A 72,089-nucleotide genomic window follows, 5' to 3' on the forward strand; every position below is an offset into this window, starting at 1 on the left:
AAACCCAGAAAGTGCAGGTTGGGTGATTAATGAGTGGCACTGGAACCCTGAAGTCATCCTGAGCTGGAATTACACCTGCAATCCCTGTTTGCAATGTTTCAGACTTTATTAGCTTCCTGAGTGAGAAAAAACAAAACAGCTTATATAAGGGCATAAAAAGCTGGTTTTCTGTAAAAGTAACAGATGAAAAACACATGAATGTGCAACTGGTCTGGTCAGACAAGGAGTCAGGGACCTTCCTGAGGAGCTGATGGCAGCAGAACCTGTTGCTGTGCCCAGCTGACCCTCTGCTCCCTGTGAGGGCTGGGCTAGGAACCTGCAGCTCCAGTGGCCACCCCCGGCCCCCCAGGAGAGACCATCTCTCCATGGAGCTTCTGAGAGGGGACAGAGCCCAGGTACAGGAAGGAGCAGACATGCAAAACTACTGCTGGTGCTTTAAACCTGCTGAGCTGGTACTAACCAGGGACAGGACTCCTGCAAAACACAGGGCTGCTGTAGCTCGTGTAAATGTAAGTTTGCACTGCGTGAGCTCAGTCTCTTACAAACTGGTGCCCCTCTTGCATTTATAGGAAGGAAAAGCACGAAACAGGTGGACTGTTTTGCTCAGAGCTGTGACCTGAGGCAGTGACAGAACTCATAATTCCTGTCTCACTCAGCTCCTCTGACCATCATCCATGTTGTGATAAAGGCAGTTCCCTTTGCAAAGCCAGAGATGGGTGTATAGCTCATGATCATTTCAACTTCTGTCAGAAGTTTGTTCAAGATGGAGAGAAATGAGACTTGGTGCAGAGGGCCGTGAATTCCAAGGCAGAGAAGGGATTTGGATTATTTGAGCTTTTTGCTCTCAGTCATGTTCCTGGCTGGAGAACTGGCTGGTTGCATGTACATCCCAACGACCTGGTCACCCTGCAGGGTGGTTCACAATAAAGTTTGCTGGATGGGACACAGAAGACTCATGTCCCTTTTCTTTCCTTCACAATGTCCTGTGAACATTGGACAATCACTCTGCTTTGCTTCTTCATCTGCAAGAAGGAAAATAATCGTATTTCCCACCTTAAGGGAAGGTTGTGGAGACAACTGCCAAATATCACAGTAGTGGAAGTGCTCAGAGATCACTGGAATGGAAGCCATGTGGAAGCCTAACAAGGCCTGGTTTCTGACCCTGTAGCTTGTGCTGTGCATATTTGACTTTTCTTTTTGGTGCAGCAAAAATAATAATTTGCACACCTATTTCCCATATGGGAAATTAAGATGTGTTTCTATGGGTTTTGAGGGTATAAAGGAAATATGTGCTGAAGTGTGCAAGTGTGAAATTAAAGGATAGATCAGAACAGGCAATTCTAATTGAAAAAGAAGTGGGATCAAGGATTTGATCCCATTTAATTGTCTTTTCCTCACCAAGCTCTGATATTTTTTAAGCAACTGTTCACTGAAACTTTCTGCTCTATGAAATTCCTTTATAAGGAATCAGCAGGTCATTAAAATAGTTGGGGAAATAAGTAGAAAAATATGTTATGTGTTTTTATGTTTTATCTTCATCCTGTCTGATGGAATTTAACGTGGCTCCACCTGGGGTGGTGTTGATGGTGCTAAAACAAACCCAGTGGGAAGATTGTAGTCACAGTCACTGCTGGTGTTACCTCATGGCAGTCATTCCTGTGCCTCACCAGACCTACCAATACATTTAAAAACACACACCTTCAGGATTTTTCCGGGATTTGTACAAACTCTGTGAACGTTGTAATGGGTGGAGATTGGCAGAATTTTATGGAGAGGGACTTGTGGCAGCTCTGGCGAGCCCTGGAAATAGGAAACATAAAACTCCCTTTGCTTTGACAGCTCCTGTGTGTCACCCCAACACAGGCTGCCCCTGCCAGCCTGATCAGTGCCTTGTGTTCCTGACTGCTTGGGCTCGTTCTCTGCAAGGAGTCCTCAAATGTTATTCTTAATTTTCTCTAATAATACGTGTCACCATGTTGGCAATGCCAAGACGATAGAGAAAGTAGGATAAGGAAGAAGAGAAGGTATGTTGATATTTTTGCCTTTAAGTTCTCAAAATAAATTAAGGGGAAATATTTATCTTTATAGTATTTCAAATCCACTGTATTGCTTCATCTGTGTAAGTCTGCTCTCTCTGTAGTGTCCTATTTAGCTCCAGTAAGTCACGAGCATATTGAGGGCAAATAGTTGGTATAAATCTGACAGAAAGCTAATGAGCTCTCCTGTGATTATCAGTAAGGACTATGACTCATTAAATCTCATTTCCTGAGAAAGTCCACATAAGAAGAAGAAATTATCTGGAATAAAGGTCTAAAAACCTAATTCAATCAGATTTATAGGTGTTCTTGCTGTTGCTACAAAACAATCAGTGAAAACAGAGAAGCCTTTTACTGAGATCTGAAATGGTTAACGTTCAGAGAGAGGGGTGTTTCCCTTCCATTTAAGATGCAGACACAATAGCTGCCTTTCTCCCAAACTGAACAGGTTCATGCACATTGGGAGGTTTTTAACTTTTCATTTCAGGTGTGATTACAACTGATAATAAATAGATGCTCATGTGCAATATGACTTCCATTCAAAACTATGCCTAAAAGTGAACCTGGCTTGTCCAGGTTTGGGTAGGCTGTGGTTGCCTCAGTACAGTGTTTTCTTCTTGGGCTGCATCTCTTTTTGTGGTACATTTTTCATACGTTTCTTAGAGAGGAAATGCCTCTTCCCTGTTGCAGTGAAGAAGAGAGATTTCCATGGATTTTAATGAGCTTTGGCTCCCCCTCTGACAGAGTAGCATTGCAAGAAGGTTTTGTTTTGACTGTTCTGTCTTTGTGTAGAGATGTGTGGACACAGTCTCGTGTTGCACACTAATAACACACGGATGGTGACACAGAGAGGGTCCCTGTGGTCTCCTGGTGCAGCAGGTAGAGACCCCTCACTGCTGACAGGTGGGGAGGAACATGGGGCAGCTGCTCACACTGGTACTTCAGTGTGCTCTGAACTCTTCAGCAGCTGAGCTGACTTGCCTCCAGAGCTGGGCTCTCCCTGCTGTGGGGAAGGAGCTCACAGTGGCTGCTGCAAGCTCTGGTTCTGAGCTGTTTAAACCCTGGATGTCCCTCAGGATTGGGCCAAGCTGGACCCTTGGAAGGTCAGAGTCTTTTGTTATTGTGTTCAGTAATTCCAGCTTCTCCCAGCATCTCCTCTGCACTCTCTTTGTGAGGAACTTCCTCCACTGTTCCTTCCTAACAAGGCAGTATTGTTGCCACTGAAGTTAATGAGGACCTATGTGGACATTGCAGCATGGGAGGAACAGAGTAAATGTATTTTTTAATTTATTTTTTTTTTATTTTCCCCCTATTCTTGCTGCGTGCAAATAGCATGGGATACAGGACTCCTCACACACAACTTGGCTGTTGCTCTTGGTTCTGTGCAAACATCTGAACTTATTGAGGATTTCAGCTTGAACTGTCTCTGCCATGAAATATAATGCAGCAGCTTGAGGCTCTTATAATCTGTGATTTTTTTGTGGTTGGGCTCTTTGTAGGGTTTTGGGTTTGTTTAGATTGGGATGTGTTTTGTTTGTTTTTTCCTTGTGGATTTTGTATATATATCTGGGGGGGATGTGGCACTACAATTTCTTTTTTTGGAGGGAGGGGTTCTTTTCTTTTTTTTTTTTTTTTTAAATTAAGTATCCCTAAATCTGCTAGATCAGTAAGAAAGCATTAATTTGGAGAAAAGTTTTGTGGGATAGGGTCTTTGAAAAATGTAGAACTTCACTGAATACAAAAGCATATTAAATACTTCCATATTCACCGAGACCTTGCAGACGTGCTTTCAGTCAGGATAGGAATATTTCAAAAGATCAGCTTTTGAATGAAGATGATGTGGAATCAAGGAAGGGAGGGACTTCAAAACTGAACAGTTCTCAGAGTCAAGATAATTTGGGAAAGCAGCCCATTTCAGCTATATAAATTGCACTAGGACATATTGTGTGTCCTATGTGAGAAGGAATCAGAATTTCCCAAAACTGAAGTAGCATGTATTAGCTTGCTGTGATCCTGTGGTGTGATGGCACAGGTGATCCTGCTGGAACTCAGAACATGATTATTCATGTTCTATGATTATTCAAACAACAAACAGAACTGTGTGGTTTGGTTTGATCTCACAAGCTTGGACCAGAAACGAGCCCAAGTTCAACATCTGGGCAGTGAGAGCACAGATGCCTTTCTGGACACCAGAGCCTGGACAAAGGGGCTCCTGTTTGTGCCCTGCCTGCCAGGCTGTGCACACAAGGCAGGGAGAGCTGCTGGGGAGCTGGGTCAGGCCCTTCCTCTGCCAGTTGTTCCACAGGCCTCAGGAAAAATGAGTTTTTGTTGCAGTTTTTGTTCACCTCCACCATCGCTGCTGCTGCTGCTTCCACCTGGCACATCACGTGTCACCTGTGGGGTGTGTTATTCAGGAATTAAACAAAAACCTCAGAAAAATATGCTACTGTTTCTGACTTGAAAAGACATTTATTAATGTGGAGATGTAAGGTGGGAGTCAGAGAGGGGCCGCTGTTTATGTGCTGTGAGTCACACCTCTCTGCTTGGGAAATAAAAGTTATTTAGAGGTTCTGTGTGTTTGTCAATGGAATGTGCTCCAGGAGTGTTTTATAATGACAAAAGAAATCCTGTGCTACGTGCAATACAAAGATGAGAAAAATTATGAATTCTTACTCTACTGGGAAGCACAGCCAAAGAAATGAAGGAGTTAGAGAAGTGTAAATGTTCCTCTGGTAATATAACCTGAAATGATGCTTCTCTACGTTAGTCAAAAAATGCCATTTTTAACTCTGTGGTGGGAAACACTTCAGAACACCATCAGCAAGTGTTTCCTTATCTGGCACATGTGAAAATCTGCAGGTTTATCTGATATTTTAAGTTAAAAAATACAAAAGAATGGAAAAGTTAGAAGACTATCTTGGGGTTTTTGCTGGTTTGGTGGTGGGGCTGTTGGTTTTTAGATTGGAAATTGAAGCTTAATATCTGAAAGACTAAAATTATAAAGCAATACAAAGAAATAATGGTTAGTCATTCAGGAGGGCCTTCAGTGTTATCATGCTGCAGCCTGAAGGAGGCTCTTTAAAACTCTGGTGTCATCTTAGCTATCTTGACCATGGATTAAAGGCCTCTTCCCTAAACTGACCTTCAGTTTAATTTGGGAGAGCAAATGTGGTGACATTCATTGTATTAATTTGTCACATTGCCCCAGGTTCTGTGGCAAGAAGTTAAAAACAAAAAAGGAACAGCAGTTGTTCTGGTCCTGCTTCCCTCATCTGAAATCAGTTCCAAAGCCATTGTGACATCAGTGCTCTGTATCCTGTGAAGAGGAAGCTGCAGTTGTGGCACTGATCTCACAGGTGCAAGGTGGGAGCTGAGTGATCTTCACATGGTGTGAAAGTACACTCTGCAACCAAAGCAGATTCTGGACTGGGAGCACAGCTTTGCAGGAGTGCATTACCAGGGGTATTCCAGCTGAGCTCCCTCTGGGCAGGAGCAGGTACACGTTGGGCTGAGTGAAGGATTCCACTCAGCTGTTCTCACTGTTTCAATTCAATTACTCTAAAAATTTGTTGGTGCCAAACAGGTAAAAATTCCTCATGTGTACAGCCTAAATGTAGCTTTGTTGTGTTGAAAGGGAAATGTTGGCATTAATATAAGGCAATGAACTGACTTTTCAGGCTAGTTCATGGAAAATTCTCTCTGGGTTCATCTGAGCTGATGAGGTGTTTACAGAGGGAAAGAGAAGCTCTGGCTCTGACTTGTAAGGGTGAGGAACATGGGGACAGAGTCAGAGCCAGCAGTCAGGCACAGGAGGAGACTAGAGAAGGTGTCAGAAAGGGATCAGCCAGGGGAACTGTGGAGGTGGGTGGAAAAGTATAGAGATTAAATAATTGAAGTTTAAATTTGGAGACTCCATGTAAGTGTAGTTCACTGGAAAACTTGGAAAGCCCTTCTTTATTTCTGTGAGTGTGTCTTTGGGCAGGGATAGGACATTGGTGTAGGACATGCACCCTGGGAGCAGGCACGGAGTGCTGTTAAAAGGAGTAAACATAAATTCCATGGGTTTTCCTAAAAGCTTATCCATAATTTAGCCTCACCTCTTTTGGGCTGTGTAGGGGGTCTAGATTTCTCTGTTCTACTGATGTCTAGCAACAATATAAAGATGTTGCTGCTACTTGGGGGAAATGTGTAATATCAGATTAGAGAACAAAAGGCTCTTGTGATAACCCTCTGAAGGCTCTGTTTTGGAAGAACACTGAGTTGGGAGAGATATTCCTGTCTAGATAAATTGATCAGTTGTGTGACGTGGGTCACTCCATTTAATGCACACATCACACTGAAACCAGGCCCCTTAAGGCTGATTCACTGCCTTGACATTCCTTCAGCACCAGGATGTGTTTGTATGTGCTTTGTCCTGAGACACCCTATTTCTGTGTAAAATGTAGAATTTCAAGAGAAGTCTGGGACAGGGTGGACTACAAGAGAACAACCCAAAGGTGCCAGAGGCACAGACAGGTGTCAGCCATGTGGAAGCATAATATTGGTGAAAGGCTGAAGAACATGTGATGAAGGGGAAGGGGCTTTGATATATTAATAATATTCAAGCATGATCAATTTATACACTACCTACAATTCACACAGACTTAGATAAGCCTGGAATCCCTCAGATTACCCTCTCAAAAGCACACACTGTGTATTTGTTCCACCTGATCCTCACTGGTGGTTCAGACTCTTCAGAAGGGATAAATCAGGAGCAAACTAATCACACCAGGTGACTCAATTGCTGCCTCAAAACTATTCCTGAGCTAAACGTGGGACATCCTGCACATCCACCAATCTGCCTGTCAGCTCTTCCACCTCCACCTCTCACTGTGCAAGGGACTGGCTTTTTGGCAAAGTGCTAATAAAATTACCAAGGTCCAATTTTTCAAATCAAAAGCTGGATCTCTGCTTTGGGGCTCCATTTTCTTCCTAAGAGTCTAATGAGGAGGGACAGGCAATTATTATTATTTATTTCACTAATTAGCTGGATAATCATTCATTGTAAAACTCTTCTGTGCTAGAAATATGTTCCTTGTACACTTTGTTTAACAGTTTCCTTTTTATCAGACTGAACCACTGTATGACATCTATTATTAGTGGGGCAATGGGGGGCACTTGGAAAAAAAAGGGGGAAAGAAAAAAGGATAATTTTTGGTCTGCGAAGATAATGCAACAAGAAGCAACAGTCCATAAAAACATCTCCTTTCAGTCTCTGAAGACATAATGCTTTATGATAACCATAAAACATTTTAGTGCAAAATAAATTGCTGTCCTATTCAAATCCTTAAATGTACTACAGTGGATGTCACTGAAGACATACAGCTATTTTTTCCAATCCTGAGATATATTTTATCATAATTTGTAGTGTAGGTGACAACCTTGCACACATGATTGCCTTTTTTTGCTTAGTTAGCTTGCCAAGGTCAGAGTCCTTTGGCCTTTTATGGATGTAGAACTATTAGGGAATAAGCTGGATAACCAAGTAGCGGAAAACAAAACTTGTTTCCTCGACTAGTTAGTCAGATACCCTTTGAAGAGTTCCTGGTGTTCTGAGTATGTACTTACTGAGAATTACCTCTTTTTAAATGCTATAACAAATTCTTCTCACTCGTAAAACACACAGGTGATTTTTCTCATTTTCTTTTCTTTCTGTCTTTCTTTTAAATTAATTTTCATTTAGTTATGCTTTTCTTCTTTTCTAGCTAATTAATGGCATGTTGGCTTCGAAGCTGCTGTGAGGAGAACCAGGAGTTGCCACTGAGCCAGGCAAGCCCCTCCATTTCCCCACAGCTGAATTCTTCAGATGTCATTTCACGTTGTGCCGCTGGTGAGGTTCTCGGAATGTGCATCCCCAAGGAGTCTCTGGAATTTCCTGTCCACTTTTTGCATCAAAGCAGCTGAGAAGAGGGTTTATTCTAAAGTATTTTTGTGTTACTTCTGCTGATGATTGTGTATAAGTAGGAAAATGCTAATAGTGGTGACCAATTTAGCAGCATCATTTAGGAGATACGCCTCCACCCCATAAAAGTATCTGCCTTGGCTGATTTGTTTGATTTTGATATAAAATGTGATAGGCCATTGAATGGAATGAAAAAAAATATTGATAAAGTCTATATGGAACCACAGAAATGTGTAAGACACGGTTGGTGACACTGATGTAAGATCTATACAACTGTGAAGGAAAATAAGAGTATAATGCATTTTATATGTTTGCCTTTAAAATGCACTGAAAGTTTTGAAACAGAAAATTGGTCACAGTAAAATTTTACCATCTGTCTTGAGTCGCTGGGATGAAATTGTGCCTCAAAGGAAACCACTGGAGTCTTTAATGTAACTGAAAATTCAGCTACGAGGGTTCATTTGTGTGTTGACTGGTGGTGATGCTGTATTTAAAAACTTCGTTTTTTCCACTCTGGTGTGGAGGACCCTTTATTCCTGGGTGGTGGCTGGTGGACAAAAGTTGTTAGCATTCAACATTTTGCTAACACCTTGAAGGGATGGCTGTAAAATTGTCTGGCAGTTTGCCCCAGATAACTCTTTTCCCACACAAAGGATCCAACGTGAAAAGTTCAGGAATCCACACAGACCTGATGGTTTGGAAGGAGGATATTTGGATTTGTAGACCTGTGCATTTGTGTGAGCCAGTTCCTGTGAAACCCCTGGCAGGGCAAGAATTTCCATTCTTCCTTTAACTGCTGCTTCCAATGAGTCCTGTTCACTTCAAAATGGCCTATAAAAGGTTTAAAATGATTTCTGTGTTCCCAGTGTGGGAAAGGTGGGACATTTTAAACAAGAGGTGTCAACCAGGAACTGGCTAACCCCTAACAGAGGGTTGTGAGCAACCTTTTGGATTCTCAACCATATATTACAGCATCTATAACGTGTATGTCCCTTATTAAACCATTTAGAAATGTGCAATTAACATAACATGACTTTCTTGATGTGTACATAATGTGATTGGCAACCCACACCGTGTTATCCCGGGAGATGGGGATATTGGAGTTTTATTCTCTCTTTTTAAACATTTTTCCAGTTGTTGTTCATTGCTTGTTGGCAGTTTATTTTAGATTTTACAAATAATAAAAGCAGCAGCAGTAGCTTTTGGATTCAACAGACACATATATTTTAATCTAAATGACAATATTTAGGAACAAAATTGCTTCATTTTAACTTCACTGCGTTTCTTAATCTGTGGAAACTATAATTTAAAAATAATGAATGCAACAGGGTGAATATATAGCTTCCATTAATTCCAAATACTGCTTATTTCCAGCACTTTTTAATTATTTGAATATACTTCTCCCTATATTTAACTGGAGTGGAAAAATCATTCAAACCTCAGACCATTTACAATTACCAGTGTATCTGTAACTCTCCATCCAAATTACTGAACTTCAGAGTAACATTTCATTTTGAGTACCTATTTTTCCTGTGTTTTGGGAAGGGCTGCAATAGCTGAAAAAAAGTTGTGAAAGATGCAGGTTTCATAAACAATGAACATCATAGGACGTGAATTAATAAATTGCAAGTTCTGCCTAGAAATTGTGTTAAAGGGCTGACTTAAACCCAAGGATATTAAGTTTGATAACTGAGGATCTGTGCTGCATCTCGCACTCTTTTATCTTAAAATTATTCTTTCTCAGACAAGCAGGGATCCACAGATAGGTGTATTTGTTCCTTTTTTTTTTTTTAATGTATTCTTGTGCACTTGTTTGTGTTCAAATAGACCTGGGCCATCACAAAGAATTAGTTCAGACATTACAATGTGTCGGGTAATAAGCATTTGGGCAAATAAACCCTACTTCCCTTGCTGCTTAAAAAGAGAAAACAAACCAAAATGTCCACTTGGTTGCTGTGGATCCTGGTCAGCTCCTGGGTTTTCCAGCAGGAATACAGGCTGTTCTCAGGCTGCCATCCTTCAGGAGAAATCAAAACACCCAGTAAAGAACTCTTGTGGCACCTATTGCTTTTTCAGGAGACCAGAATTAAAGAAGTTCTGCAGAACCTCAGGGCAGGCTGGTGCTGAGTGTGGCAGGCCCTTGGGGTGGGGTTTGTGCCCCAGCTCATGTTTTGCCTGCCACGCTTGCAGGGGTGAGAGAGGGCAACCCTTGGGGCACAGTCTGCTTGCTGGAGAGGCTGTGCTGGTTGTTCTTTGCTGCTGGGCCATCTGAGCAAGCTCTGCCAGTGTGGGAAGGGTGATGAGAGCTGGGAAAACACAAAGTACCCTGTGAGGTTGTTTCAAGAGCTACCCCTTCTAACTGACAGGGCTTCACTGCTGAATTCCTTCACTGACTCCAGGGTCAGTTTTTCCACTGTTCTTCAAGGCCCTGTGCACTCTGCCTTCATTTGCATTGGCACGTGAACCCTGAATTTTCTCTCTTTGTGTCTCTTAGGCTGACACACCAGATCTTCTTATCTTTTTGTGCTGGCTTCTCTGTACCTGTGATGGTTTGGGGCTCTTTTCCTCCTATGTACCAGATCATTAGTTCCCCTCCACTGGAGTCCTTCTGATACAGAAATCCTGTTTTGCAAGGGCACTCAGAGCTAATATCTCACAGGAACTCCAAGAGAAACATGTGTTTGTGATTGAGCCTCTTATTCCTCTGTTAGTTGGTATTTTATTCCAGAACTCTGTCTTCCTGTGGTTGCAAATCCATGATTCGTCTCTAAACAAGTGTCAGCTGTTGCTGACAGAGGTCAGTGAGGGGCTGAGTGATGACAGTGGATCAAGTACTAAACTTTTTGCTCAGTTTCCATTCCAGGTACTATGAAACATTTTTCTGATTTGGAGTTTAAACAGGGAAATAATCCACGAAGAAGCTGACATGTGTACATAAAGAAACACTTCACAGTGGGGACTGGCTCAGGCAGAGGATGTATGACCAAAATGACCTTCCATAGAGAGAATAAAAAAATAATTATTTATCTCTAGTGGGCCACAGCTTTTCCTTTTGTGTTCCACATGCTCTTCTACAGGCAACTGGTACGTAGGATACATGGTGTGGTTCTCTTTCCTGAGAGCTGTCAAGACTTCTAAGATGATAAGAAGTTTGCAGTAGTTCAAATCAATCACAGTCATAGAATCACAGAGTGGTTTGGGTTGCAAGGGACCTTAAAGATCATCCAGTGCCACCCCCTGCCATGGGCAGGGACACCTTCCACCAGCCCAGGTTGCTCCAAGCCCTGTCCAACCTGGCCTTGGACACTTCCAGGGATCCAGGGGCAGCCACAGCTTCTCTGGGCAACCTGTGCCAGGGCCTCCCCACCCTCACGGGGGAGAATTCCTTCCTAATATCCCATCTATCCCTGCCCTCTGGCAGTGGGAAGCCATTCCCCCTTGTCCTGTCCCTCCATGCTCTTGTCAGTAGTCCCTCTCCATCTTTCTTGCAGGCTCCCTTCAGGTACTGGAAGGGCACAATTAGCTCACCCCAAAATGTGTAACCATGCTCAAAACCTGTGTTCAGCTGAAACACCAGGAACTGGAGGGCTTTACCCAGATCATCTTAATTAGATACCTAGTAATTACTCCAGCTGGAGATTACAGATGTGAAATTAGAGGCACTGGCATTGTCAGAAGCTTGTGTAGGTGTAAGAATCATTCCTTGGTATGAAATCTCCTTATTTGATAAAAGTTGGTAAAACCTACAGGCAGCTACCCAGACTTTGCCTCCAATGTCTTCAGAACATTCCAGCCAATTTACAGCAGCTCTGTGGTTATTTGCAGGCTCAGGGCCCCAGAGCTGGGGAACTCAATAAATAAGAGATGTATATAACTAAATATAGCACCTCTGCTTAATCATTTCGTTCCCTTCCACCTGCTTCCAAAGAACAAAGTTTCAGGCAAAAATCCCTCCTGTCAAGTCTCATCTCTGTTCCCATATTTCTGAGGGAATTGCTGCTCCCCATTGCCCCTCCCAACAGGAGTTCACACAAGTGCAGCAAGACCTTATTATTCTGTTTATGATGGGATGGTCTGTTCCAGCACGGTGCAGTCCACAGTAAATCCATCTGCAGAATTAATGCTGGGCTGGGAGAGAGAGGCAAGGAAAAGCTGGGATGATTTACAGTTTGGAGACACAGCTGATATGAAAATAAACATTGAGTCAGTTTGTCCTATATGTCTTAGTTCCATTAGAATAATGACAGTAGGTGACATTTTTCACATTTTAATTGGTGTTTTGCTGATTTTATCAGAATTTCTGCTGATCAAAGCAAATTGGCTATTTATTTATTTTGCAGTGAAGCTAACTAATCAGTGGAAGTTTAATGTACTGTAATGAATTTTAAATATCCTCCTAGTCATTACAAGTGTGTGAATCTAGACTCTTTTTCTCATAACAGTTTAAATAATTAATTACTTGAGTAGCAAAAAAAGGTAACATTTAATATAATAACATTTTCTTTGAAATATTTCAGTGCATGATTTATAGAACCATCTCAAAATAGTGAAGGATAATTCTGACCAGTGTGTCACCCCTGCATGCACACACAGCTCACTTAACCTAATTCTGACTGCATTGGGTTAGGTGGATAGTAAATACCTTAATTATTAGTTTATTTCAGTAGTTTACTAAATTATATTTTTACATAATTTATAATTCAATATTTTTGTTTTAATTGGTTTCCTTTTTGTTATTTATCCACACAGATATATCATAGAGATTTTTTAAAAAATAATGACATGTTTTATGTCATAGTATTGTTTCCTGCCAATCACGGCATGTCATAAATTGTCCTCATAAGTAGAAAGAAAAAGGCAATTTGGGTTATTGTAAAATGACAGAATCAGTAGGAGATTTGTGCTGCTTCAAAAAATGTTTTAGTATATTATTAAACACTTGTCACACTCGTGGAAATCTTGCATCTGAATCACTAGGTCACATCCAGATTCTGTGCATAGGGAATGGAGGGGTTCTTTTAAATGTCTGTTTGGATCATTTTGAGTGTCCAAATAAGAGACTTGAGCCTTCTCCAAGAACATCTAAATGTGGAAATTCTAGACTGATTTTAAAGTGCAAAGTGTAAATACTTAAATTTCAGCTAAAGTAAGAATCCTCTTAAGGCTTTTTTTATTTTTTTTTTTAAATTTTGGCCTCTGAGAGATATATGGAAGCAGTTCATGAATTTTGAGGGGTTTTTCCTTGCAGTGATGTTTTAGTAAACAGTAACATTTTAATAAAAAAACATTCTAAAGTCACAGGCTGGCTGTTATGCCAGTGATTAGATTCTGAACTTGCTTGTTAAAATTCATCTAGCACTGTCTATAACTGTGAGATAAAGACAATCTCAAATGAAGAGTGAAATGGTGTTAGTGGAACAGAAAGCATCAGACTCCTGCAGAATTCACACCTTCCAGTGAGACACTGTCGAGAGAGTCAACTTAATTGCAGGAAGTTTTGGGTCTAGTTTGAGAAATAAATTCAGATGGCTTGGAACTAGGCTGGATTTGAATGAAACGACACAAATGGGAATTACAACATCAATATCAAATTAACCCACAGACAGATGGTTTCTCTCTGTCTCTGACCATTCCAAGACCTTCAGACACAGCCAGAGGAGCCTGGGAAGGGTCATCCTTGCCCACGTGGAAAGCAGCAGCCCCTGGCTGGCAGGCAGCAACCTCTGCAGGGGTGCAGCCTGAGGGATGCTCTGGTTCTGGGGTCTGGTTGACTCTCTTCATCATTCCCTAATTCATTGGCCGAGCTGGGAACCCACTGCTTTGAAAATAAGTTTCCAGGCTTGACTTGGGCAGCCCCTGGAAATGCCCTGCAGTGGCTGAGCTACAGATATTGCTGTGTCCAGTCTCAGGAAAATGAGGCACCTGTGGGGTAACTCCACGTTCCAAAAGGTACAGGAATCCCCCCATTATTCATCACTGCAAAGGTTTGGTCCTAAATTACCAAATAAAGCATGGAATCTGAACGGGCTTGTTGTCTTTGAGGTGGACAATCACCCTGATGCACTGCCAAAGAATGGGATATTATGGGCCAGTTTGTGCCTGAGGGACAAGTGTCTCTCCTGCAGTTGCTATAATGATGACAGGAAGCCAGGAGAGCTTCTTTGATTATAAAAAAATAATGAACAGATTGGTATGTGTAAGATGTTTTGATTATTATTTACCTCCAGAATATGTTGAGTTTTACCTTTGCTACCCCAGCAAAATGGATATAATATTCCCAAAATAATACCAATAAAAAGCTTTCTCAAGGACATTTTATAAAAAGACACTTAAAAAGTAAAAGGATAAACACTGATGTATTGTAATTTTATTTGTTGTCTGTTGCTTCTTGTAGTGCATTTAACATGTAAAAAAGATAGAGCTGTGATTTGTGGAATGAGACTGATTTTGTACCAAACTTTTTCCTTACTTATCAGTAGCTATGCTGGAATCTCTCTGGTCTGTGGGGGTTTGGTAGCTTGAGGAATTAATGAATATTCATTCCTTTTCCCTGGGTACAAAGTAAAATAACTAGTAATTAGTATAATATTTAATAGTCCTATTCAAAATAAATAAATCTTTTGTGAAAAAAAATCTAATTATTATAATGTAGCAACTTCTGCGTGTGTAACTGAAATTGGATGTGCTGTTTTGAAAATGCTTTTAAGCCCTCATTTACATGTTTCCAGATCAGTTAATTATTCCCCTTGTATGCATAAAACAGAACTCTGGATTGTACTTGCATATATTATTCATTTTGCTATCTTCTAAGTTTAGCTGATTCTAATATTTTAATTTTACATTATTATTATACCAGTGATATTTGTCTTCTGATATGAAAGTTATTCTTATCTGCACTTAGTTTTATGCTCATTTTTAAACAAAACTTCTTACATGGTTGTGAGTGTGACATCACAACTTGACTCCTGTGTTTTGCTCATCACACTGAATCAGTCACATCTCGTGTTCCTGTGCAAGCAGGGTGTTCACAGATTGTTCACATGGGGACCGTGGGGTCACGAGCTGGGGGAAAATGCAGCTGATAAAATGAAGGGCAGGAGCCTCGAAACACCAGAGTTAGAGCTTGGAATTGCTCTGGCAGGGCCTCATCAAAGCCTGCTGAGATCTGCAGGAGGACTCGTGGTCACTGTCAGAGACTCAAAGTGTTTGCCTCAACATTAGTTGCTGAATTTAGTATTCCCCTGGGATCCATCAGGTCATTGTGTCCACAGCCTCTAGACCCAGCTCCTTCCTGGCTGTGGCAGTGTAAGTGGGGAGATGTAACCCCAGGGAGCCAGCCTGCAGCTGTGCTGGGCACTGCTGGGCACAAACCATCCCATCTCCTGTGCCCCACTCACCTGGGGCTGCTCTGCCTCCTGCACAAACCATCCCATCTCATGTGCCCCACTCACCTGGGGCTGCTCTGCCCCCTGCACACAGACACGAGGGGGGCAGTCCCTGTGCTGGTGAGCTTGGAAGGCCAGAGGTGCTGGTCATACAAACACATGGCTTGGAAATTGTTGTTACCTTCTGACCCATCAAACTAGTCCCTTCCTGTTCTGTTTAGCACTGATTCCCTTCTTCAGGAAGGAAATCCTAAAGGCAAGGAGTAGGCTATCCCTATGTGCAAAGAGATGAGCCCTGAGAGCTCTGCACATAAGGATTCTCCCTTCTATATCATAAGCTTGATGAGGTAATAAGCAGAAATAGCCTCTTAGTAATTGAAATTTTTCCCTGGTTTATTTTATGTGTCTCTTGTACCTCAGAAAAAAAACTGAGCAAAATCTTACTTTGTAGGCACTAAGGTTTTACTGACCCTGTCATGTCACATATTTTTCTTTATTTTGGGGGGAATTAGAATTTCAGTAACCAGTGGATAAGTGACAGGGCTTTGGCTGAAGCTGACAGCCATGGGGCATGAGGGACTGTGGGGTGGGGAGTGCTCCTGTTGGATGGAAGTTCAAGTTTAAGGTTAAGGATGCCAGAAAGGATGACATAAAACACACACAGGGGGTTCAGGAAGAGCTGTGGGATGCAGAGTGGGAAGTGCTAGGGAGGACTTCAGAAGCAAAGACAAGTAGCTGGTTTAAATGAGGTTAAGATCCCACAGCATTTTATGGACACACAGAGAGCAAGAGTTTGAAGGATGGTGACCAAAGAGGAAATTGTATTAAATAGACATGGAAGAAAGAGGTTTGTCACACCAGAGGATCTTTTCCTCTCTCACACAAGGCATTACTTCTGAGAATACAGAAGGAAAATTGGTAGAACTGTGCTCAGCAAGATGGAGGGTTTTGATCTGTATGGGTCTATTTATACGCAGGGAGCCACAGTAAAAGCCCATGACCAACTTTTCCAAGTCCACCCTGAGTGCTGACTTGACTTACCTTTATATAGGTAGTGCAGCTTTACGTGTGTGAGTATTACAGCACTATTTATTTTTCTACAAGATCCTGACCATTTCCAGGCCAAGACTGTGATGTTTGCGTTTTAGTATCTTATTTTCCCTATTCAAACATGACACATTTATTCAGTATATGCTTTTCAAACTTTGCTTTGAAGAGCAGATGACTAATTTACCTGGAGGCTCTTCAGTTTTTCAAACATTAATGAAATTGTTTTCACCTTTATGGAGTGAATGAACAGGATTATTCCCATTACAGAGATTACTAGTTGAGGTACAGTGTTAAAAAGTAATCTCAAAGTTTGCATGCACAATTCAAGATGCAAGACTTTTTATCCTCTTAGCACTAAATACCATGCTTGTATTCAGACACAACCTCCATTGATTTTGGGCACAAATGAAAATTTCATCACATGAGATTCTGAGATACCAAATAATGAATCCAGCAATGAAGGGTGTGCTATGAAACAGGATCTCTTCAAAATTTCATTCAGTCTTACTGTGATAAGGAACCCAGTGGTGATCTGGGATAGATTCCAGTTTTCCAAACCAAATTCACATTAGTTAATCAACAATTGCTTGCTTAATTTTTTCCAATATACTTTTTTAATGTTTTCCCACTTCATCAAGAAATGGAGTTGCAACTTCTGTAGTTAGACTGTTGGGCAAGAATAGTCTCAAAGCACAACCCAGATGTTTATAAGAAAGAGAAATACAGATCATGTAATTTAAAAAAACTTCAAATGCATATGAGGAGTTAAATAGGTTATTTATGGATAGTCTTTATTCCAGTGCTAAAAAACCCTGCAGGTTTGGTTTTGTAAGACTGAAAGGTTTCACCAGCAGCAGTTTTTGCATGTCATGACTTTGGTAAGTCACGTCATCTCTGATTTTCCTACTTTAGTGGCACCCTGAGACAACAGAAACACTTTAAGCCTCCCTCCCCCCTGGTCAGGCTGTGAGCTGCTGGCCAGGTTTGTCCCCACTCGCAGGGCTGTGCCAGCCATGCTCACCCTGCAGGGATGGCAGCAGGGATTGTGTCTCTCTGGGGCAGTGGGTGCCAGGCACTGCTGCAAAGCAGAGCAGGGGAGGTGTTTGAGGAACCTCTGATCCCATCACAGGGCTGGGACGTGCTGGGAGCTCTGGCAGTTTCCTTTGCCCACATCCTGTGACTTGCTGCCTCCTGTCTGACCTCGCTGCCCTGTCCTGTCCCATCTCACCCCTCCTCAGCTCCTCTGACCCCAGTTTCACTCTCCCTCTTCTCCCCCAGGATGAACCCACTCATGCCCATAGCAGTGCAGTGTTTTGACTGCTCATTCCCAGCATGACTGCCCTTGCTCCAGCTGTGCCATGGAACTGCCTCTGTGGGATCTTCCTCACTGTGTTCCCTGCCTGGTTTTTGCACCCTCAGAGCCAGCATGTCCAGGCCTCTCCTCTCGCAGCCAGGGCTGTGCCAGGTGCTGGCAGACCTGACTGCCTCCTGCTCTTGGCTCGTGCTCTCCAGGCTGGCACAGCAGCTGTCCTGACTTTGTTTTTCAGTGAAATAGTAAATGGAAAGCAAGGAGCTGGTGAGGGATGTGCCAGCCTGCTGTTTGTCATGTGCTGGCCCAGAGTCCTGCCTGCACACAAGGAGCTAAAGAATTGCAGGGGGGTAAGAGGGACTTATTCATAACAGTAAATTTGGGAAAACCTTTTTCTTTCTTTTCAGTGCTGAGATGACTAAAGGCCAGTTCTCTGTGTGAAGAGCTTGAAACTCTTTGGTTTACTTGTGTTGCACAGCACATTTTGCTTCAGGTGCTGTGAACTTCGATATCAGTAAATTGTCACCGACCTGAAGGTAACAGTGCTTTAGATATTACTCAAACACTAAGGAGTTTTGGACAGTATTGTCAGAACAAACTGTTCTTTTGTTCTTATTTAGGATCTGTAAGTAGGTGATTCTCGGTAATTTGTTTCACTTTTATCCTTCTTAATATTTCCTTTTAAAATTTTGCGTTGAAGTATATTAATGTAATAAGTATAAAGACTAAAATAACTAACACAAGCCCTTGGGGCAGGAACTTGTCTTATCAGTTTTGTAAACCTCTGTGCATATTTACAATGCTGCAGGAAGAATTATTGATGGCAATACTATAAATTGTTTCCTAATAAATTTATATAGAAAGGTTGTGCTAGAAAGACTGAAGGGAGAGGAGAAAAAAGATGAACAGGCTTAGAAGGGGATGTTATAAAACCCTTCTACAAAGCACTTTATTGAGTGGAAAGTAAGAGAATTTACTATGCTGCTTCTAGGTAGGATAGAACTATAGTTAGGGACAAATAAATTTTGACTTCTAACATTTAAGTTCACCCTGTTGTCCTTCAGCCCAACTCTGTCCCTGCCTGTGCTGTTTCAGAGGTATAGTGGTGAATTAAAAAGATGTGATTCAGCTTTGTGTTCATCATCTCTAAGGAGTTAATAAACTGTTGCTGAAGGCAGAAGCAGGTGGACTCCTCCTATTCCTCCTGTGCCATGGCCTTGGCTACAGCACCAGGTTATGGGGCCTCTTGTGGCTTAGCCAGTCATTGTCAGTTCCCCCAAAACCGTGGAATCATAGAATGCCTTGGTTTGGAAGGGACCTTAAAGATTCTCTTGTTCCACCCCCTGCCATGGGCAGGGACACTTTCCACTAGCCCAGGTTACTCCAAGCCCCGTCCAACCTGGCCTTGGACACTTCAGGGATCCAGGGGCAGCCACAGCTTCTCTGGGCAACCTGTGCCAGGGCCTCCCCACCCTCCCAGGGAAGAATTCCTTCCCAATGTCTAATCTGTCCCTCCCTCTCTCAGTTTGAAGCCAATCTCCCTTGTCCTGTCACTCCATGCCTTTGTCCAAAGTCCCTCTCCAGCTGCTGGTTCCTGTCACAGGATTGGGGTGCCTCACTGCCCTTGCTTGGGATGTATTTCTGCAGTACTTTGTTTCCTGATAAGCCCAAGGGGTCTCCAGGAATCTTCTTTTTTGTTTGGAAGTAGCCAGTTCTTTGAAAAATCAGTTTGAGGCAAGTGCCTTTACATCTCCAGGGAATTCTGGGGGAACTTTCCTGATATATTTAGGATTGCATGTTAAATTAAATTGTAATTCATGTCCCACTGGAATATGTCAACTATTAGGTCATCTGTGAATGTTTTAAAACCAGTAGAGCCATATATTTCTGACTTCTGCTTTTATGCACCCAAGCCTTTCACACCAGGGAATTCTCAGTACTGTCTCAGTTTGTTCCATAAAAACAGTTCAGGTGTGCAGGAATGGAGAGAGCAAAAACCTCTGGGAATCCTTTTGCTGCTGGGCATGATTGCAAACCTTTTCCTTCTCCTTCCAAACACCCACCAGTCAGGTAACTGAGATGTGCTATTATTGATCTGCAGATGTACCACTGGGCTAGTCACTTGTCATACAAAATGTGTCAAAATTTGCACATCAATTGCAGCAGTTACTTCAAAAATCATCCTTCTCTAGGAAAATAAACCAGAAAATCACATGCCACTTAAACACCTCAGCAATAATTCTCTTGCTTCAGGCACCTGAGCTGTAATAAATGTTGCCATTTTCATTCCAAACCCTTTTCTTTTTGGGTTTTGGGGTTTTTTGAGACATTTAGAAGAGCACTGTCAATTCACACCCTTTTGAAACAACCATACCGTGTGAATGGGACAGAGAGCTGGCAGTCAGGCCAGTCAGCTGCCCAGGGCTTGAATTCTGCCTGCTCTTGCCATCCTGCTTCTCTTTTGTGCCCTGTTAATGTCATTTTGCATTTGTGTTGTTTTTCTCAGCTGCACACATGAAATTCTTTTAGAAAACAGCTTTGGCATAAATGTGTTGTATCCCACTACATGCCCAAATCCAAATAAATACAGGACTTTTTCTTGTGGTTTGGAGATAAATAAAATAAATCAGTAATGGCATTGGTTCTATTGAAATTCACTGTTCAGCAATACCATTCTCAGGCTGAAATCACCCCTCCTTGCTTCCTGAAAATTTCTGGTTGAAGCATCTTCTTGCTTAATGTAAAGATAAATTTTTTTTTTTCACTGTCTACAATTACTGAGGTGAAGAAGCAAAATTTCACTTGGAAGAGAACTGAGTTTAAATTCTTAAGTAGAGCAAGTTTTTTATTGTTTCTTCTTCTAAGATACTAGGTGACCTTAAAATCTTTCAATATTTTGTGTTTATTTTAGATCCATGTTTCATCATTGCCATAAAAATACTTCTTTTTTTTTTTTCATTTATAGTTACAAGCTTTTCAAGATTTCAGACATTTCTCAGAGGAACTGTTTTGGCTACTAGGTAGCTGGAATACTAGATAAAGAACAAAATATAAGTGAAATATTTGCACAGAAAAGTACTGTAGATGTGCACCTTGCAAATCAAAGGGAAGGCTCTTGAGTCTTATTGTAGTTAGAGATCAGGTTTCCCAAAACTAATGAACTGATTGTTCCATTAGCAATGCAGATTCTCTTGGAACAACTAGTTTAATTCTGCATCTGTTGAACCTAAATCAAGCTAATCCTACTGAAAAAAATGGTTTGAATGCAGTGGTGGCCCATCCTGTCACCTGATAGAAAAGTTTTACTGATATTGATGGGTGGGTTGTTGCATTTGTGACAAACAACAGATTTACACTGAGATGGAAATACTGAGTTACATAAATAAGAGTGCAGAATGTGGGCAGAGGGTGCACACTGACTGGAGAGGAGAGAGAGCTTTTTCAGTGTAGCCTCTGATTTGTTATCCTTTCTTCCTTTAGTCTGATTTCCTTGAGGAAATAAGGATTTTGTTGGTTTGGTTTTGTCTGTGAACATCTGTCATTCTCTCCTCTTCTGTCAGGTATTAATCTTCCCTTGTACATTCTCAATCTGTGGCCAATGACCATCACATCTGAAGCATTCTTAGAGAGACTGAGGTCCTGTGAGGTTTTTGAAAGCAGGAGGAATGGGCAACAAACAGGAAACAATCCCTGATGACACTGTCACTAAGGGCTAGTCAATAAGCCCCAAACTCCAAGAAAGAACTTGGAATAAGCTCCAATTAGATGAGACAGCAGAGAATCCAGAGGGATTAATTTTTGGCAGAGACAGATTAATTTTTGGCCGAGCTTTGTTGGCTCTGCTGCCCCTAGAACTGCTTCTTGACTCTGGTGCTCCCATGTTCTGACTTCAGCCAAGGCTGTGCATCCCTGAGCAGCTGCAGGACACAATTCTGTCCCTTTCTTTCTTCTTTCTCACCTGCCAGGGTTTTTTATCTCCATAAGAGAAGCTGCCCAGGCGTGGTCCAGTCCTCTCTTTCACTTCTTATGCTCTTGGGCAATGAGATGCTTGGAGGACGTGAAAAGGAGACGGGAAGCCCAAATGCTCAAAGACACATAGATGGACATAACTGTGAGATTAAATTACCTGTGGGGAATTATGGTCGTTTCACAGGAAATTGTCTCTAAACAATTGCCAAAATTTGGGTCTGTACCAAGCAATTCACATGGTAAATCTCTTTGAGCTTTCTCCTTGATATATTTAGCCAGCTTAATGTTTAAACAATGCCTTTATTAAGTGAAAAAAAATCCTGTCTGTTCATGCAGTTGTACAGCCTGTGCTTTCTAAATGCATGGCTCTAGGTGCCAGCAGGAATTCCCTCGAGTGGGCTTGGTTCACGGGATCAGGGGCTGACCTTGTAAGACAATCTGAGAGTTCCAGTTATTGCCACAATTCTTCTCCCAAAATACTTTCACACAGTGGTTTTCTATCACAGCTCTGTAATGGAGGCCTTTACTTGCCCTGTTTCTTGGGTGAGCTTTTGACCTGCCATGGAAATACACTTTCCAGCAGATACCTTGGTATGTGTGGCTGTCCTGTTGTCTTGGGACAGAGAAATCCCCATTTTAGTTTGTCCATGCAAAACCACTGAATGGAATGTATTAAAATACAGACAGTAAGTACAGCAAGACTCCATTGCTGAGTACCTGGAGATAAGGCCTCTGTCAACACTCACTGAATTTATCTCAAGAGACTTACACCACCCAGAGTCTCTCCTAAAACACAGGTTAAATCTCAGCTTCCTTTTCTGAGTGACAGCTTCCAGTGACTGTTGCCACCTGCATCCCAATAAACTCTGAATTTAAGAGTCACAGGCCTTTTCCTCTCCACTAATGCCAAAATTCTCTGGGTGTCCCTCGGGCCTTGCAGCACTGCAGGTTCATAGCTCTGAGAGCTGGCTGTGCATGGAGAGAGAACTCAGATGTGCAGGTGCCACGCTGGAGCAGGATGGGTTTGGTATGGAAATGGTGCCATTGCAGCCCTTCCTGAGGAGGGGATGGTGCTGAGTGATGGTGTGCCCAGGCTGGCTGATCAAACCACACACGGAAAGCCCCTTGACAGGCCCACGTTGCACTCCAGTTGTGCCATTTTCTGGAGCTGTTTTCCTCTGCACCCTGAGACTGAACTGTCAGGCCCTGTTGTGCTGGTGAGAATTTGATCTTCTCAACATTCTTTTTCAGTCTTTGGGTTGCTTCGTTGACCTTGTTTTTATGTTAGTGGGGTTATTGATGGGAGTAGCCAATGAAATGGGTAGTGAACATGGGAAGCATTTTCAGAATGAGTTATTAAACTCCTGCCAGAGCTTGCATTTATTATAATTATCACAAAACTGTTATGTGGCCCCATAAACTTGCATGGTGATTTATAAACTTAGGCTTAAATTTTGCTAATGCATATGTGCCATTTTGTTTTTGCTTGTGTGAAAGAAGTTATACCTATGCTTGCTATAGATAGGGTCAATTCCTTACGACAAAATATTCAGAAGGTTTTTATTTAAATGGGAATTGTGGCTCTGGGGATAAAATCCAAACCACCTTACTTACATTTCTAGAGTCTCAGTGAAGTTTACTTGTGAAAATTGCATTGGTCTAATCCTGCAGGGTTCTGAATCCTTTGCATGCTTTTAAATACCATTGAGAAAACAAGATAGATGTCATCATGTACACTGGATTTTAAAGCAAGAAATATAAAACTGGGCCTACAGAAAACTGCTTTCCTGTTTTCTTAGCATGTTAACTGGGAGAAATAGCGACAGAAGGTATTTACCTTTTAGTGGCTGATGGTCGGATGATACATTTTTCTGTATTGTTTAAAATTCTTGCAGCTTTTCCAGCTTTTGTAGTTCACCTAGAATAGCTCTTAGTAGCCTAATTTGATTAGATTTAGATCTTGATTAAATTTGATTTATAGTTGTATTTTTCCATTCAATTAGATTTGGTGTTTTTAACTTAGATGTGTTTGCTCAAGGCAAACCCGTGCTGGAGGTGGAGGTGGCTGAGTGACTGTGATTATCGGGTGTCCGAGCTGCCTGTGCCCGCTGAGAGCCTCAATGGAGTGGAGAAATTGGGTTAACAGGGAGTGAGTGCCTCATTAGCTGCTCTCCTCCCTCCTGGAAACACTGGCGGTGCTGGTTTTGGCGAGTGCAGTGACACCAAGTGTGGCCCTTGGCACTGCCGAGGAGTGCCCCAACAATCCAACAGCCTGCAGTGCAGGTAATGCTCCAGGAACTGCTCTAGAGCCTCTGTCCTGTCTGCACCCAGCACCACGTGCCTGAGGTCAGACTGTGTTTGGAAAACGGGATTAAATGCCAGCCATCAAAATAAGACTCACGGGCTGCCCCTGGATATGAACAGGTAAGGTGCTTTCCAATAGAGCAAAAGCAGAGCAGTGTAAGAGGAGACCATTTGAAGTCAGGACTTTGAATAAGCTGACCTGAACCCCCATTTCAACTTCCTTGCAAGGGCACTTTTACCTTCAGGGACAGGCAGGAGCAGTTGTCTGTTTTCTGGATAAGGATAAAATGCTCTTGGGTTTGCAGTTTATTACAGCTTGAGGAACACAGTAAGTTGCCTAGAATGGTTTTGACTACACCATGCCAAAATAATCAGTGTTTTCTAAGAAGGATAGGGTTTTATCCAACTTATTTTTCAAACCCTACTTGCAAAGATTGTTTATATTTATGAGAGGCTCTGCTTAAATCATACAAAGGGAATTTTCAGGAAAATAGCTACATAAATCTTAGGAAATGCAAAACTAACAGACATATGAAGGATTTGTATTTAGAAAAGAATCTCCCAGTGGGTTGTTCTCAGCAGAAAATGAAAAGGTCTTTTTTGCATTCTGTTGAACTATTAGTGTGGTTTTTGCTGATATCAGCAGCTGCACAGGTACGACCACTGTCACAGTCCCAGAGCTCAGGGCTGCAAATTAGCAAGGTTTTAACTTTGCTCCAAATATCACGCTAGCTCATTTTCATTAGGAAAAAGTGGGGGGAGGAGAATGGGACAAAGTACCTATTGGCAAAGCACATTATAATTGTTTAAGCAGGCCCCACAAGTCATGCATTTCAATTATTTGTTCAAAGCTGTCTGCAATTAAGAGTTGCAAACAAGGTTTTTGAATGCAAAGTCAGACAATTAAAATGTTTCATGAGTGCCTTAGAGAGAGAAGTTCTGAATTAGCACTTTGAATACGCAAGACCTCTTGTTTCCTAATCTCCTTTCCCTTTTACTCAGTGGAAGAGAGAGATGTATATTTTTCCCAGAATTTTTTTCTTTAAGCCAGGCTGATCCTGGGGAAGACTGGATCATCCTGGTCTTTGACTTGTACATTTGAATGTCTTTTGCTCCTTGAGAGATCATCCTTCTTGCTTCATAATGGTCCAGGTGCAAAACAATTTTGCCCAGGTCTGGCTTGTTCTCCAAGGGGGGTCGTAAATCACTTTAAGCATCTCTCCCTCTTGCTCAAACACCCAACACACACCCCCTGCCCCCCAAATCTCCTTCCTTCCCCTTTGAAGAGGCAGAACCACTTTAGCGTGTGATCTGTGGCACTCAGGCACTGAGTGCAACCTCTGTGCTGGCAGTGGCACTCTGGGCACTGAGTGCTCCCTCAACAAGATGGGTCTGTCAGTGGCAGTTCTGGGGATGGTGGTGTCCCATCTGGTGGTGGTGATCAGGGGGAAGTCCTTCCCATGAGAAGGACTCACTTCTTTCTCTTTAACCATGAAAAACAGGCTTCACTTCAATTCTGTGACTCCCTACTCCTTTCAGGAGAACAGTGCTGCTCAGGGTTGAGTTTTTCCTTGCCAATGCCATTTGAATGCTGGTTGTTTGCATTTAGAACTTGCAGTTTGGGAGTTTATCAGTTTGGTTTTTTTTTTCCTTTCCCTGCTTTATGTGCTCAGAAGTCCAGCACTTGAAAGAGTCTGACAGTCTTTCCCCTTTCACTCCCCTCGTGGTGTCTGTCATGGAATCATTTTTAATGGTAATCTTTTTGATGCAAAGAAGTGCAAACTGCTGCATAGTATTAGAACACTCTGTTTTGTGTAGGTAAAGGTGAGAACGTGCATCAGTTTAAAGAAAGCCCCAGCTGGGTACTGAACTGCAAAAGGAAACGTCAGGGTAGCTAATGACTGTCAGAAAAGCAAAGACTGCACGGCTTGTGTGTGACACACAAATTCGGTTGTCATTGAACTTTGCTGGGATTTGATGACTATCTAACAACCTAATTTGTGTGGCCCTGTAGTCTGTGTTCTGCTTTGCTGGAGTGGGAACTGGGAGTACATAACAAGGTAGTTTGCTACTGCTAAGGCTGAGAAAGTTTATTCTGCTGCTTAGGATGCAGGGGTAGAGAGAGGAGAAGAAGCAGGTTCCAGGGGGGCTGCCAGGGCAGAGGGAGCTCTGCTGCTTCAGCTGTCTCTGCTGATTCTCTGCTTTGGGTATCAGGGTGTCCTACGGCACCACTCTTGGCTCGGGAGGGGGGTTGGCCTTTCAAGGAAGAGCAGAATAAGATGTACGGTGACCTGGGACAGAAAACATCCCTTGTCCTGAGGGTGTGACTGTGTTCGTGGGCCTTGTTGGGTTGGTGCTTTTTTTTCCCTTTTTTTCCCCTTGTTTTTGGATTGTGTATTTTTTCACCAGTTAATTAGCAATCAGTTCCTAGATTAATGAATCAGGGATCTTGCTGGAAATTCAGGAGTCAAGTCACTATGCCCAGACTGGCTATTGTGCAAATTTTAAAACTTCTTGGATACTGCTGAGAACAGCAGTGATTTCCTCCTAAGACTGTATGTTTAAGGACAGATAGAAGTCATGGAGGGCAACCAAAGTCAGCCATTATTTGTGATGGAGGAAATTACTATTTTTTGCTGGAATACTTGTACTCAACATCATTCTCAGCTGCTCACCAACTTTGTGTTTTCACTAATGGCAGAGGTTTTTGGCTATCTTAAAGTGCAACTGCTTTTTCTTTACTTAATAAACCATGAAGTGGGAAATCTGTGACTGAGTTCAAAGAGAGAGTAGTCACAGACACACAGGGTGGTGATGAGCTGTGACTACAACATCAGGTCCTGCGTGTGCACATTTTTCAAATTCTCTCTTTCTTCACTGGCAGTGTCAAACATTAGTGTTATCATACTTTTGCAGAAAACTGAACCCTTAAAGACAGGGTTTTGTCTTGGGCAGCAATGTCACTGTGGCAAGCAGGAGTTCCCCAGGAGCTGGCAAGGTGCCTCTCCCTGGGGTCCAGCACCTTTCCTGGTAGAGTACCACCAGGTGAACACAAGCAACCTCTACCAGAGTTTCAAGTGACAGTGGTAACACTTTTTCTTGAGTGTGTCAGAAGCAGCTACAGAAATTAAGGGAATAGGCAAGAGATTTAAGTCTGCATATCAAGTATAACTTTCACTGGCCTCAAAGTTACTTGGACATTGTCTCTACTGTGCATCTGGTGCCAGGAAGAAAGTTTGTCCGTGAACGAAGACAGCACAAGCTCCTTTGACTACTCGGGTGTGCTGGTTTGTGCTGGAGTAGAGTTAATTTTCTTCCCAGTGGCTGAAATGGGGCTGTTTTGGATTTGTGCTGAACATGATGATGGTGATGGAGATGCTTTTGTTGTGGCTGAGCAGGACTTGCACAGAGCCAAGGCCTCTCCTGCTTTCCTACTGCCCAGCTGGGGAGGGGACACAGCCAGGACAGGTGACCCCAGCTGAGCAGAGGGACGTTCCAGACCATGAGACACCGTGCTCAGAGTATAAAGTGGGGGCAGAAGGAGGAAGGGGGACATTTGCAGAGGTGGTCTTTGTCTGCCCAAGTCACCCTCACACTCCGGGGCCCTGCTCTCCTGGAGAGGCTCCACACCTGCCTGCCCCTGGGAAGCAGTGAACTGACTCCTTGGTTTGCTTTGCTTTCCCTGTTAAACTGCCTTTATCTCAGCCCGTGGGTGTTCTGGTTTACCCTCCTGGTTCCCTCCCTGCTCCTGCTGGTGGGGGAGTGAGGAAGTGGCTGCTGGGGCCGGGCTAGGGCTGGACCACGACACTGGCAGTGGAATGTCTAAAGGATACCAGCTCAGTTTGCCACTGATGTCTTAATAACTAAGAAGACCAAGTCATAGTATGGACAATACTGGGGTTAGGGGCTGGTTTCCAGAGCTTAGCAAAGGCTGCTTGTGCTGAACCTGTCACCCAGCACTTTAGTCAGGATCCATCAATAGTCTTATCACAGATGATCTTTTTGCCAGGCATTTCTGTCTGCCAGGGATAAAAAACTAGTGGCCTAAACTTTTTCAGTGCAGAGAACTTAAATGGGCACAACTCCTCCAGCCTCACCCCAGAAAGGACTGAATTTCAATCAGAAGACAGTTCTGCATGAATCTGGAATAAACCCCACAATTAGCAGATTAATGGCCCTCAGCAGGAGAGTACCTGCAGTTCTGTGCCTGGATAGAGCAGTTTGTATTCCCTGGGTTGGCAGTATTCAGCTGAATGCCTCCCTTTGTGCTGTGCTTCACCTCCTCTGCTGCTGCCCTGGCCGAGCTGTGTGCCCTGTCCCAGCTCCTCTGCTGGAGAGCTCTGTCCCTGCTCCACTGGGGGCCAGGAAAGAGCCATTCCCTCTGTCCCCTCACACCTTTCCAGAGCAATGCCAGGTTCACTTCCAGCGCATTAATTAGAAGTAATTCTGGTGAGATGCATGACCACACTCGGCTCTTTAGATCTTCATAACGCTGTGCAAACATTACCTAATTAATCTCTCCAGAAGAGACGGAAGGGTAGGTGGGAGTTTTAACTGTCAGCAAGGGAGTGTTTCTGAGGCACTGCTCTCTGTCAACAGCTCCTGACCCAGCCCCTGCTGGCTGAGTGGCTAATCAGGCAGATTGGTGGGATCCAGAACAGTTAATCACCTGGGACAGCCGCCTGCTTTCCCTGCCACCCCTTTGTTGCTCCAGTAAAATGGGATTATTCGAGTATTGTTTTCAAATGTATGGGGCTGTGAATTTCCGGTGTGACAACAATGACTGTCTCAAAATTGGGAGGCTTTTGTCTGGAAGGCAGTGAGTATAAATCTGGCCTTTCCTTGCATGCAGCACTGCCCCCAGATCCTCCACCTTCAGGGAAAGGGCTCAGCTGAACTCGGGATCACCAGTGCAAATACTTGTCCTGCTTATCCAGTGCAAGGGGGGGACACTGCAGGAGCCCCACGAGGGTTTCCAGTTGGGGACACGCACACCAGTTTAACCTCACTGCTCTGCAGGGCTTTCATTCTGGGTTTTTTTCTGGATGCAAAGCACCAAGTCTTTGGGGTTTTGTGGTTTCTTTTCTGTTTTTGCTTTCCATGTCCTTGTGTCCTTAGGAAAGCCCCACTCCTGGGTAGGCAGGGATGGGCTGTTGAAAGAGCTTTCAAAGCTTTGCTAGTGCTGTGAGTTTTTGCACTTGAGTGAGCAAGGCCTTCCTCACCTTGTGAAAGGGAAGTAGCACATTCAGTGGTGAACTTTGCAAATAACAGGGCCAAATGCTGAGGAGCAGCTGCACCTTTAGGTGCCTTTGTCCTGTGAGCAGACCTAGAGGAGAAAGCCATGAAAGTCTCACTTATCTGTTTATCTAGCTTGCAGCAGTCTGATGCCTTCTGCCACCTTTACTGATAATGGTCCCTTTGAAGTTGAGAACAAGTGTGAATTTATGGTTTTGTAAAGACTGGATTCCAGAACAGGTCATAAATTACCTTGTTAGACAAAGGCTTCTGGGGGAACAATATTGCCTTACAATCCCTCACTGTGTCATTATCCTGATGCGTTTCTAGCATGGCAAATAATTGACCAGAATGATATGCTGGCCAGTTCTCCGGGCAAGCTTTGAAATTGTTTGTGTAAACTCTTCTGGCAAGAAGAGCAAATTATATAGTTATAGTAAATTCTCATCATTACTTTTAAAATGAGCCTTGAGTCCAGGCCATTGTTAATATTCTCTAACCAAAGAAAATGAGGATCTTTATTTGGTTGAAGTAACATTTGTCTTGTTTGCTGCTGTTTCTTCCTAAAAATCAAAGCATTTTGAAATGTCAAATGCCCATTTCAGGCCTTCTTAGGATGTGAGAGTAAACAGCAAAATGATGCAGGAGAAGTAGTAAATACATCTCTCAGCTATGCATGAATGGGTAATCCTGAAGATTACCTGCTTTAGGGAGGGAAGAGACCTGAGCTGCCCCTCAGCAAAGCTCCAGGTCAGGCAGGAGGTCTGTGCCCAGAACTGATGGCTGTCCTTGACACTCTTCTGCTTTCCTGAACTCAAGCAAAAAGGGAGTTTGCAGTCAGAGTGTAAAGCAGGTGGGGTTTTTCTGTTAAGGAGGGATGCTTAAAATAGTTTATAGTGTATATTTGGATGTCATAGTCACATTTCTCTAACAGCAAAAAAAAACCCTAAACCCAATTGCTTTCCTTGGGAAATAGTGATCTTTTGGTGGAAGGAGACAGAAAACCAGTAGCATCATCATGAAGCCTGTGGGATTTGTACCAGAGCTGCCTTATTCCCCCTCTGGTGTGTGACCCAGCTTTCTCAGGAAGACCTCATCCACTATGATTTATCACTTTCAAAAGTTGCCTGGTGTACAGTCATTTTGAAAGTCCCCTTTAGATATGTAATTATGATTTTACCACCTTAAAAAAAAAAAAATCTGACTCCTGTCTGCTTCACTAAAGAATTCCAGAATTCCAAAGCAGACACAGAGACCCCTGCCTTTTCGAGCACTTGAATTTCATCCTGACTGTCTCTCATGATCTGAACTTCCCAGGGCACTTGTGGCTCTACACTGAGTTGTTTGTTGAGCATATTTAGGTGCACTTGTCTGTAGCACAGCACAAGGTGATTCCTTCAAGAGAAAATTAAACTGCAGCATCTCCCAGTCACAGTATTTTTATTTTATGTTATAATTGTTTAGCTTATGTTCATATACATATAACTACTTGTAAATATTTATGATTAGATACCTAAAGAACTAGATGAAGTTATGTTCCTGTCTTAGGCCAACCCAGAATTTAGGACTGTCTTGCACTTCAGGTGTGGTTTGGAGCTTTCCTTGCTTTCTGAAGTGCACACTGCTCTCACTCTGCAGAGCTGAAGAGTGGACACACTGCAGTCCTCTGTTTGGGCAGTGCTAAAGCACCTGGGTAAGGATTCCCTGCTGCCCTGTGAGCCAGGTCTGCTCTGCTCCCTCTCTTCCCTGAGCCTGCAGTGCTGACAGGCTTCTCTTGTCATCTTTACTAAAATAGTGGCAAAAAAATGGGTTGGAAATTACACTTAGTGTGGAAAGATAAAATACATGCTGAATTTTACTGTTGCATTTTCCCTTCCCAAGTCTCCACTGTCTTCCCACAGACTGTGAGCTCACTGGGAATGGTGGCTGAGGTTGCTGCACTCCCCTGCTGCCAGCTCTGGGAGCTGCTGGGGAGTGGGAAAGGGCTGAGCCTTGTCTGCACAGCTCTGCTCACTGAGCCTGGCAAGGAACTGTGTGTGAAAGGAAAAGCAAACAGACAAACAGTCACTGATACAGACATAGCAGGTGTGAAAACACCGCGTGTATGTGTTCCAGAAATTCCTGTTGAATTATATTCACTCACTGGATAAATGGGTGGCTCTCCAGCACAAAAGCTTTCAAAGCCTTCCTGAGGCATTGGGTTGGATTGCTCCTGTGTGCCAGCATTTTTTGATGTCCCAGAATAAGGTATGTCTTGATGTACGACACACAGTAAGAAATTTGGAAATAATAGATTACATCAATTCCCTTTGACAGTTTAGTTTCTGTCCACTCCATACAGATTTTGACAGATAATTAGCAGGGCAGATACAGTACGTTTGAGGAGCAAAGGCTCATATAACCTGTGGACAGCTAGTTTGCCATAAAAGGCAGAATATGCTGTTAAAAGAAACTGCAAAAAGTTAGATTGCTGGAACTTTGACACTTGTGAAAAGAGATCATAGGAAAAGGTTGAATTGGCTTTAAGGCAGGACCTAACAAATGGTAATGCAGTTGTACAGTGTGTGGGATGAAGTGGTAACCTTGTTATTTTATCTAAGAAAAGGCACACTATTGAGAAGCAGCACAGAGGCTGTTGACACTGGAACAATTAGAGCAGGGTGACACAACTGGAATGCAAAGATACCAGTAAACCTCTCATTGAAGTGTTTGTTTCCTCCAGCAAAGCTCAACAGATCCTTAAATGCAGGATCTGCAGAATCATTTCCCGTTAGTTTTTATCTTGAATGTGTTTTCTTAATTGTATTTTCTTATTTGCCTGCCACTGATATTGTCATCTGTGGTACACAAAATACAGAGCACAAATAGCATGGTTCACAGTTCTGAGTCAACAAAACTTGTGTCTTTAGAGTCTGTTCAGGAGCTACAGATATGGGAGCCATTGCTGGATAACAGGTAGCTGGGACCCAGCTGCTGTCACCAAGGGCCACCAGAGTCCCTTCAGCTCTGCAGGGACTGTAACATGAGAGTGTTGTGGGTGGGAGAGGTTTTATTTTTCTTCATGTTTCTCCTTTACAAAGGCAGGGCACCATTCACAAAGCAGGTTGTCCTGTCAGTGTCATTAGTCAGGTAAATGTAGCAGGTCTTAGTTTGTATTATGTTGGGGGGAAAGATGTGACAAATTTCAGTGAAAGACTTCTGGAAATAACCTTCTAGGGTGACTTTAAAAACAAAATGCCAAATTGAGACTCAAATTTTGCAAATGATTGTGATAGGAAAGTGTGATTTTTAAAATTTTTGTATATATATTATTTTTATTTTGTGACTTATTTCCTCACTACCTTGAAAGGGAAATCTTTTAATGTAGATAAACATGGATTCCCATAATTGTCAATTTGATTTTTTTTTTATTCTCATCTATTCTAACCATTATTTAAAAGTTAAGCAAAATTAATGATTGGTGCTTGTACTCTGTGTGCTGCAAGTCCAAAGAACTGTTGCACAAACACAGACCGAGCAATTACAAGAGGAAAGGGAAAGAATGAAATTATGGAGACAGTAGATGCCAGGCAATGCAAGAGCTTGTGCAGCTCCTGTAATTGGGGCACAGTGTTGCTGATTAGTCAGAGCAGAATCAGATCTCTGAGCTCATATTCTGCTCAATTAAGTTCCAGCCCTAGACAGGCCTATCTAGAAAATGCCCCAGTAACTGTGACAGAGCTCAAGGGGAGGGAGTCAGGCTAAACTGATGTTCAGGAGGCATTTTAAAGGGTTCAACAAGGGAGCTGTACAACCCTTGTGTGTTGTGTTGGTGTCAATGAATAGTTTAAGATTTTACCATAAAATTATTGTCCTCCAAATTTACTGTGTGCTAATGACAGCCTTAATTTTTGTCTAAGTGCTGCTGCGTTGTCGGAGCTTGCAAACCACTGCAGGTATTAAGAAGGTAAAACTGAGGTCAACCCAAGTGTTACTGCTGTTTGACAATCTTTTTGCTAGAAAGTTGGGGAACTTGTAGTGTGCCACGCAGACTTCTGTGTGATGAATGTCAGCAATAATGAGGCTGAGCAGCCGAAGCCGTGCAGCCTTGTCAATACACGCCAGACACATATCGTTTGTTTTATTACAGATACAGCCTTTGATCTTTCTAATGTTTGAAGACTTGATTAGCCCATCTTGTTAAAGACATAGCACATGAAAGCTGGGAATTGGTTCCTTTAATAGCAAAGCTCTTGAGAAAGAGCTCCTCAAATTAAAGAGCAGAAAACGCTTCCTAAGGGCTGTGTAAACCTTCCCACACTCGGTATGAAATGTGTTTGCAGATGTTTCTGTGCCAGAATGGTGTTCCTTCAACAGTCTTTCAGTGGTGCTCAGAATTCTGGATTTGGCTTTAGAGGAGTTGTTTCCAGACATGTCTGTGCACTGAAGGATAAGGTGATGTGTGTGCTGAGTGCTCGTGCAGGGGAAGGACCCACACAGGCACCACAGACCAGACCACGAGTCTCAGGGGTGACACTGGAAGATACTGTTGGACACACTTGGTGCCCTCAAGTCTCTGTTGGTGTGTGTGACTCAAACTCAAAACCTTTTGGCACTTGGTCTTGGTTATCTTGGTCAGAGAAGGAGCAGTGTAGCTCCTGGTGTTTCTCCTCTGTGGGTTATTCCATCGCTGGCAAAACACATGCAAGGTTTGGTTGGTCAGTTCTGAACAGCCACATTAAAATGTAACTTAATGCTCTTCCCAACTGTTCCATTTATTCAATGTTGACTGCATTTCCTTCTTTGGTCCAGGCCCTTCCAGTGTGAGACAGAAATAAATTTATGCATAGAATAAGAAATAATGATTAACTTGAAAATATAATTTCTGTATGAACAAAAGAAGGGCTTTATTATCACACTTTCGTATAGTTACTTTTTCTGTTGCCTGGTTACCGGGTCATACAGAAACTACATCCCGAAGAGAACGTACCTTAATTACCAGCTATTCCTAAATCAGCAATTAAAATCTCACCTCCACATTTCCTATATGTTTTACATTCGGGAAGTAACAGCAGAAAGGAAGAAAATACTTCATTTGTGCTCCCCACCCTGCCAAGAAAGTGGGCTCAAGGTAACGGTCAACCTTGCCCAGAGCTGTTCTTACAATACTCTTGGATAAACATTTTCCAGCAGCTGCCTGTGAAGTCCGGGTTTGGAATGGCTTTGTGTGGAAGTAGCCGAGAGCCTTCCTGCCTCATTTGTTCTCAAAGTCACATTTCATCTCAGTGTGTGTGTGGTGGTGGAATCGCTGTAGAATTAGATGAGTCTTTACCTCAGCCCTGATAACTAATAACATGGGTTATTTTTCACCCCAGCAGTAGTTCTGTGTTACTCCTGAACCTGTTCCTTGCTTCTAGCAAGCGACCCTCACCTTGACTGAGACACTCAGGTCAGCTCCTGCTTTATTAAAGCAATCTAATTATGTTGAGCCCAATCCTGTGCATCTGTCCTGGTGCGTGGTGCAGCTCCTGTGCAGGACAACCAGCTCTTTGGGAGGGGCCCCCTTCCCACCTCGGGAGCTGCTCCCTCCCCACTCCCTGGGAGCTCCCCCTGGGCACTGGGAGCGTGGGCTTTGTCCTGCACCCTCAGGCTGCTCTGCCACTGCTGCAGCTTTGATCCCTCCTGGCCTTCCTTTGAATAATATGGTACTATTTAATTATATTATGTTGTATATTTTGCTGTATATAAATATATGACACTGTGAAGATCTGTTTATTTTAATAATGCAATATGTGCTGTCCACCAGCTTACATAGAGGAAAGTTTTAAGGCCTCAGAAGGCCTCAGATTTGATTGCTGAGATTCAGGTTATATTCTTAATCCTATGTCTGTCAATCCTGTTTCTTGCTCACATCCATGGATGTATTTAACTACCCCAAATCTCACAAGGATGTTCTAAAAAACTTAGTTGTTAATGTTTGCTGGACACATAACTAATTATTGTTTTTAGTTAGTTCACTTGCAGTTCTGCAAGAAAGTTCAGCAAAAAAATGTTTGGAGTAAACCCAATATTTTATTTTGGAAGTTCCATGATTATTTTTAATTATACTAGAATACAAACGTGAAAAATTTGAAATGAAAAGCTTCTGTATAAAGGAAAGGAAACAAAAGGCACCATCCTTAAGAAAAAAAAAATTAAAAATGGACATTTTTGTTAAGAAAATATTGAATTTAAACCTGAATTTTATTTAAAAATATTTTTTCTCTAGACATACCCTTTTCCAAGCTTAACATAACTTCACAAAATGTTGTTAGGCTACCAAAATAATATTCTTACTAATAATTAAAAAAAAAAAAAAGGCCAAACAACAAAACAGAGTTCAGTGAAAACAATTGCCAGATGTTTCTGGCTTTTGCCATGATGGATTTTACACAGAAGGTATGGAATTACATTGTTAGCAACACAGATAACTCTCCATAGATAGAGAATCTAATGTGCTGCAAATATAGAGGTCAAAGTGTTAATGACCCTCATGCACATTGTGATGGAAGAGAGCAGGGGAGGGGGATTTGGAGAGTCTGGGGTGGCACACACCACCTGCCCGACTGCCCTCTTCTCCTTGTAAAACACAAAGTGGTTTTTAACACTTGTGTCAAGAAAAGATAAACAAGGAGAAGAAATAAACACAGAAAGAATATTAAAATCACCTTTCGTTTTTTAATTGCTGAGTCTCTGCCCAACAAAACCATTTGAAGTACCCACTGGAAGAAACCCAAGGGATTGAACATCTGCCGGGAGTTTTTGTTCTCTTGAAAATGAAAGAAATCCTCTTGAAAATTTTGTGGTTATGAAAATTTAATTTAGACAGAGCAATTTATCACTAGCTAAATATTCATTAAAACTGCAGTGCACACCCCTGTGTGAGCTCAGTCTGCACTTGCCTGGGCTCTCTGGGATTTCGTGGTGTTCCTCCATCGGGGTGGTGGGGTTTGGGATGTTCAGTTGCTTGTAGGATTCTTGACTGATGGTGTCAACTCCTCGGGAAAGCCTCTCAGATGCTGCAGTTTTGAGGTTCTTAAGGGTCTATTTTTCTCTGGCCTTGGAGGTGGGGGGATTAGTTTTCCCTGTACTTTGAGCATGGAGATTTGCAGCATCTGAATGTCCCCATGTTGCATTCTAACCCTTGTGTTAGACAAGGACAGATTTGTTGAGAGCTTTTATTTGTAGGTTTGCATTGATGATAATTTGATTACCAAGGACAATGACAGGATGGAAAATAACTCTGTATGCTCTACTAGGTGCCAATTCTGCTGTGGCAATTCTGTGGTTTGTGGGGAATTTCTATTTTCCTTGTAGTATCAGCAGTGAGGGATGTAGGAAAATGGAAAGAAGTAGCTTAATGTAAACTATGTGTTTGAATAAATGTTTGCCCAGAGGAGCACAAATATTTCTAACTTTTCTAGTCTATTTTTTTAATATATTAAGAACACAGGGTCATCCTGCATCATTAGTTTTATATCTATTTACAAATAATAAAAATCTTTGTTTAGAAGAGGTTTGTGATAATGAATTTTGAATACCATGTTATTCTTTTTAATAAACAGAAATATGAAAGCTCTTGAAGTAAGACACTGCAATAACTGCATAATTACAGTGGAGGGGTTGCCCTCCCAAGCACCCTCCAGCCTAGGTAGGACCCAGATTCCAGAACCTGGCTGGCTGTTCCTTTGGTAAAGGCATGCAAAGTATTAGGCATGTCATTCCTTCAGCTTGGATTGCTTGCCTAGGGTTGTTTAAAAGCAGGTGCTAAGAATGTGCATCAGTGAAATGCTCTGTGATGAGGGTGATTTATGGTGGGAGGTTTAAGGAAAAAAGAAAATTATCTCGAGTCAGATGAACAAAGGGTGGCTGTAATTAAGCATGTATTAAACACCAGCATCAGAAGCTCTCCAGCCACTGACTTTTTGTTTGCTGTCTTCTACCGATCCTGTTCTGCGCTGGCTAGTTGTATTAAATCCACACAAAGGGACATATTCTCTGTTCCTACCTAGCTTTTTATAATGATCAAACTGGAATGACCTTTAAAAAGCCAGATAATATTTTATTTACCTTTTTTCTCCCATTTACTGCTAAATGTTAATGAAGGTAAGAGATTCAAATCCTTGCAAATAAAACATTTTAATTGACTTAAGTGTAACCATAACAGTAAATTGGCTACTTTATATGGAAAAGCTTTTCAGTATTGTGAAAACACACTTGCACAGTCCTTTCATCTGTCTGTAGACTCAGAAATTAGTAGCAAACACTTCCTTTGTTTCCAATGACAGGGAGGTTGAGGGTGTTTTGAGGATGGATTTCCCCAAGCCTGGTTGCTGTAATCTAGTGCCAGTCAAGTGTTCCCTGGAGATGCCTCCACTGAGCCCTTGCTGCTTCCTCCCCAGTGTTACCCAGCTGCAGTGAGTCCTCACAACACTTAGAGTGGCCAAGGGTTCTCCTCCAGCTTTTCAGGCTCCCCGCTCGTGTCCCTCGAGCCGAAGTACCCTCCCTTTCCAGCAGCAGTGGTGCTGAGCTTGGCCCGGTGTTTCAGCTGCTCTGAGTTTCATTGCAGCAGTGCTTTAGGGGAAAATGAGCACTTCATTGCTGAATTCCTGTCAGATGGAAACACATCAAAGCTCTCCTTCTCTTCCTAGGAAATCTCCTCCAAGCAGTGGGGTGCTGAGGTTCCCATCCCTCTGTGTGGGCTGGGGGGATGCTGCTCACAGCTGCAGCAACCCCTTTGCCCTGGGTGTGAAGAGGATGGAGGGGAATGGGTGGAGGAGTTACAGGGTTTAATTTTACCTTCTAAACCAGAACTCCCTGACTGCAGTGGTGCTAAGAACCATCCTCCACTCTCTGAACTGGGTCTGCACCCTTGTCATGATTTGCTTGAAAACCAAACTGAAAAGAGCAGTGGTTCAGATACTGGAGGGACCTTGTGTACATGACAGTGCAGGAGCAGTTGCTGCTACAATCAGAGCAGCAGCTGCCCTTTCTTGACAGACCTTTCCTGGGGAACAAGCGCTGTGAGACTCGCAACATTTGCTCTGTGAGTCCTGGGGATCCTGGGGCTGTATCAGATGTGTTCTGGGTCAGAAAGAACAAGCTGTTTGGAACAAGTCTCTAGAGACTCTTGTACAGGAATATTTCTCATTCCTTTCTCATGTTCTGACTGGGGGCAGGATGGCACTTCAGAACTGGTGTTGCTGAGATTACCTGGGGTAAAGCAGTGCAGTCTGACACTTTAACAACAGCTGTAGGGACTCCTACTTGATTATGCAGTTACCTACCCTTAGGTAGGTAATGCTGGCTCCAGAAATAAAAGGCCAAATAAATTTTTAACTTTAGACTCATTTTAGGTTTGTTTTAACCAAAAGCCAAACATCTACTGATAAAGGCAGAATCAAGTCCTTAGAATCACAAAATCATTTATGTTGGAAAAGACTTCTAAGATCATGGAGCCCAAGCTTTAACAGAGCACTGCCAAGCCCTCCACTAAACCGTCTCTTTAAGTGCCACATCTACACATCCTTTTCAACACCTTCAGGCAGGGAGGCTCCCCCACTTCCCAGGGCAGCCTGTTCCAGTGCTTTCCATGAAGAAATTTTTCCTAATATCTAACCTAAACCTCCTCTGGTGCAACTTCAGTCCATTTCCTCTCCTTCTGTCACTTGTTCCTCAGGAGAAGAAACCAACCCCACCTGGCTTCAACCTCCTGTCAGTAGTTGTAGAGCACAATAAGGTTCCCCTTGACCCTCCTTTTCTCCAGGCTGAGCCCCCCCAGCTCCCTCAGCTGCTTCTCATCAGACCTGTGCCCCAGACCCTTCCCCAGCCCTGCTGCCCTTCTCTGGATGTGTTTCAGCACCTCAATGTCCCTCCTGTCTTGAGGGACCCAAACCTGACCCCAGGATTTGCCTCAGCAGTGCCCAGCACAGGGGGATGGTCACTGCCCTGCCTCTGCCCCACCACTGCTGGAACAAGCCAAGTGCCACTGGCCTTCTTGGCACCCCCCCTAAGGGTGTATCTGGAAATACTGAGCTCCAAGACTAGAAGAGGTGTCTAGTGGAGCACCCCTTAGACAGGGACTTCTCAAGCAAGGCTCGAAATGTGTCATCCGACCCTGACAATCAGACTCGGAAAGATGCTTTTCCCAGTGTTGTACAAAGTACTATTGTTAGCCAAGAACAACTATTTCATCCCAACACTGCCTCAGCTAAAGATACAGCAAGCTTATTCCCAGATTGTTCTGGCCCTGATGCAACCCAGAGCCACAGCTCTGCTTTATGACTTGTTATTGGAGCAGAATTGTCACAAAGAGACGGGATCCTGTGTTGTCTTTGCGTCACACAGCCCAAGGCTCCTGCAACCAGCCAAGTCCAGGCTGGTGTTTTACACTTGCACAGCTCCAGGGGTACAAGATTTTGCCCTTAGAAGAATTTCCTGTGCTGCCAGACTGGGAGATTCTGCCACAGACTGTGAGTGGCTTGTAAGCAGAATCTGTGCTCAGCCCCCTTTCCTTCACCCTTTGGAGCAGTGCTGTGTTTGCCACACCACAGTGACTGCTGGGAATGACAGGAAAGCTCTGCTACAATTGTGGGTTGTGCCTGTTCCTCCTTAATTCTTAAAAATTGTTACAACACATAGCACAGCATATGGGAGGAGAGGAGGGATTGACTGGGGATTTTTTTCCAGTATATGAGGTGGATATTCTAATTTTTGCTTTTATATAGAGCTTTTCTGACTAGAGTGGGAGTTCCCTACATGGTAGACAAATCTTTTTATACTTATTTTCCAGGCAATCTGATAGTTCTTTGAGGATGAAAATAAAATTCAGTTCCTGACCTAGAAGTTGAATTTTATTATTGCTGATAAACTATTGGATTATTTTGAGCTTGATAATTGCATGTTAATATTAAAAAAGATAATGTTCTGAGTTGTTTTTATTAAGATTCAGATCCAACTTTCTAATTCAAATTCAGTTACAAGATGATTGTTTAAGGAACTTAATTTTTACTGTCCTCAGAATTGTCACATACATTTCCAAAGTTAGAGTTCCAAAGTTCTCTTTATTGATTTGTTATATTTTCGATTTGGAAATCCAGCAACCTGACTGGTTTAAGAGACGATTTAGTGAAAGGATCCCAAATTATCCTTCTTTTCTTGAGCAGGTCGACTCCTCTCTTGTCAGTACTTGTCTGCCTCCAGTGGAAGGATTTCTCTGTATTTTCCTTAAGGAATGCTGAGTCAGGTCCTGATCCTCCCTGTTCCATCCTTTTGTCACCAGGCTTACCCAGCTGCCTTGCAAGTCTCCAAGACAGAGACCATCTCTGATTCCTGTCTTTCCTGTCCTGCCATGTGCCTGCTCCTCAGGGATTACCCAAATAGGAGCCTCACAATTGTTACCAACAGCACATCAGGTATTGCTGTGTGAACTCAGTTTACCCCGTTGTGTTCAGAGGAACTTTGTGCGTATTTAAAGTTGGTATTGCTTTGTGTGTGCTGGGCTGAAGTCTACAAATTTGGGAAGTTGGATCCCCTGAGTAGGTCCTGGTTCCCTGCAGCTCAGAAACTCCAGTAACAATCTTCATTAACCTGAATCAGGCAGCACTGCAGAAGAAGGTTCCCTCAATAAAGTGTTGTCACGCCTATGTAAAATTCTCCCAAAATATATTAAATACAAATCCCTTCAAAGAAAACAAGCCCCTCTCTACATTAATAAAAATTATGTTTTTGAACGCTCAGGGATTTACAAACTTAGGCCTGTGACACACAGGACTGAGTTACCACTTGTGCCACCACAGATGCTGGTTTTGCCCACGTGTTGTCAGGAGCAGCCTGGGGAACACAGAGCTCGCTGACACCTTGTAAGGAAAACATTTTACGAGTTTGGGAAGTGTATTGTGTAGAAAACAGCATCAGTGATCCAGCAAGAAACGGCTCTGGTCAGAGCTTTGTGGCCTCGGAGGAGCCTTTGAATGTCACAGAAAGCTGAACTATCATTGCAAGTGATTTAGAGAAGCTGGGAAGTTTTCTGTGTGCTGTGAGCAGCTATTAGAAAAATAAAATTTGGCAAAAGATTGGATTTCTCAGGATTTGTTCTGTAAATCAAACCAAAATCAGACCGAATCCTTAGAACAAAGGCAGATATATTTTGCATTTGAATATAAAACCTATCAAGTGGGTGGTGGGGAGAGAATGGGTAAATAAATACAAAACCTCTTAAGGGTTTCTTTCTGGGTTGGTTTCAAGAATGTCCCACAAAACAGGTTTTCATGGTTGTATGGGGCAATGTGATGCCATTCAACTTTCTTTCCTTTCTTTAGAAATTCTGAAGAAACTGTTGAAAACAGCTTCTGGGCTTTTACTAAAATAGTTTCCAGAGATGAGGAAAATGAGAGAATGCATATACAATCTTAGACAAACGATCTGCTCATATATTGAAGCCTGGATTGTAAAATGACTGCTGTGCCTTCCAGTGAATGAATATTCAGTGCTTCCCTGCTGGGTTGGCTTTTCCTATTTGAACCAGCTACAGCTCTGCACTGCGATCCACTTGTTACCAAATTAAACTCTTTACACACGTGGGAGATCCAACTTTATAAAGTCAAATTTTGAAGTGCTTTCTGGTCAGCCCCTGTGCCTGTCACAATCTTCATAACGGCCTGAATTAAGTTTAAAATATCATGGATGTGTGTTGTTTCCCTTGGCTGGGGAGCAGCCCTTCTGTACATCAGGCATTTTTCTGTTGACACTACGTATCACTTAGCAACCCAGTGAAAGGCCCTATATGCATTGATTGCACACAATTGTCTTTATGGGGTGGAAGTGTTAAGTGAATAAACCCCCACAGGTGACCAGACGGTCATTCCTCTCATGTTGATAATCTGTTTACATCAAAATATTGTTTACTCAGCTCTCTGATCTTGAGGAATCTACATGGAGCTGAAAGAATACAGTTAACTCCCCACACTCTGACACACAAGTATGAGCTGTATTTCCATTCTCAGGGATGGATAGATTGAGAAGGATTGTTTTGTCTTTAACTTAGCTCTCCCAAATAAAGCATTAAAATGCATTTGACAGTTAACCACAGATGATAATGCAATCTTTATGCTGTGGTTCCCATCATAATGGAGAAGTTACAAGGCTGTCACTACACCATAAAGAAAGAATCTTTCGTGCAGTCTTAGTGCTGTCTTTCTGCTTTCCTCTTTGTAAGCACTGTTACCAAATTACCTTTGGAGAAGTTGGATTGTTTACACTTATTTTTCTCTACAGGGTGAATAGCTGAGCTTTTAAAATGAGCTACAGTGTTCTCCCCAGACATTTTTCCTTGCCATAAAGTAGTCTAAAGAGACAAAAATAGTTTCCAATTCTGCAGGTTTTGTGTGGGGTTGTTTTTTTTTTTTAGTTTTATTTGACTTATTACATCCTGATTAATTACTGAGGGGTGAGGTGGAGAGGGGAGTGTGCTGAACTGAAGAGAGACATTTCCATAGTTTTGTTTGTTTGTTGACAAAGATGTAACTTCTAATGCCAACAGATTTGTTTTATTTTATGAGGACTTTGGAAACTCAATAGAATGGTAGTTTATATCATAGGGAGAAAGAGTAAGCACTTTTGAACGTTTTTTACTAATTCGGACAATTCTGAAAGATTTGGATAAAAAATCCTCCCCTTTGAAAAGATTCCAAAAACACATACCCTGAAGTGATAGGAAAATTGCAATCTGCTACCGGGAACTTTTTCCATTTTTCTGTTATTTGTAAAGGTCACATTGTAGCATCTGCCACAAGTAATTGAATTAAGGGAGTCAGTTATATCTGCATTTTCTGTCTGGGTTTTTTTTCCAAGTAGCTAAATATTATAGACTGACTCTTTATAGTCCCTTCACATAAACATATAGTTTTAAGGACTGTGTACTAGGGAAGCATGAAAAGAGCTTTAAGAGGGTCTGGAAATCCCTGTTGTACCACACAGTACCTGCGCTAGCAACAGAGTTAGAGAGATTTGAGCTGGTAAAATGAGAGCTGGGCCACACACATGTAGGTGTGTTACTACAGTGTGTGTTTTCTGCAGTCAATTTAAATCAATCTTTGCAAAGTCTGACGAATAAATGATCTGGGTTTGTCATTCTGTTCCCCATCCTGCCCCCATGGAGGTCCCTGCACCCAGTCCTGGTGCAGAGCAGAGAACAGTCCTGTGGAGCCCTGCTGATCTCTGGGGGAGCCAAGGGAGTTCTGTTCTGCCAGTGATTCATTTGGCCCATGAACCCCAGTGGAATTTCCCAGGGGAGGAGGGCAGTGAGACTGACCCAGCACTGGAATCTGTTGCCTGCAGTGACACCACTGCTGTGGGCACAGGGCCAGGGCTGGCACTGCTCTGGGGCAGGGACCAGGGGCTGGTGGGCAAGGACGTGGCTACAACCCACTGCCCTTCCAAGGGCTGCAAGATAAAGCTGGAAGATAAAGCTGATAGATTCATTTTTGGCAGAATGACCTAAGGAATCTGTATTTCTGAACACTAACCAGGCAGCTGGAGCTGTTCCTCGGTTCTGCAGATAAATGAGTGGTCCCTTCTATAAACATTTTGCTGTTACAAGGTAGATTTTTCACAGTGTTAATTTTAACAACATGGGTGTTTGCTGTGGAATAAAACTTTAAATTGATGTTCTCCCATTTTGTTGTTAAAACAAGGGGAAAAAAATGGAACTAGGATTGTGATAGATTCTGTGGTAATATTGCATTCTGATAGAGGGACTGTTGGATAATTAAAGGAGAACCAAAAGAAAATAACCATTATTTTTACATAGGATATCTTCCATTTTTACAGCATAGTGAGTTTTGAGTATTTCTTCATTAAATCTGTAATAAACCCAGTTACCTTTAAGTATCCTGTATTGGTTTCAAATGTGTCCTTTTTTTTCCAAAATCAAATTTGCTTCAAAATGTTGACTTCACATCTCAAACTGTTGATTTCATGGGAAGGCACTTGAAAATGCTGGGAGCAACTTGGAAAAACTTGTTTTTCTTTCCTTCTTCTAAAAAACTAATTTGTATTTCTTTGTAATTGAAAAGGAGCCAGACTCGGAGCCTTATTTTCATGTGTTTAAAAGTTTGGTAGCTCAAGCCAAACACTTCCAAGGCTTTTTATTAAAAAATTAATTAGTAAATGGCACTTCTTCCCTAAAGAGGCAGTTTTAACATGCTGTAGGTGATGCTGTTTGGCACTTTCATTCCACTGTGTTCAGACACCGGGTTTAAAATCATTAAGTGGGGGTGGGGTGCAGGGGGTGTGGGACAAAATTTAAACACCCTGAGCTGTGCACAGTGCAGGTATGTGGTGAGGAGCAGCCAGGAAATTGCTGAACCTTTATTTGGATCGTGCTGCTTGTGCTTTATCATAAACCCTCTCTCAACCCATAGTTTGTTTGTCTCCATATTTTTTCCCATTCTGACAAAATTCCTGGACTTCTAAGTCTAATGATGTTGACATATTAAAATGGTAGGGAGAAAAATGTGAGCTGAGCCCCTCCTTTTAGCTAAATGTTATCTGCTTAGACTAATATTGCAATTGCCACCCACTGACATAATTTGTTTCACAGTCACAGCCTGGCAGCATGAATCAAATGTTGACATTCTAATTTCATGCACACATGGGTGTTTGGCTGAGCAGGCCTCAGCCTCTGAGCCATTCACACCATACCTGTGTAAATCAGGGAGACAAGGCCTTTTCACAGCCCCCCAAAGGGAAGTTCCCACCTTCCTGCAAAGTGCTGGGCTGGTTAAAGCTGCACAGCCCTGCCTTCCCCCACAGGAGTTCATGGCTCCTGTCACTGCACTGGTGGGCTGGACAGGCACATTTACAGGAAAAGTAGTCATTTTAAATTTTTATTTTTTTTTTAATTCAGTGTGTTTAACAGATTTTTCTCATAATTCCTGTATGAAACAAATGGTAATATTGTCAAAACTCTGTAACTCTTTCTGTTGTAACTGCTCTGTCCGAGTGGCTTAAATGCAAAAGATGTTCCAATTCTTGCTCCTGGAGACTGATGCCCATTAATGATTGTTGTAAAGATATTTCACCAAAGTTCTCACTCCAAGCAGCCACCTCTGGAGCTAAAATGAAGTTCAGCTTCTGCGTGCACCTAACCTTGGAGCACTCTGGCCAGAGGGAAAACTCCAGCCAGCTTCTGACCCCCACCTGCCAGACACCGGCCAGGGCCTTATGTAAGGTTTCAATCTAGATTTTCCCTACAAATAGAGTTAAAATATTGCAAGTATCAATCCCATGGATTTTTCTGCCTCTGATTTGTAGTTTTGTTCCGGTTCCACGCAAAGTGTAGTTATTTGTGGTAAAAGAGCAGATTTATTTTGCTTTGAAGGAAAGTCTTTTGTTTTTCTTGAAAGGCACCCAAAAGTCACGGCAAACCAAAAGAATGGCTTTGAATGGTTATTCACAGATCTAGAGGCACATCCCAGAAACGTTCCCAGAGCTCCAGGGTGGAACGGCTGAGAAGGAGCCAGAGCAGCTGCTGTGGGGTTTGGTGGCACCTGATTGCTGAACAGAGCAAACCATCAAACCCAGAAATACCTGCTTGCTGCTTTCCCCGTTTCATGTGTGTTTGGAAGCTCTGAGAGATTTTAATTCTTATCCAGTACTGATGAGAATAAAGGGTGCTCATGAGCCGTGTGACACTCCTCTGTTTCAGCTCATTGTGGTCCTGAACTGACTGTGGCTGGAATGCACAGCCTTGGCTTCAGCTTTGGCATCCCTGGGTCAGAGGAGGGTGTTTAGCTCAGGATGTGACAGGAGTGCCATGCACTGAGCTGGGTGAGGACAGTAACACAGGCAGAGCTCTTGTCCTCTGGAAAGGTTCCAGGCTGTGCATGTCCAGCCCACTGACACATTGCCTGCCCTGCACTGGGACACAGGCTCTGATGGCATGTGCAGGACTGCAGCACTGGACAGGGAAGAGATTTTAGCTGAGACACTTGGACAAGTCCTTGTGTGAGATTTGCCAGGTCTTTAAAGTTCATTCAGAGTAAAAAGGAACTTGGTTATTTTTCAGTCCAAGAGAATGACACCCAGTAAATTGTGCAGAAGCAGATTTATGTCCCTTGGGAGGTTGAGGGGCTGAGCAAGCCCTGCTGGTGTCAGCAGTGCTGTTTGAGGGACGTGTGAAGATTCCCAGCGGGAAGCCTGGTGTGCAGAGCCACTCTCAGCACAGCTCCTGCCCAGCCCTGGCTGTGCCAGCAGCCCTGGCTTTTCTCTCACCAATTTTGCAGCAGTTCATGGAAGTATTTTCCTTAGTTTTGATGAAAGTTGTTTACATGCCCAGAGCTGTTCAGTCCACCCTCAGCTGAGGCTTTTTGCCATCCATCAGTGGAAATCCTGTACAAGGTCCCAAACACAGACTTTTATATGGAGCAACTTCCCCAAGTCACATTCCTATGGATCTCCTGGCTCAGTCAGAGGTTTTTTAATAGTTGCATAGTCTTAGTTGTGCTCATTGGTGGAAAAGTATTTGTTTAAAAGGAGATAAGCTGGTATGTGCACTAAGAAAGGTGTTTTTAATACAATGTGCTGGGCATGCAGGGCACTGAGAGTGTGTGTTTGAGTGCTGCCAGTGCTGTGATTTCTGCACAGCTGGGGATACCTGAGCTGGGCTCAATTCCATGTTTTACATCATTTGGAATATAAGAAGTCAGCAACTAATACGGGCTGTTATCCAGCTTTTCTAGTGCTGATAGCATTGAGCAGAGCCTGCTGTGAATGAGTGTCGTGGGCAGAATGGTTTATTAGAGAAGCACTCCCAAGATAGGGCAGAAAAGACCCCAATGCTTTCTAAACTCCTTCTCAGGGAGGAATTTGTGTGCAGCTGGATCCAGTCTTAGCCCCAGACTCAGTCAACCCTTTATTTCTGAAGGTTTCCATAGCTGTAATTGAACTTTTATACAACTTTGTCCCACAGGACTAAGGATGGCAAAACAAATACATTTATATAGATAAATTATTTATTTAAATTATGACAATGGTATTAGACTATAATATTTTAATCAGAATTCTTTTCTAAACACTATAGGAGCTATAGCTACTAGCACAGTGCACTCTTTTCGAAGCAATATTGAAACAATTATATTAAAGCAGGCAAAAGCTATTGCTAAGTAGACACTGATGTTACTCGGCCAGGCCAACAACCCCAGGCCAATCTCCTTCACTCAGCCTTGAGGAATAACCATCAGGGGCATCCCCACTCAAGGGAGTGGTGTTCTTTCACCCCCTCTCTAGGCAGAGCATCCTGCTACAATGACCTTCAAGAACCTGGCAAGACTTACTATTAGCAAAATATTATTATCAGGGAAATAATCTTTTGATAGGAAAAGGAAAAAAAACTGGGGGCAAATGGTGCAATGGGTCTGGCTTGATAAATTATGATATTCTTTGACTGTCAGCTTTCAGACTCTGGACATGCTGGATACTTTTATGGCAACCTACAATTTCCCCACATCCCTGTGTTCCAATGCATTTAATGGAAGAAAGAAACCCACAGGTTAATATTGTTGGTACTTGGCAAGGCAATGTATCAGTATTTATATTTCTCTCTAGAGGCATTAATGAGATTTTTGGACTCCCTGTGGTCTTCCCTATACTCTGAAAATGCCCTCTGGCTTGCCCTCAGTACTTCCTTTTCCCGAATAAAGAAACAAAGAGTGGAAGAGACCCACTCCTGTTCCCCACATCCTCTCCATGCAGCAGGCAGGACTCCTGGAGCTGAGATTCATCCCTGACAAGCTGCTCTGCTCCTGCCTGTTCAAGACTGGCAGGTGTCAAATGTTGTCTATCCTGGGCTTGACCACTTGACCTCAGCCTTGCAGGAAATTTTATCATCTAAGCAAAAACTAACCAGGATTTATTTTGATTTGGTTCTGTTTTTCTTTCTCACAGTTTTATTTATTTGTTTGTTTGTTTTCAGCCATCTGGTTAGGCCAGAAGGAGAGGACTGGAAGGGAGAATTTTTTGGTTTGGATATTTTTCTATAATGAGAAGCTGGCAGTGGAACTGTGTGAGCATCTCACAGACAAGAAGCCAGATGAGCTGGCAGTCAGCTCCTAGTTCCTGATGCTGGCTGCTGTCTCGCCAAACTGCAACCAAAAGAATGAGCGAGTTTTAGATTGAACTTTAAAATTCTTTGAGAAAACCAAACTGTAACTTGCAGCTTTTCTACCTGCTTAGGTAAGGTCAAGAGGGGGAAAGAAGGGTTAAAATAATGTGCTGTGTGGTGCTATGCTGGGCAGGCACAAGCAGAGAGCTCAGCAGGAGGAGATGCTGTGCAGGAGCCTGCTGGGGTTTGTGGACAGCTCTGGGTGAGAAAGCACAGCCCAGAGAGAGGCAGCACAGACACCAAGAACAGGGTTAGAGCTACTGAAACCTGAGAGGTGATTGAAGCATTTCAAATCTCTCCAAAGGTTTCTTTATTCCGTCAGGTCAAACATACAGTGTCTGGATTAGAGAACATTATCAGCTGGGCCAGCCTCCTAAATCAATTATGACTTGAAGGGCTTAGTAGCACATTTAGAGGGGCTTAGTGATAAATTCTGTCTTGTTATTTCTGCTGAAGAGGCAGTGGCTAATGTGAGAGTAACTAAGGTGGTTTCTGTGAGAGAAGGAAAAAGTAGCAGAAAACCATAAAAGAGAAGGTAGAGAGAATAATACAAATAAATACCCGAGAATAAAAAGACATGGTGATGCTATTTGCCCATCTCATTCACAAAAGCTTTTGTCACCGTGAGCTGTTCAAATGTCATATACTTGCCTCGATTTCTTTAGAATTTGGGTAAGAATATAATCACCTCCCTTCATGGAATGCTGGATGTGACTGTTCCATTGTCTGAGAAGGGTTGTGCCATGACTGAAATGAGAAATCATTGCTGCTGCTCCAGAAAACTCCCTGTAAGTGTTTGCCTGTCCTGTTAGACAGCAGGAGTGTGGTGTGTTTGCTGAGCTGGGAGCTGCTGAGGGCAGGTTTGCAGTGCTGGGAATGATAAATGCCCTTGGCAGCCTCGTTAGCTCAGCCAACATCAACAGTGCTGTTCTGCTTTGGGACCTCAGCTGGGTCATGGACAGCCAGCCCCAGTGCCTCTGCACTGTCCCCAAAACCTTTGGTGCCAAGGGTAGCACTGGCAGAGCATCTCCAGGGTCTGTAGCCCAAGTGCAGCAAGCTGGTCATCTCCTAATGCTGACACAGCTCTCTCAGAAATACAGACACTCTCAGCCTGGCCAAGATGTACAGAGGCAGTGCTGTGGAAATTAAAATGGCCCAAGGTTTGAAAAGCAATGTCTGGATGCCAGGATGAAGGGTGTGGTAGAGAAGTGAGTGCGTGACAGAGGGTTGTGTTCGGGGCTGTCCTTCAGACCAGCAGGGTTGCAGATTTTATTAAGCACACCCACCTTGAGCATCTCATGGTTCGTGCAAGGATTTGTGTCCTCAGATACCTGGGGGTGAACTTACTACATCCTTTCTAATCCTTTATTCCTAAGTGTGTAAGACTCCCCAGGACCTCCATGTGCATTACAGTGGCTGGGTCCTTTCCAAGGAGCACAAACCCCCCCAAATATTCAGGCACAAATACGATTCTGGTGTAGTTGAGAGTAGAGTGCAAACATTTCTGGGAGGATTTTCCTGAGATCTAAGTAAGTTCACATGCCTTTGATAGTGGCAAAGGATGTCCTTGGAGAGCCAGGTCACTGTGACTTCTGACCTTGTCTTTCTTAACTGGAATTCAATTCTTCTCATAAAGACAACTCACAACCATTTCAGAAGTGCTAATAATTATGGGTAATGTGGCCTCTTTCCCCTCCTCCCAACTCTAACCAAATAAATCCGGAGGTAAAAATAACTCCACCCCTCCTTTTATATTGTTTCCTGTCTGGAGACTGTCTTCAGTTTTTATGTGTGCTTTGAGTGTAGTCCTTACATTTAAGATGGCAAACAAAGATTTCAAGCGATGCATCGGAAGAAACCCAACCATTCTGTGTTCTATCCATTTGTCTTCCCTTTGTCCTTAATCTTGATTTGCCCTGTAGGTTAGTCTTATCATAAAGACAGTATGAATGACTGTCTCAGCGCCTTTCCTCATTAATGCTGCAGGAAATTGATGAGGAGATCTCTGCAACTGTGGGTTTTTTTGGCAAGAATTATAGCCCCTATTTATTTTGGAGGGACTCATGTGGCTTTCTAAGTAAATATATGTTAAAATTTTCCCCAAAAATAAACAGTACAAGTAATTGCTTGATATATGAAGTTGACATTTTGGCTTTGTGATTTGCTATGATATGTAAAAATCTAATTTCCTCTTTGGAAAGATGCTATTGCGAAACTGCAGGTAAATTAAAATCAGTGGTTTATTCAGAAGGTGAGTAATAGATTCTGTTTTAATATATCAATATTTATTCTGCAGCTTCTCAGGTCTGCCCAGATATGTGCCATCCAATGCTAAATGTGTGCCGGGCTGTGCTATTACCTTTGTTTGTAATTGGAATGGATCGAGATTGATGGGAGTGTCGTGCACGCTGAGGAGCAGCATTGCTGCAGACACTGCCAGAGCATCCCAGCACTGCCACTCTGCCCTGCTCACTCACCTCATGGGGGGACCCAAAGAGGGGAACTGGAATGCTAAAAAAATCAGAGAGTGAAGTGTAATTTTGTAAGTTTAATGAAGCTGAGCCTGCTGTTAGATCTCTGCCTTGAAGGAATCTGTTGGATGGGAACTACATTCATAGCTGCATTATTTGTGCATCTTTTTTGGATTAAACTTAAAAATACAGTCCAAGAAAGAGAAGTACATGGCTTCATACACTGAGCACCTTTGGAGGGGCTGAGGTGCCCAGTGAACTGATGCTGATGCTGCTCTGGGCATTTTTAGCAGTGCCACGTTATTAAAAGGGATGGCATTGAAGGAGGTGGCAGGGCTGTGCTGGGGAGGAGGAGGGGACCCCTTCTGAAGAGAAGCTCTTTTAAGGGCAAAAACACCTCAGAAAAAAAACATTCCAACAGCTCAAACCCAGGAAAACAGCTAAGTTAGTGCAATTTTTGTGATTTTTCAGGAGTAAATTGGGCTGCAAAGCTAGAAACAATTAAAAATCCTAATAAAATTAATAAAATCTGTCATGATTTTATGTCTTGCAGTTCATACTAAGGTTCAACAGTAGAATTATGACATCCATGCTGATGGATTGTAGAAAACCTATTTTGCTTTTTTTCTTCAGTTGAATGATTTTCTTGACTGAAACTATTTAGTTGCTTCCCCAGAACCTGAATGTCTGAACAGGTGGCTTTGGATCATACATTGAATTTAGGTATTGCTGAGTAATACATGATTCAGATGTTCTTCTTTTATTATATGGAAATAAGAGAGAGTTTACTTAAATTTGCCTTTAGTTTTAGTCATATTTTATGAAACTGGAACATCTGCAGCTTGAACCTCAGCTCTAGTGAAATGAATGTCTCTGTGTAAGGCACTGATCTCTCTGCATAATTTGATGTATTGAGCAGGACTCCAGTTTAACAGCAGCAGACTACATTCTTCTTTATGAAATTTACTTGCTCACTGACCATTTTTTTTTGTCAAGGCCAATTTTCACAAATATACTTCAGAAGTACACTGGAGAACTTTTAAATTTTGGAAAAATAAATGTAGGAAAATTATTCTAAAATACATTTTTATCTGTTGCCCACTACGTAGTCTTAGAAATATGAGTTTCCTTGGGTGATTGTGGTTGGTCTTAGAAGTTGGATGCTTCTGGTGTTTTGGTTTCCTTTGTGTATGGCAAAAATTCATGCAGTTGAATTTCTGAAGGTATGTGCATATGTGACTGAAAATTGTCTTCTTCCCTCATTTTGTCTTCATTAAAATTTAGTTAGTCTGAGTTATCTGAATGCTTACAGAAAAGAGAATAAAAGATCAGAAATGTGTAGCACAAACAATACATTAATTTGCTGTACTTCTCTGGCTGACAGTTCTCTATTACTATGTAATCCAGAAGTCCTGACAAAAGCTTTATATTCACACGTTTCTGCAACCTGGTTTTTTAGTGATTATGGGACCAAGCCTTAGCTGAGAGATACTTGCAAAAGCTGGAGGATTCCCATGTGAATGGAGTATTCTGATCCAAGGAAAAGTAGATTTTTGTTGGCTTTAAGGGTTCATTTCAATTAACATAGACTCAATTTTCTTAAGAGCAAACTATAGGCTGCCTTTTGCCAGCAGTTTCAGTAAGATTGAGACCTGGCCTCCTGTACTATAGCAATTAGTTCTACAGGACAACTCTTATTAATTCATCTGCCTCCTGTGAGCATGGGAGTGGGAGATGTTTCAGCCAACACTTGCAGGTCATTTATAGCACTGGAGTAGGTTCCCTAAATAATAGTTAACCCTGCACAGGAAGTTTTCTTATTGGCTATTAGTACAAGTAAATAAAAGAGGAAGCAAATAAGGATTACTTGGTGATACAGACCCCAAAATAAACATTCAATTTAGTATCATGCAGCATTTGGGAGCAAAAATCCTACTGCAGATAATGCTTGAGAATTGCTCAAAAAAATGCAGCTCAAAAAAAAAAAAAGGCATGTGGAGATTCTTACATTATCTTTTATACTTGAGACCTACAAATTCTCACACTTGTCTGGTTAGGAAAGAAGTTAGCATGTAGCTAGAATAGTGCACAAAGACCTGGATTCACTTCCAGCTGCAGATTTCCTGTGTTACCTCAGACAAACACCTTCAGTTTTTGTGCTGTTGCTGTGACAGGCAACAAAACCCAAATGTAAGTTCAAAGGAAAGAAAACAGCCATTCAGCATTAGGCCTGATTCAAACCCCACACACTTCAAGGATTTTTCCCACTCAGGCAACAGAAGAAATGACCAAATCAAGCACAGATTTTTTTTCAAAGGCTGGAAATATGAAGACCTCTCAGTGGATGTAGAGACTAAGGAGAAATGTGAAAGCAAACAAGTCAAACGTGTTGACAAGACAAAGACAGCTGGGGAAAATAATCTACCTGTATAGCAGCTAAGGCGTTTCTCATTAAGGGAACTCTGCATCAAAGCGATGCAGGCCCATTGGTTCAGCTGGCCCTTGACAAGAATGAACATTTCTGATGTTTTCCAGTGATAAAAATCACAGCCAACCCACCTGCCCTGCTGTTGGAAGAAAACACTGAGGGAAGAAAAAGTAGCACACGGAGAGTTTTCACACAGAGGTTTTGATTTCAAATCTTGCAGAGCCCTAGAGCTTTACTGTGCTTCTGCCTCCTCTCACTCCACAGGATCTTTCCACTCCCACCACCCCCCATGCACCCCCCGTGCCTTAAAGTGAGCTTGTGCTGCAGGGCCGTGCAGACGTGCCCATGGTTGCTGTGGTGCTGCCATCCCACCTTCCTGCACATCCCAGCAGCTGCCTGGCACCTGCAGCTGGGCCTCAGCCAGCCTCCCTCACCTGGCTGAGGGGATCTGCAGCTAAAAAGATCTTTGGTCAAACCTGTTTTCCTGCTCTTACCAGAAGACTTTGGGGCCTTCTTTTCCAGCACCAAACTTTACAGTTCCTGTGCCAGACTGACAAATGCTCTCCAAGACACCTGACTGTCCTGCCGGCCCCATATCTCTACCCCCAGCGCTGAGATCCTCTTATCACCAATCTGCCTGACATCCCTGTGTCTTTCCAGAGGGTCCACAAGCCATAAGTCTGGCTTTGACACCCTCATGTGGAACAGAACTCTGACATGAGGACACTGGTGTCCAGCACTTGAACTGCAGGTCCCCTGGGGCTTGGCAGGGTGTCACCCAGGGGCCACCAGAGCAGTTCAGCTCCAGGCACCACATTGTAGATAAAGGAGCAGATTGACTTTGCCCTGTGTCATAGATACAGCTGGATTGGAGCAAGGTTAGAAAAGGCTCCAGCAAAAACAGCAGCTCAAGGCACAGCTGATCCTTCTGTGGACACCCCCAGCAGTGATGGCACACGTGGGCACACTGAGCTGAGTCCTGCTGCCAACAGTGCAGCTGGAGAGGAGGGGTGGGGTTGGTTTGGTTGGTTTGGTCACTGTGTTTGCAGTGAGGCTGTGCCACTGAGGGGATAGCAGGAAGGAGTCAGGGGCTGGGATGGGTGGGGAGTGGAAAGGCAATAGGTCAGGGTGCCTTGGAAGCCACTGACTTTGGATTGTGAAACCTGAGAGGGTTTTGGTTTGAACCTTTTGCTACATTTGCTCCTTGGTGAAAATTTTCAGGGGAACCTTCCTTCAAGTCAAATCCCTGCTGCAAACTGCACATGTGTGATCACACAATCAGTGTTCTGGTAGCTGATGAGAACAGGAGACATTTACTTGTATCCTTCCTTAAGAAAAATAAAAAAAAAATTCATCCTACTGGCTAGGCAGCATCTTATAATTTTAAGAAATTAATTAACTATAACAAAATTTCACCTCTTTAACCTTAGCTCTTGAGCAAACCTGAGTTAAATAAACATCTGACCATTCAATCTCTTCCACTTAAGGTTAACTTGAGTTTATTATTCAGACTACTGCCCTTGTGTATTAGGCAAAGCGTAAATTATGCATACTAATTACCTTGGATGGGGCATGACTTTAATGAATTCTTTTAATTAAACTGCAACACAGTGGTTTTGTGGAGGATGGTCTATATTTCATCCTTAAACTATGTAACCTTCATCTTTGTCTGGAGAGATCACACATTTGAGTTGGTTTAATTCACTTAAGTAGTATATACAGAGAGCAACCTACCCTCGCTAGCACTGGAAATTTGAAAAATGTTCTCTTGCAGTGCTAAGGAATGAGGTTCTTCAGTGGAAAGCTACGGTTCTGTCAGGAAGGCAAAGGCCAACACCCAGGAAAAGGAAAGGCAGTCTTGAAGGAATGGAGTTAAAGAATGGTGTAGTATTGGTAATTTCCAAAACAAACACGAGTAAATCATTTCCCAGGACTTCTCATTTACTTGGTGTTTTACATCAGTGGTAAATAGCAGAGTTATCTGGGTCCCTGGCATGTTCTTTTGAAGTGGCTTTGGTTTCTTAAAAATGATCAGGTCACAACCATTCAGCATAACAGTTACACTATCACCTGGAAGGAGTTTTTGCACAGTGGCAGCACCAGTAGCTTAATAGCAAGAATAGTAGCAAAGACTGAATGATTCATGTCATTCTGATCCTTAAAAGCAAAGCATGTTTGTGCCCTTACTCTTTTGCCTTTTGCTGGAGTTTGTTATTTTGTTCTTGTAATTCACCTGTTCTTGGCAGTCTTGAGGCTTCTGTGGCTTCCCAGAGTCCAGGGAAGGACAATGGTCATTGGATGTGCTTCAGCTGATGTTCAAGCCACTCTGGGTTACAAAGAAGCTTGGTGGCTGATGGTAGTGTGCTTATGAGGGAAAATAGTGAAGGTTGCCTGTCCTGACACCTGTCCCCTTCCTTGGATCACCTTCTCTCGGGGTCCATGTAACTGTGAGGTGTGTTCCTGGCTGGTCACGCTGCACATCTGTGTCCTGCTCTTGCCCACAGATCCACTGTGGTATTGTGACCTCTGCTCACTGTTTGGTTGTGTGCTACTTGTGCTCCAGCCAAGGTGTTCATCCATACAAGTAAATGGGAATTTTCTACTTTAAATTCACTGTTTGTAGATAGTTACATTCATCTGATGCTTGTCCTTTGGTCCCACCATCACTTTGGTGCTGTTTCCTTCGTGTGTTCATCTCTCTGAAAGGAATATCTGCCCCACACAGCTGTTGGTGTGGTCATCTCCTACCACAGAAACCTCTCCTGGTGATACACAGGAAGAGATCTGGGAAAGACCCTTCCAACCCAAACCATTCTCTAATCCTCTGAAGAGAGGAATAGTCATGCCCTTATGCATTTAGTGCATCAAACTATTTTACATGTTTACATCCTATTTAACCTAAGTTATGATATGAAGAGAAATGGCCAATGCATTGTATATGTGACATCAATCTAACTTTCAAGATGTGTTTAAATATTTGGTACTCAACTCCTCTTGGTTTTTCTGAGGTCGTCTGTGTCAGCACCTGGGTTGAACACTTTGTAACAGAAAGTAAAGTCTTCAGTTACTGTGAAAATCAATTAAAATGCATATAGTATGTAGTCAGTTTTATTTCAGGTAGAAAGAGCCAGATTTTAGAAAGTTGAAAATTTGCTGGCATGCAAATGTTGCATATCTTTCTATCTCCAGTTTGGGGAATGAAATTTAATATGCACTTTGGAACAGATTTAATCTCATCTGCACTTCCTTGGGTGAATCTCCATTTTAGGCTTTGCTCTTCCTTGCAATGATCCCTGTGTGATTTCAGTCATTCCTTGATGCCATCCTTTGCCATAGGCTTGTCTTCCTCACAGTGCCTGCAGGCTGTGCTCTTATCTAGCATATGTTTTGACAAGCCATCTGGTTTCAGGAGGTTTCCCAAGTGCCTGCCTTCCCACAGCCTGTCTTTTTGGCAGCCATCAGTGCCTACAAACCCTCTGTCTGTCTTTCTCCATGGGTCAGAGATTCTTATCTGAGCATGGAAGTGTTAACAGTGTGATAAAGAATGGAACAGCTCATGGACCCAATGGGACACTAGTGCTGTAGGGAAAGGGACTGAAAGCAAAGGGCCCAGCACAGATCCCAGGGATGCCCCTGGCTGATGTCCAGGGGTGAAGGAAATGGGCTCAGCTCCCTCTGGCTGGGCACAGAGCCACACTGACAGAAGGTTCTCAGCACCAGCAACCAAGAACCCTTGTGCAGCCTGTGTCTGCAAGGTGTTTGAAGGCAGCATTGCTCCAAGGGCTGGTTCAGCAGCTGTGTGCCTCACCCTGCACATCTCATCACCAGACAACCTGCTCCTGGCTCCTGCAGCTTTTCCAACCCCCACAAAAGAACTGAATTAGCAGAACGAAGAAAACGGCAACACAACTGTTTGCCTTCCCTCAAATTGCTGTGGAGAACCAGCAAAAAGTTCTACTGCCAGGTGACAAAATGGGCACTAAGCAAATCCAAAGATCAGGATCTGTAAGCAGAAATAAACAAAACAGCATAGTTACACATTAAGTTATTTAGAGTTAATAACAGATTCATGTCATCAATTACTGCGTATCTTCAGCAGTTTGCATGGGGAAATAGTCCTGGGGGAATTTTCCTCTGCCTTTGCTAGTGCAGCATAGCGAAATTACACTGTTACTGGTACTCATGTGAGTTGAAAGCATAGAAATACTCCTGGCAGCTGCCTGTTGTGCCCTTTTCTAAAACAGTGCTGTGGCTTGGGTCATCCTGCACACTGAATATGCACTTGAGAATATCATCTGGATCAAAGTGATGCACGTGCATTCTTCTGCTTCAAACTCCTGAATTTCTAACCCTCTGCTAATCAGAAATTAATTGGCCTATTCTTTGACTTGCAATTATATAGTAAGAAGATACATATAAAAATGAGACCAGTTATTATATCAAATGAATAGGTTTTGCTTTGCCACTAATGAGAAATAAAAGTAAATGTTAAAACACCTTCCCCCCACCCCTCCCTTCTTCCCAGACTCCACTCCCAGTTTCTCTAAGGGTAGTGAATATCAACACCTAAACAATTTACAAGTAACTCTACTCGAGATTAATTTGGGGTAAACAGAAGCAGTAGGTGATAATAACCCCATCAATCACTTGGTGCTTCACAACCCCTTTCAAGCAAGGCCATTAGATTATTTTTTAAGACACAGCACAAGTTTTCCAGGGCTCTTGGCTGCCAAACTAAGTAACCCTCCCAAGGCAAGTGCCTCCTCTCTTGACTGATCACTTCTATTGAGAGCATCAAGAACAAATAAGAAAGCTGTGAATTTGCTTGGAAGGACTGGCTTTTAATTGTCACATTTCAGTGATTATTGTTTTCTCACCCCAACCAAAAACAGTTTATGGAAATGAAAAAACCCTTTGGTATTTTATTTCAATCTACAGAAAAAATGCAGTGCTTGGCAGACAGAAGTGTGAGTGCAATGGGTGATGTGAGCAGAGACTGTGACACTCTGTGCCATTGAGTATTTGTTCAGGTTGGACCAGCATGCCAAGTCTGGGAGCAGTTTTCCAAACAGAAAACAATTCTGAAGAATGTCTCATTTTAAACAGTAAAGTTAAGATCCTGTGTGTTATTGGATGTGTTCAAATGCCTGTAGCAACACAGAGTTTGATTCCATGGGGATGTGCAAAGGCACAGGGATCATTTCATTCCATAACACTTGCAGGTGCAGGGAGGAAGTACTTGGTGTTCACTATTATTTTATTCATTAATAGTGAATGTTATTAATTCTACATTAATTAATTTGCAAAACAAAGCAGTAAATAGAAACTAGATTTTCTTTTACTCCAAATATGAAACAGGAAAAGTCTGAATTACACTGGAATAGGTTAGTATTCTTACAGATTAATGTCTTGAAACTCTTCCATGTGTCCTCCTATAATTTCCATTCTTCTGTAGGCACATGGCAGTTCCAAGTCTGCTGTCACAGTAAGGCTGGTGTGTGGATGTGAAATGACAGTCACCTTAGCAGTGTGCCAGGAGCTGGGGGAATGACTTGGGAAGTTTTATTTCTTTCATGCAATTAAAAAAAAAACCTGCAGGCGAAAGAGACTCTTCTTGGCAAGGTGACTAAAAAACTAGTGTGTAGCAGCAGTTTCCCATCTAACTCTCTGAATCTGGTTGATCTTCCTGAATCATACATTTGTTGTATTAAGTACTCTGTACCTGATTTTTCTCAAAATACAAATTTAATAGTAAAACTGTAATTCATATAATGAAATTGTGAACCAAAATATGAAAATTGTGTATGATCCTATGCCAGCCAGGAGGTACATACCCCTTTCTTGTAAGAAACATGGTTTGCTTCATGGATGCTTGCTGGAGAGATCACACATTTGAGTGTGAGCCAAGTATTTAGAACATGTATAGAGAAAGAACTCAGAGCATCTGAGTTCCATCGTGCACTTTGAAAAGTTTTGTAACAGGAGCCCACAGAGGAGAGTTTAGACTCTTTTGAGGACCCCTGGTGATCTGGTGGTCAGGATGCAGCGCTCTCACCGCCGCGTCGATTCCCGGTCAGGGGACTCCCCCGGGCAGATGGAGCTCGTCAACCCTGTAAGGCCATCCATCTCAGAGAAGGTCACTAAACAAACCTACGTTCTGGGGACCTCGCTGCCACCGTCCGAGCTCGCTCAGCCCCGGCAGATGAACCTCAGGATTAAAGGGTGGGCTCAGTTCAGCGCACACTGGGTCTCACCTAAAAAATCCACTGCACAGAATCAAAGGGTGGGCTCAGTTCAGCGCACACTGGGTCTCACCTAAAAAATCCACTGCACAGGATCAAAGGGTAAAGACCTTTCCCAAATCTTCGCTCGCGAAGACTGGCCATGGTGATTACTCTTTTATTATTATTATTATGTGTCAAGGTTTCTTTCACTTTGGAACATGAAAGTTTAGCTTGCAGTGGACTTTGTTATTGTGTTCTCTTTAAATCTTTATTCTTAGTTGAAGTAAATAAACCAACACAGTAAAGAGAGCTGATAGCTACTCCATCTGTATTATGGCACACAATGATGGCTGGAAGTTAAAGGTTTGATATATAGATCTATTTTTTTATTGCCAGCCCCTGCCCCTGAAGAAAGTATTAAAATTTCCAGATGAGTAACCAAACAATAAATAGATGAGACAGTTGCTGTGAATATCTGATTTTTTGCATAATAATGAGATATTGCTGGATAATACGCTTTGCAGTCCACAGTTTGTCTACATTATCATTTTGATTGGACAAATGCATAGGAAAGATATACAAGTAAAGCCATGCCAAGCCTTTTATTTTAAATTGATTCCACATGAGAGTTCAGTTAAATTTCCAGGACATTCTAAAGCCAGGACAAATTCTAGGGACATCCCTACACACACACACAGACATTCCCTTGCACACATCCTCACATGCAACACACAGAGCCAATATGTGGCCTCACAACCATGCACAGCAGAACCATTGGGTGCAAACTGCAAGCTCTTTCTCGGGCCAGTTAGGCTGGAATCAGGGTCATTTCCAGGGAGCATCTTCTCTCTTGCCTTGCAAAAGGCTCATGGAAACGTGTGCGAGGGGGCCTTGCACTCACAGCAGGACCTCGTTCCATCCCAGGACCTTGTTCCATCCCAGGACCTTGTTCCATCCCAGGACCTCGTTCCATCCCAGGACCTCGTTCCATCCCAGGACCTCGTTCCATCCCAGGACCTTGTTCCATCCCAGGACCTCGTTCCATCCCAGGACCTTGTTCCATCCCAGCTCCTTTGCTGGTGAAATGTCTCACACTGGGAGTAACACCTGGTCTGTGTCCCAGTTCCCTTGCTCATGATCCCTCATGCTGTAGTCAATAAACAGGAATTTTGTGGGTTCTTTTTCCTCAGTCATGCAGGTCCAACCCATATTTATGAAACATAGAGTCAAATTCAAGACTTAAAGCACAGATTATTTTCATCTACACCATGACACTCCCTGCCCTGGCAAAATTCCAGCTTACTGCATTTGACCTCAGAAACAAGATGCATCTTGCTACTACTGTGCTGTTGGAATTAGGTAACTGACCAATTAATTATATTTTAAAGATTATAATATGGTTAATGGGTATCAAACTTGGTGAAGTCATCAGGCTAAGTGTACTGCAGGTGCAACATCTTTTCTTACTGGAATTTGATTCATTCGCAGAATGATTTTTCTATTCAAAACAACTGTCGTGCTTCCTTTGTCCATGGATAATTAAATAAGCTTTCAAATTTATTCATGTATTCTAATTTACATAGGGTACCGACCCAAAAAGCCCTCTGCTCCCTCAGAGAAAAGACATAAAATGCTCAGAAAGATAAATCTAAATGGCAGCCAAAGCACAGTAAGACCAGTTCTGGCTGGTGAGGGCACTGTTACTGTGCTTGGAGCCTGGCCCTGGGTGGGCTCTGGTGAGCACTGGTAGTCAGGGCTGGAACAAAGTGACTATTGCCAGGGAATTTTCTTGTCTTCTCTTCTGAGGTCACACTGGGAAAGCACAGGAATGAGGTATTGAGCTGTCCTGTGCAGAGTTTTTGTGCTCTCTTTACTTGCACTTTCTTTAGCTCAGATTTCTAGGGTACAGTCAGGTCCTCAGAGCAAGTTTCTCCCCTTTTATTGCACCTCTTCCAGGTGCTGGTCTCTGTACAGGCCCTCTGTGGTAAGAGAGTTCCATCCAAATCTCATCAGCTCTTTGCTGCTTTCTGAGCCTGAGGCTTCCTTCAGCTGAGGTTCTCATTTCCCAGAGGTTCCTTATTTTCAAAGTTTTAGATGCTCCTGTGATCCCTTCTACCACAGGATTCAAACTCCTCATGACTATTTGTGCACACAATTGCACAATATCACCATGAGTTTGGCACATGGCATTGGTTTCTTTATGGGGAGCAGGCACGAAGGGGCCCAACACATAATGTTTGCAGCAAAGGATATATAGGTCAGGTCTCAGAAATACCAGCTGTAAAGATACTTAAATGCTGGAGCATCTTAGGGCATTGCAAAACCACTTGCAAGTTTAAAGAAGAGAGTGTATAATCACTTTCAAGGCAGTCTGGGCTTATTTCACACTGTCTGGGTGTGTGAAAATGATTGTATGGCCAGGCTGGATCCATGGGCTGAGCCCAGTGGTGTGAGGTGCAACAAGGCCAAGTGCCAGGTCCTGCCCTTGGGTCACCACAACCCCCTGCAGGTCCAGGCTGGGGCAGAGGGGCTGGAAAGCTGGGAAAGGCCCTGGGGGTGTTGGTGACAGTGGCTGGACACGAGCTGGGTGTGCCCAGGGGGAAGAGGCCAAAGGTACCTGGGCTGTGCCAGCACTGCTGTGGCAGCAGGACAAGGGCAGTGCCCTCCCTGTGCTGGCACTGCTGGGGCTGCACCTCCAGTGCTGGGGCAGTTCTGGGCCCCTCAGCTCAGGAGGGACATTGAGGGGCTGGAGCAGGTCCAGAGAAGGGAACAGAGCTGGGAAGGGGCTGGAGCAGCTGAGGGAGCTGGGGGGGCTCAGCCTGGAGAAAAGGAGGCTCAGGGGGGACCTTCTGGTTCTGCAACTCCCTGACAGGAGGGTGTAGTGAGGTGGGGGTCAGGCTCTCTTCCCAAGGAACAAGTGACAGGATGAGAGAAAATGGACTCAAATTGTACCAAGGGAAGTTTAGGTTGGATATTAGGGAAAATTCCTGTGTGGAAAGTGTTGTCAAGCACTGGAACAGGCTGTCCAGGGAAATGGTGGAGTCCCCACCCCTGGAGGTGTTGGAAAGATGTGTAGATGTGGCACTTAAGACCATGGTTTCATGGTGGGCTTGGCAGTGCTCTGTTAAAGCTTGGACTCAATGATCTTAGAGGTCTTTTCCAACCTAAACATGCCTGTGATTCTGGGATGTCCTGAGATCCCATCTGCTCTTTCATTTTTTGTGCAGGTTTTTTTTTTCATACAAGACCTTAGGGGCACTTTGAGAGTCTGTGAATCAGTTGGAGCATTAACCTACTTTTCCTAAGCTGTAGGAAGCTCTGACTGTCCTGTCTCTTACCCACAAAAGCCAGGGATGTGGCAGGCAGGAGCAGACTCAGGTTTCCCCAGTCCTGTTGGGGCTCCCCAGCCCTGGCCAGGCCCATGAGCACACGGGGTACAGTGGGCAGGGCTGTACCCACAGCTGGGATGATGCTCCTCTGGGGACTCTGGGGACTCTGTGTGTGCACTGATTTATGATCCTCAAGTGTGTTGTGTAGTAGCTCTTTTTTTCCCCAGACAGGGCAATCAGCTTCAAACGTATCTGTCTTATTTATAAGCAGTTTAAACTTTACACTCAAGTTATTTTCTTCTCTTTCCCCAAGCTCTTAATTTAAGAGGAAAACCATCAAAAATAAGTACATAACATAGCAGAACACAAACCCTTAAAAACTAGCAGAACCTTCAGTCTCTGCTTGTTTTCCTTTATGGTATTTTGTTTTATTAATAAGGCTGCCTATGTATTCATGACAAAATAAGAAAGCTATTTCCAATGAAACAGACAAGTCTTTGTTAGACATCAAATATAACTAATATTTGATGTCATAAATATTAATGACTTTTATGTCTTCAGATACTTTAGAATCAATTCCAAACATTTTTGTTTTGATTCACTTTTATTTATTTTCTCACATTGAACTGGTAGGAGGAATTTTCCCTCTGTTTTTCTGGGAACAATCTATCAAGTTCTGCAGCCTTCTTTTCTATTTGCATTAAGATGTTGTTCAACGTGTCTTACATGGCTGTATCTGTACACCCAGGCAAAATTAGCAGTTAGCGTGGCGTGACAGAAATGCACATATGATGGCCACCAGTTCAACTATCAGTTAGAACTGATCCTGGAAGTTCCTGGCAAAAGAACAGGGATTAAAAGAGGCAGGGCTTTAACTGGACATTTAACAGACCATGTTTTCTGTGGGCACAACACACAGCACAACCTGCCATTTGACATCTGTTTGCTTTATGAATTCTCCACAGGTATTGAACAATAATTGGGATCTCAGCAACTATAAATTAATGTTTGTTGTTCCTTAAAAGCAGGAAATTCCTCCTTCTGAGTGGAATAGTTCTGTATCTAATCACAAATGTGCAAACTTAGGTTGAGGCTACAAACTCCAATTTTTATGTCCTATAAATAAATAGTCCATAATAATGTTATCAGTTGAATAGCTGTTAATGCAGAAAGCAGAGTCTTCCAGAGATTAGATATCTGACCCTGATATATCTATACTAATTGGAAGCCAAGTTAAAATATCCTTCCACATGTGGAGGGTTAGCACAGGACAGTAGATGTGCCACCATGAGAGAGGCAGAATTATCCCTCCAAGAGTTCCAAGCTGCTCCATGTATTCATGCAGGTTTGTGTCTAGGGGAATTATTTATTTATTTATTTATATCTACTATAATTATAGAAAGAAATGTCTACAAACCCAGAATTGAACTCTGCTTTTGCCCTAGAATCTTTGTTCTTTGGTAGTCCTGGCACCGTGGCAGCAGTATAACGCTGCAGCCTCCACTGGTGACGTGTTTCAGTCCTGTTTTAGGGCTCAAAGTGAGCAAGCACAAACACAGTGAGCAAGTGTTTAGAAGTGAGCAAGCACAAACACAGTGAGCAAGTGTTTAGAAGTGAGCAAGCACAAACACAGCGTGGTGCTGACAAAGTTCTTCTAACCCAGTGCCCCCTTTTGCTGCTGTAGTGACAGCTGTGCTGTGTGGGCAGTGGGCAGATTCTGATGACCAAGTGTAGGAGCTCTGCCTTCTTTCCTCTCCAGATCCAGGTTCTCTTTGTCACCTCATGACAAAGCCCGTTCCCTTGGCAGCTCTCCTGCTTAAACCATTGCTCATTGTGTCACTGGGGGAGGCAGCAGATAAGTGAACAAAAGTCACCACAAAGCCCAGACCCCCCAAAGAGCCACTGCCTTGGACACCAGTCACATGAATCTTTATTTCTAGAAACATTTTTGGTGCTCAAAGTTGGATGGGATGGGATGAAGCTTTGGGGCTCAGACTCTCCAGTAGTAATTCACCTCCAAGAGAGCTGTGGCCAGGCAAGGACAAGGCTGGAGTCCACATTTGCCAAGCCATGGAATTTGCAGGACTTGCTCTAATATTGAACATGTGGAGAAAATCCAAGAGGGGACGAGAGGGGGCAGACAGAGACTTTATATCCAGGAGTTTAGCTTTATATTAACTGAGTCACCTTTTAAACAATAAAAGCAATTCCTATAGAAGCTGTTATTTTGTTACCAGATGAATCTTGAAAGGCTTGGTCTACACTCAGATCAAAGGAAAAATAAAAGATGCACGCCTGTGATGGGAAATGTAGGAAAACAGTAAGAAAAAAAAATCATACCTTAAAAAAACAATCTGAATGCATTCAGAACATGAAGGAAAGAAATCCCATGTTCTTTCCAAGCCTGTGGAACATCATAGCTGTTATAAATAGGCCAGTCCCAAAGAGAGCACACATGTTCCAAATGGGAGGAGATTATTTGCTGCATCATTTTAGCATGCTTGATTTATCAGTAATTAATGGAAAGTTGACAGGGATTTTCAGCAAAATAATTCAGTGTGTCATAAGCCCAAGATCTGGCATAAAAAATGTCTTACTTATGGTATATTCATATGGTGAGAACATAGCCAAGTTGTTAGCAATAATGAAATCCATCCTAATTCCTCTTTTTAAGATGCATTATTAATCTGCTGTTATTAAACAAGGAGTTCAAAGCAGTTAGGACAAAGAGTAGGACAAGGAGAAAATACATTTGAAAATTGCACCATTCAGAACTGGAGAATGAACAGAATTGCTTCAGTTCAGCAGTGACACTGATGGGTGCTCACTTGGGGGTTTTAGACAGTTTTGGAGGCAGAGAATATTTTCTAGGCAATCCTAGTGACTACTTGGGATTTGGTGTCACTAACTAGATTTGTAATGTTTTACCCTGGTTTGCTGAGGAATTGAGGCTTCTGAGACCATATTTTATGCCTGACCTCTCCTTCCAGTCAACCCAAGCAATGTTGAATGTTTTGGCCAGGTTCAGTCAGACTTGAGAGGAGTGGAAGTCCTCTTTCTACTAACTGAGTTCCTTGTTTCCTTAGATGGCTTCTTAAAATGTTGCCTGGATAGAAAAGACAGGCTCAGTTAGTCCCTTAAACAAGTCAGTCAGTCAGTGGTACATCCTCTGACAAGTCCCAGGCAGTCACTCTCTCAGCTGCTCTGTCCCACAGGGGATAGGAAGGGAGGGCTGCTCAGGCAGGTACAGTTCAGGGAACAAAGGACATTATCTATAGGGAATCAGGTACATTTATTCCAGTGCTTACACTACAGTTGCTTTCCAGTACATTCTGTGTTAGCCATCCCCACTGAGATCAATGGCAGTTGTGCTGTGCACTGAAAAGAGAACATGAAGAATGGAGATGTTCTTGAAAAGCCTCTGTGTCCAGAGGAAGATCCCTGAGTGCTGGTACTAACAGCTCCTTACAGAATTCACAGGATGAAATCCTACTGCTGTTCCCACCAAGGTCGTGGAAAGGGCCTGTAAGAAGAGATCAAAGTTCTCCTTGTGTCAGGGTCTGGATGCTGCCACTGTTAAAGAAAACAATAATAGCAGTCTTTCAAGAGGTCTTTTTCAGACTGTTGTTTTTTCCAGTGATTGTGTTTTATTTGCACAGTTTGAGCAAGTAAAAGATTAAATAGAAACATCCAGGAATTGTCCAAATGATTTGATTTACACAGTATATACTGCTTTGTAGTGATGGGTGTCTGGCAAGGAACAAATAAGTAGATGACATCTTGTTGCCCAGAGGTTGGAGCTGTCCACAGAGACCAAGAAATGGAACTCTATTTTGAAAAGAGAACAAAATTGGTCACATTTTCATGCCCATTTGCTTGAGCCTAATGTTCCTGATGCTTTCTGTGCACATAGTAGGTACTTGCACACATAACTTGGCAGCGCAGGAACTTTGGACATGAACTTCTTCTTGAGGGTCTTGCTCTGCGAGACTAAAACGAGACCAGTTCTGCTGGGCTGAAAGAAGAAGCACACAAAGCAGATTTTGCTGGCTTGCTAAAGAGATTAGTGTTTGTTCAGCCCATTTATTATAGTTCAAGCAGTATTTTAGGGGCTTTTCCCTCCATACAGACAGTCTGAGTCAATCATAATTCCATCGGAATAAAGAGAGGGTTTGGGCAGAATGAGAAAATATTTGTAACAAGTTTTCTCTTTTCAAATTTAGTGTTTACTACTGCAAAGAGAGAAAGGTTGCAGTGGATGGTGTGGCATGCTTGGATGAGTGGAACATTTTCTAAGGCCCAGTGAGAGGCCATGGTTTGGAGCTTCCCAGAGACAAATCAGCCTCTCTGAAGTCTCATGCTGCTGCTACAGTGCAGTCTTTTCTGGTACAAGAATTACCTGAGCTAACACAAAACAAATGACCAAACCCACTGCCTCAAGGTCTGCAGTGCAAGGGACAGGCTTTCCTCTCAGCTGACACTGTGAGGAAGTGGACAGGCAGGGGTTGCATCCCCTACTCCAGGGAAAAAAGCTTTTCCCACTGCTGTTCTGAGAGATACAAGGAATTCCACCTTCTGTCAGGATACCCCAAGGATCCAGGCTTATATAATGATGCTTGCTGTTTTTTCTACAGGATCAGCTCCCAGCCTTCCAAGAGGTATTTCCAGAGCTCAAGTGGATGAATACTGACAGCTTCTGCTTTGTATCCTCAAAAGCTGAAGGAGAAGACAATGCTGAAAATAGTACTTGACTCTGGGCTGTTGACCTCCTACCCAACTGTGCCACATCCACATTGACAGAACCATCACCCCCCTGACTCGCATTGAGAACTGAGGAAGGCATTGTTACTGACCCAAATTCATCCCATTGAGTTGCTTTGCAGTGGCATTTGACCCCAAAACTGTCCTTTTAAGCAGTATATCTTTACTTGGAAAGGAAAAAAATCACCCAGAGCTTGATCATGGAGAAACAGTTCTGGGTTTGGGGTTGCTTTATTTAGTTGTAGGAACTGACAAAGGAGAATTGCTCAGGAAAATAGAAAAACGTCAAGGGGCTTTCAATATTTTGAACAAACGAAAAAGCAGCACTTCAATATATCTGGTCCCTACTGCAAAGGGAGAATAACAAGGGATTCAGAGTGCTAGATGTCTCATGTGTTTGCTTCTTTGCTAATGTTCTGGGTGACTGTGTGATCTGATGCCTCAGTCAGAGACTCTGTGGTCTGACAAGGCTTTACTTAAATTTAGAAATGTATTTTGTTTTATGATTAGTGCCTGTGACTAGTTAGGAGGAAAATGCTGTTCTCCAAAGTACAACTCGGACACATCAATTGCAGATAGAGGAATAGAGATAGAATTTGAGTGCTACAGGCAGAATTTGGTTATTTTCCAATGGAGAGCCTTCATCTAAACATGCAGTGGGTGCCCCTGGTAATTCCTGGGCAATGACTTCAAAAGAGCCTGATCTTGAGCTCATGGAAAAATGTCAGAGTAATGCCAGGCTGATAGAAAGACACAACTCTGTGTATCTCCTGATTGGGAAAAAATAAAATAGAAAAGGTAATAAACCCCTAACACAAATTCCTCAAAAGCAAAGCTCTAGAAGATGAGCCAGTGGTTTCAAAACACAGGTTTCCAACCATCTTACAGCACAGGGATTCATAATATCTAACTATATATAGGCAGTACCAGAACTTGTTATATGCATAAACAATGGGTTTTATTGATAATTGTCCCTTCTTTGGGTGAAGAAGAGAGTAAGGTGATTTCCAGAGCAGTCAGCCCCTGCCTGGCTGCAGCTGGTGATGTCTCCATTCCCTGGGCTGTGCTAGCCAGTGCTGGGGCAGAGCAGGAGTTCCAGCCTCTTGTGCTCCTGCTGCTCCTCCCTGGCCTTGCTATCTGTCCTGTGTGGACATCACCAGTCCTATGGCCCTGATTTAGCTCAGTCATCTCTGGATTTTGGGGGGCTGCTGGCATCCTTGGGGGAATGCCTACACCATCCCTAGGGGAGCAGCTGAGAGGGAATGTCTGGGGGTGTGTTCTCCAGGGCAGCTGGGCCAGCAGCCTCCTCCTGCTGGGAGAGATCACCCTGACAAAACGGGCTTTAATTCGTGTGACTTGGGTGTAAGTTCCCTGGGAAGACACCAGTGGCTTTAATACCAGTGTTTTCTTGGGATTTTGCCTGTATGGAAATGCTACAGAAAATTAACAAATCCTTCCCCTTCATTTTGTTACACCAAATCTAACAGGCATTGCTAGGATGCAGACATGACCTGATACTGTCCAGTTTGATGTCATTAGTAAAATTCCATTGCAGAAATTTGTCTACCTGTGCTTTTACTGATGCTTTCAGAAGGAAATCCAGTATTAGTAAGACTTGATCAAAAGCCTTACAGTGCCTGATGCTCTATTTAACAATCCTGGAGAACTGAATGCTGGAGAATCTCTAGTGAATGATTTGTTGTTTGAAAAGGAGGGAGGGAGTGTGGTTGAGGTCTTACTGATGGGGAGAAAACTGGATAATGTGGGTTTGATGCTAAAGAAATTGAAAAAATCCTCACCATTGAGAAAGTGGAGTCAAAGTACAGAAAAGAGAGAATTTCTCAAAATGTTCTAGTTTTTTAATTGAAAGTATTTAAGAACGTGATTTTTGTTAATTTTCAGATAGATTAGTCCACAGCTTGAAAAGTATCCTAGCACCATCCTAAGCATGGATTCTGGGTTGTCCTTTATTCATCCAGGAATCAAAAAATACCCAAACCAAACCACAAAATCACCACACAAACAAACAGAAAAACCGAAACCAAACTAAGCAACCAACTAAAATAACATCAACAAAATGACAGAACAAAACCTTGTTGTAGGCAGAGAGGAACATGGAACCCCATGGTTTGGTCTGGGTTTGGTCCCTTTTTGGCCAGTTCTTTTGTGTCTGAGGCAAAAAAAAAGAGGTTTCTGGTTTATGACCTGAAAGCACTAGAATAACAGTTGAGGAAAAAAATGAAAAAGAATGTGGACATTTTCCAAAGTTTTCGGAGTTGCCCATGACCAGGCAGCATTAAGGCACTTGTGTACATGCTGTTTATGGCCTTCCATATCCACTGCCTGATTGACCCCAAACTGAGAGAAAGACAAATTGCTTACCTGATGAGAAACTCATCTGAGTGTTCTGAAAAACCTGGATGGTGAAACTATTTACTTCACTGGGAATTTTTGGTGGATTTTAATGCAATTACAGTTTTACCCTGAACCCCACCGTGTCTGTGTAAGGCATTTGCAGGCAGGACTTGGGTGAGCTGTAGGGAGAGCACTGGGGACTGGGAGGTGAGGAACCCCAGCAGCCACAGGGCGAGCAAGAAGGACAAGCCTTCCCTCCTGTGGAACTGGCTGTTGTAGGAGTTGTGGGAGTTGTGTGTCTTCCTCTGGCATACACAGTACGTGCCATTTTCCAGGAGGAGATACTGGTGCCAGTCTGGCAAATCATGAATGGCTGAATATAACTTACATCCCAAATATGTTCTTTGGCTTGTGGGGAAAGCAGCTCAAATGTGGCCCAGCTTGTTCCCATGTCTGTTCAGGAGAATCTGCTCCTCAGAGCCCCTGGATGCACCTGACCCTGCCAGGTCTAGCAAAGATGAGGGAGCTGTAGCTCAATAAAAAATTAGTATGGCTATTAACAACTTCCTGCAGGTGTAGAAATTGTAAATGTCTGCTTTCCTCTCTGTTAGAAATCCTCTCTAAATCTGTTAGAATTCTCATAGACAAAACAGCAATTTGGAACCAAATTACACATAACAGGGATCAACCCTCTCTTGATCCCCTTCCCTATTCTCCAGAGAACTTCCTTAACCTGAAAATTGTGAGGGTTAAGTATGAAATTATATTCAACAAGGGATCAAGTGCATTCAGCACAAATTGAGAAGAAACACAAACTGCTTGTGGTCTCCTTCAGCAGGTCTGTGCAGGGCTATTCCCACCCTTCTGTGTGTGAGGGGTTTTATCTCTGGCCTGAATAGCCCAGCCCTTGAAAGGCTGAGGAGAGACAAGAGCAGAGGGAGAGATGATGCAAGCCTTGTTCTCCTGGGTCCAGAACTCCAGTGTGAAAGGCCCAGGGAAATTATCCATCCCCCATCAGCCTTCAGGGAGGGAGGTCTCCAGGGGAGGTCTCTGGGCTGCTGACTGCACCTTTCAGCTCCTGAGTACTCTGCTCCCAGGAACACACATCATTAATCCGAGGAGTTAAAAGTGAAATTCGACAGTCAGAGCCACAAAGACTATGCAGGAGAGAAATACAGGAAGAGGTGGGAGAGAATCAGGTGGTGATATTGCTCCAGTTGGTACAAAATGGCACATCTGTGGTGGGGAAGAGGTGGCCTTGCCATTGTTTGAAGAAATGGCTGCCATCTGTGGCTGCCAATGGAGAATTGTCTACCCTGCTCTGAAATGGGTTCTTTGCCCACTCTCATATCCTGCAGCAGAGTTTCCTGTCTGATCTAACCAATAAAGCAGCTGGTTTTGGCCAGAGCTGGATGACTTGGTGTACTTTAATGTCTAGGTATTCCAAAAGACAGGCTTTGGTAACTTTTTGCTTATTTCATTGGAGTTTATATTTGTTTAGTGTTTGTTAGTGCAGTGGCACTGCTGACAGTAGGAATAAAAATGTCCCATAATTAGTAGCTCAGTGTTAAAACATGGAACTAACCTGTGGGCCTGCTCAGGAGAGCGTCCTTTGGAGCAAGAGCTCCCAAATCCTCTGGCAGGACATTGTACTAAAGGTTTCTGAAGTCTGAGAAGGCACCTTGTGCTGCTGAGGCTGGTGCTGGTGGGCACACCCAGGGACAGAAGCAGGTCCAGGCTTTGGGCTCAGTCCCTCCTTGCTTATTTGTTGTCCAGCCAGTAGCCACTAGAGCAAGCAGGGAGGATGGAAGCTGCAGCCCCAAAGTGCCTTGATGTCCTCACTGGGAGAAGTGGCTGCAGGTTGGTGTTTTCAGAGCCACCCAGCACATGCAGGGGGCTGTGCTGTCTGTCTGTCTGTCTGTCTGTTTGGCTGGCTGGCTGTGCTGGCTGTGCTGGTTGGGGCAGTGAAAATGTTGAGTGCTTTCTGTGGTGTAGGATTAGTCTTGGCTGTAATGTCTCTCTAAGGAGCTGCTCTAATTAATGCAAAATACTCGACTTACTACTTAATTAATACCAAGGCCCTACGAAACAGCACAAACCCAAGAGCCTTTA

At 43.0% G+C, this 72,089-nt stretch overlaps 1 long non-coding RNA gene across 1 annotated transcript; it reads left to right on the forward strand.

Annotated features, from left to right (window-relative positions):
* The first annotated feature begins 39,595 nt into the window (after positions 1 to 39,595).
* LOC108641173 lies at positions 39,596 to 41,708 on the forward strand. Its single transcript, XR_001921806.1, has 3 exons — positions 39,596 to 39,719; positions 40,529 to 40,661; positions 41,568 to 41,708. It is a non-coding gene; the product is annotated as an uncharacterized LOC108641173 (long non-coding RNA).
* The last annotated feature ends 30,381 nt before the right edge of the window (positions 41,709 to 72,089 follow it).

This window comes from Manacus vitellinus, unplaced genomic scaffold, assembly GCF_001715985.3.
Source record: "Manacus vitellinus isolate BGI_N305 unplaced genomic scaffold, ASM171598v3 scaffold_53_pilon, whole genome shotgun sequence".
NCBI classification, from domain to species: Eukaryota; Metazoa; Chordata; class Aves; order Passeriformes; family Pipridae; genus Manacus; species Manacus vitellinus.